Below are 55,972 nucleotides of genomic sequence, written 5' to 3' on the forward strand. Positions count from 1 at the left end.
GTATAGCATCTTTATCAATTTTATCAGGTTCACACACACTCTTGAAGCTATCTGAAACCTTCTGTGAGCTGCCCGATTTTAATTATTATCTCCTTTTAAGTCTCCTGTCAGGTTTCCATCTTGAGTACACTTTGCCTCTGACTGTGCTGCTTTCAATCCTCTTTCCCCTCAAACTGTCCCCTCTCAACCCTCTCAAATTTGTGTGCAGCCTATTTAACACTTTATCATGAAGCTGAAGATGGTTAGGCTAATTGTCTTGAATAATTTGATACCCTCTTCACTGTCTTTCTCATATTTTCCTGTACATTGAAATTCTGTCGTGTAAAAGTTTCTATGGCATTCACAGAATACCATTGCAGTCAAGATTAAAGAGACTAATGTCTGGCAGATGAATTGGCCACTTGACAGTTACATTTCTAGTGCAAGTTATCTAAAGTAACTTAACTAGAAACTGTATTGGAGGCTGATTGGAAATTATACTGGGGATTAATGTTAGGGCTGTTATATCATTGTGAAGTACTGACAGGGAATAAAGTGGCAATAAAAGTGCTTAATGAAGAAACTGACATACTGGGTTGAAAGTTGTTTGCTTCAGTACAGCAGACTTAAAGCCATACAGAACACTAACCCCTCTGCTTTCAGTACCTAAAAGCGGTTGTGGTAGACCTCAGTATTAGACTTGACTGGTTTCTTTGGTTTACAGGGACTTCCTTGCCATCCTCTGCCATCTGATGGCACCCACTGTGTATCACCTCTTAACAGAAGTAGCATCGAGCTTTCAGAATCATGTTGCTTAGTGCTGTTTCCCCATTAACTTCTCAACAACTTCATTTAGCTACTTAAATTTAACTGTTTGAGTTTGGAAAAGTAACTTACCTGTTCAGAACATTGGCAACTAAAGTCGTATGCCTTTATGGAACTCCATATCATGTCAGTGAATACTGTTAAATTTAATTCCATTCTTGGAGTGAACATGATGGTTGGCTTTCAGATGCATCCATTCTTTTTTATCATAAGAAAGAAGATTTGTTTGCGGTGTGCAATTACAAAACACAAGATAAAGTCAAATTAAAAGCAGTCAACAGCTTGTACTGGAAGTTGGCAGTAACCTTCCCAAACTGGAGATCTTTCTTGCCTTCAGAAAGATCTTGCTTGAAGATCTTCAAGCAACTTTGAAGCTTAGTCTTTCGGTAGGTAGAGTGGAGCTTTGGTTTGGCCTTTGTCTCTTACTCTAGAAAAGATGGGAAGGCACTTTTTATTTGTCAGGCTTCAAGCCATCAAGTCTAGGTAATACCCTGAAAGAGATTTTCATCCAAGATTTGTCTAAAGAAACATAAATAATAGTAAAAAAATACATAAATAATACCAGCTGCATTGCCATTCCCTGCTCAGAATACTTAAGGATTCCCATTGTGATAAAATTGAGAGATCCAGAGCTCCTAGGACCTTAAACTGAAAACAAAAAGCATTAGTTTTTGAAGTGTAGCTAGCTGATAGAGGGGAAGAATGCTGCATTGTCTGGATGTGTATTCAAGAGGTCAGGATGTTGTTTCTAGTTATCTCTTGCTGATTGATTAAATTACTTTGGACAAGCCACTTCTTAATGCTAATCTGTTTCCTGTTTTTTAAGTGACAGTGGGTCTGATAGCATGTTACTTAAGCTGTAATTTGGAAAGTCAGTCTTGTGCAGAGTAAAAGGAATTTTATCCTATTTTACTTGTGTGTGGCCTATAGGCAGAAGAGAAGATTGCCAGTTGCACTCCACAATAAGTGGAAATAGATCAGGAATTTAGGAGGAGTGCTACTTTGAACAAGGTATTTGTTTGAGAATTTAGTTTGCTGATCAACACAGGATGAAGTTCTTACCTTTGACTTGAGAGGTCTGTCCCAGCTGGCACTGGCCTGCAAGAGAACCTGTCTGCTGTCTTGGTTTTGTATCTGACAGCTCCCAAGTCAATAAAAGGGTTCATCCTGAGCTACTCACTGATATTTCTGTGTGCACCGATTCATTAGTTACCCTGTGGAGGCTATGCAATGTTGAACTTGTATTCAAAGTGGTAAAGCCTTAGGATTGTTCTCCACAGACTGCAGTTTCTCTCAAGATGTTACATGAACAGCTGTGGTCACTTATACAGAAAAAAACCTAATTTTGAAAGGCTCAATGGATTTTTAGGTAAAATGCTTCTTGTAGGATTTCTTTTTTAGAATACTTGTCTCAACCTCTCTTAATTCCTCCTTATTCATAAATGCTCTTCGGTAATGTAGATCAGGGTCTTTTGAGTTCCAAACGTTCTGAGGAGTTTGGGCCTACATCCAGTAATAACTTTTACTGAATAAGCGAGATGAGGCTCAACTCAGTGACCCAGAATCCTGAAAACTGTACATAAAAGTGCCCATTGAATACTGCAGTCATAAATTCTCTGATTTTCCTTAATGTGCTATCAATTTATCTCAAATTATTTATTTTACTGTCAGATACTAAAAGCACAACTGTTCATGACATTTCGTACATGTCATACATGTGATATGTATTTCATACATATTCATGGCATGCCATACAGTGACAGGCTCAGGAGAATAATTTGAGCTAATGATGCACATTTGCTTTTCTGTTTTAGCTTTTTCTACTTAGTCCCTACAACCCAGAAATCCTAAAAGTTGTAACAATCGATCTCGAGTATATTCTGTAGGTATATATTTATTAATGCAAATGTTCTGTAGGTGAAATGTGACCTGCTGTTGAAAATGGGCTGTGTCTGAAGTGCAGAACTGCACAGGAAGTCTTTTCCTTTTGAAAGCTGTGAGCTTGGGGTGTACGAGCTTCACAATTCAAAGGCTGAAATGGACAAAACCAGGTATTTCATGCTGAAAAATGTGGGTTTTCATCTGTACCAGAATAACAGTTCTGTGAAGGTGCTTGTCATCGACACCCCTCACCGATCTAAAACTTTTGATTCAGCCAGGGCAGTCATGAATTTTGCCTATTGTCAGACTAAAGAATCCCAATTGTCCTCAGTTGCCTCCGGTGTCTCTCACAGCAGCACCCAAGCACTGGGGAGTGAGGCAGCCCTGCCTCCTACCTCTCACTCCACACACGAAGAACCACATTGTCCGTGTGCAGCTAATAAATCCTTTCTTTAACCTCATACACGCACCATTAATGTGTCCATTGTTCTCTTAGGTCAACCAAGTCCTTCTGTTTGTCCTGCCACTCCCTAGGCCCTGTATACCTTTGCCTTCTTTCCCCTGTTCATTTCCTTCTACAAACTCCTTTCTTTCATTAATCTCTTCTGTTATCCTCTGAAGCTGCATGGTTGACAGGATTAATTTGGCTATTATATATATTAGAAAACAATCTTTATTACATGTATTATAAAACTTTTTTTTCCCCAGTATTGCATATCTATTGTAGTTTCCATTGGTTTAACTGTGTATTTAAAACAATTTGTACTTCAGCTGATAAATGTGAAATGTAAGCACTGTGGGTCGTTACTCCTTTTGCACCATTACCTCACCATGGCGTTTTGGGGCACAGGCTCCACAGAGGCAAACGCTGTATTGGAAGTAGGCATGTAGGGAGTTCAGGCATTTAAACCTTGGGTAATCGAGGTTATCTTTTCCACCTGTGTTTTCTCCAGAGGAATTAATTCCAGTACTTAATGCGCCTCTCCCTATGGCGGGCTCACCGCAGGCCTCCCTTCACCTCAGTTCCGGAGCCGGCTGGACCCTTCCCCACACACAGCACAGACACCGAGCCCCGCACCGATGCGGACCAGTCCTGGCCCCGTTGTTACCGTGCTCGGGGCAGCCGCTGCCGCTCACCTGTGGGGGCGGCCCCTCGGCCCGGCCCTGCCCGAACATGCGCCGAGGCTCGCTGCTGCCGCCGCCGCTCCACACCATGCGAGGTGGCTGCGGCTGCCGCCCGCCCGCTCCGGCCTCCCTCCGCCTCCCTCCCTCCGGCTCCCCGGGACGCCCTTCGCGACGCCTCCATGGACCCCCGAGCGGCCAGCGGCGGTGACGCCCGGTAAGGGGCTGCGGCGGGCGGGGGGGCCGCGGCCGTTACCTCAGGCCGCGGGGGGCAGCGGGGGCTCTAACGCCACAGGCAGCACCTGCAGCGGGGCCGGCTCGGGGGTCGTTGGGGGCTGCGCTGCCTCCCCCCGGCCTTGCGGAGCGCTTTGTCCTGGGCGGGAGCACCGGTCCGGTGCCGGCCGGAGCTGGGGGTCCGGTCTCGGGAGGCGCCGATGTGGAGGGGGGGTGAGGGCGGCTCGTCGCAAGGGTTAAGCCGCCTGTCTGGGTCTGGAGCCTGTAGATCGAGTTTGGTGCCTGTCTGAAGGACTCCTTCTGGCTGCGGGCAGGCAGTGGCCCCATAGCTCCAGCCCCGTCTGTCCGGAAGGGCCGGGGATACCCAGGTGCAGTCGGGACCGAGCCGCGCTTGGCCCGGTTCTGGCTGCAGACCGCTCACGGGTGCGGGCGAACGGCGCTGACCGCCCGCTGACAGAGCGACCTGAGTGCGGCCACTGGAGGGGCACAAACTGCCCTGTGCACTTTGAGGGCTTTATCTACCTACTTACTCGTTTTCTCTTGGACAGAAGCACTAGTTTAAGCTAATGACATGCCTGTACAACAGCCCTTCACAGAGCTACATGCAAATCAACTTCAGTCCTTAAAGTGTTGTTTGAGAGCAGTGGCGTGTCTCGGAAGTCTGTGGAAGAGCACGGAAGACCTTGTCCTTGAGCTGCTGTTTGCACAGCTTGTAGCACACCTTGACAGTAGAACGCTGATGGTGATTGCTCTGTAACTCAACACCTCCTTGCTCACCCTGGCTGTAGGTGGATAGCTTTCCTTTCTCCTTTCCACGTGTGCGCTCCCACAGCCCCTAAAACACACAAACTTCTCTTGCGTGCTTGCGAGGGAGCTGTTTCTTCCTGCTGAATCAGTGTGCAAATAGCATTCTTGCCTGGTGATAATGGCGTGCTGCATTTTAGATGTGGCTGCATTAAAGGCCTGTTTGTGGGTTTCCTATTTGACATAAGACTTTTGAAATAATCTGCTTTACAGTCTATGCAGGATTAGAAACTTTTGATAGCACAGTTTGAGAGGTAAGCAATTTGTTTCTGTACTTGAAGGAGGTGGTAAAGATGCTGTCCGTGACTTCATGAAGCATTGGGATAGGTGTTTTGCTCTGATTTGGCCTGCTTTCCTTATATCTTAAAGTTGAAACCAGCAAACATCAACCCAAGACTTTAATTCATCCCCAGAAACCATGGTCAAAAAGGTTTTCTGAACTTCAGATTCTAAGAGCTATGCAATAGAGCTCATTTTTTAGTGGCATATATATTAACATTAGAATTATTACAGAGTGGAGGTAGGTGGGGTAGTGGAATTTAAAGCAGCAAAGTCCTCTAGGATTCTATACTGAGTGTTAGACCTGCTCATGATCCAGAATGACTTGTATTAGTATTTATAATAGTTTTGTACAGTTTTGTTGCCATGTTCTGTCTAGACAATCCCTTAAGGGTGAACAATCCTTATTTTTTTAAGTTTTCCTTCAATTTTACTCTCCAGGATGGGAAGGTGGCCTGTATGTTTGCAGTAACGATTTTAAATCACAGCATTAAATGACTTCCTTGTGTTTGCACCCTCTGCAGCTGCAGAGGCCGAGAGACTGCTATTGTGTTGTGCTTCACAAGTTCTGAATGTGCAGAAATGTTCAGGAGCAGGAAGGGCCTTGGTGAATTCTCCTGGATTGGGCAGGTTGTCCCAAGCTCAGGCTGTGTTGCTGAAGCTGCTGGAAACGCTGGTGCTGGTTCCCAATCACCTTTCTGCAGCTCCATCTACTGGAACCAGTTTCCAGCTTAATTGCACTGGGATGTGAAGTGCTTCAGGCATTTCAGTTACTGCACTGAAAAAAACTGAAAACACAAATACTGGGAATTTTGCTTTTTTTCTTTTTGAAAAAGTATTACTGTTTTACTGTCGTTCATATTTTACTTTAAATGTTCCTTTTAAACCCTGATGAAGCTCCTAGCCTGTTTTCACATGCCTGAGCTTGTGGTTTCTTAGGTTTCAAATATGCTTTGGGAATAGGTGGAAATTATTAGCTCATAGCTGGAAGACATGATGGTCTAGTGTACCGGTTGGAATGGGGAACTAAATGCCAGATTTTCTGAGTAGGGGGGTTAAAAGTGACCTCCCATTTTGTAGGTTTTCAGCTTTCACCTTCGCTTTAACAGTAGAACTTTTGGTCATCTCTTGTGGAAAAAGAGTTGGCAGAAGAGAGCCTAAATACTCAGGTGGTCATTCAGATGTATTTGCTTTTATGGTCTGAATCTCAAATGCAAATCAAATAGGTGCAGTACTGAGCTCACAGATAATTTTATGTTTCTCTTTGGCTCTAACTAAAAGTATCACCCTGAGCTGCTGAAATCTTCACCCAGCACCTGCATAAAAGGTTTTAATTTTGACCAGTCCACGTGTCTTATCAGAAGGGGAAGAAATGCCAGAAAGATTTCACTGTTCTGATTCTGAGTTCATAATCAGCCTTGCTTCTTTCCTCCTTTTTTATCCTCAGGTAGCTTTCTTAGTTGGGTTTGCACTCCATAATGGAGAGAATAATAACCGTCTGCTTCCCGATGCTGTTGTGCCTAAGAATAACTTCAAAATGGCTTTAGAACAAAGTGCCAGGAAAAGGGCTTTTTTTCTGTTCCCAAGTATTGATTCAGTAGGCAGGTTCAGGAGAGTTATAAAGGTGTATTGAAGTGCTATGCTTTAATTTTTACTCAACTGCAGAGAAAGTGATGTTGTTATTGGTCAAGGTACTGTGAAATATGCTTTGCAGATGACTACTGAGATATAAAGTGAGTTTGTTGGAAGCTCTTGGGGAAATAAAATCTGAAATTTCATGTAAGGCAATGATTAAAGGCAAAACAACAATCCTGTTCAAGTACTTTGTGTCATTCCAATGTATTTTTATGAGAGCCTGAAGTAGTGTTCACCAATGGAATTGAAACAAAAGCGTGATTTTTTTTTAAGTCACAATAAAAGATATTACAGAGTAATTTATTTTGAAAAGCTTTGCGTAGATTTCATGCAAAAAAAGACCCCAAACCAGACAGAACCAAAAACCAAACCAAGAAGTGCATCAGCGCAGATTAAATGTTGCAAGAAGATGCCTTTTAAGTCAAAATGCGTATTTCATTCCTTCCATGTTCATCACCATGCTGAAATCTGACAGAAGTGAACTCAATGTAAGAAAGTAGAAACTAGGCTTCCCAAAATGCTGGAGTAAGATCATAGAATCCCAGACTGGTTTGTGAGGGGACCTTGAAGCTCATCCAGTTCCAACCCCCTGCCACAGGCAGGGACACCTTCCACTAGAGCAGGGTGCTCCAAGCCCTGTGTCCAACCTGGCCTTGGATGCTGCCGGCAATGGGGCTGCCACAGCTTCTCTGGGCAGCCTGTGCCTCAGCACCCTCACATGGAAGAACGTCTGCCTATGAGCTGCTCTAAAGCTAGATAAAGACTGACTGGTAGGTAACAAAACAGTTACTACTGCTAGGTAATGCAGAATCCAGCAGAAAGGGAAAACTGAATAAATACTCTCTAAATCCTCACTGAATCTTGTTTCAGAAATAATGCAGACTCTACCCTGGTCTTGCAGTCTTTATACAACCAAATCTCACAGATTTTGTCTGGCTTTTTACCATGAATGTGGCAGACCTGAACTTGAATGCTTACTGCTTTCTTTCTTTGTTTCTTGGGTACCTGGATGTGCTCAGCAACATTGTAAGACAATGGACTAGTGCAGCTCTTGTTCTTTCGCATTAGTCTTAATAGAGCAAGTGGGTATTGTGAGTCTAAAGATCTTAAGATGCTTAAAAAACCAAAAGGGCGTGATAAGAATCATGTTTGTCCTTCAAAGTGACAAAGGTTGTATAGTATTTGAATTGAAAAGAGCTGTCCAAACTTGCTAACTTTTATGATGAAAATTTACTCTCAGTTGCAGCAATCTTGTAATTCTGACCCTGTGTGAGCTAATTTTCTTTGTACATTGCAGTTTGTTAATGCTGTTGCAGGATGCTTGGGTTGGTAATTTGTAATTTGCTAGACTATATTGTGTGTGTGTGTGTGTGTGTGTGTATAGTGTGATGCAGGCAGTTCTAACTGGGAATAATCACCCACAGTGGTGTATTTAGCCCTCTGTGAGCAGCTGGAGCAGTACAACACGGAAGGGGAACTGCAAAAATGACACCAATACTTTTTATTTGTCTGAACAAACCTAACTGAATGAATTTATTGCGTTGTTTGCCTATTCAAATACAGGATGAGGACAGTGAATGTAATGCAGCCTACATCCTGCTTGCTGCAATTTAAACAGCAGTGGGGCCACTGATTACCTAGTCTTTGTTCTGCTGGCTCACTGCTTTGCCACATCCCTTTATTCTGTGAGCCCTCCCTGGAACAGAGTGCTGAAAGCTTGAGTATCTTTTTAACAAAAGACCTTTGACATGAAGTTCTATGCTGTAAGGGTGGTGAAACACTGGAATGGGTTTCCCAAGGATATTGTGAATGCTCCATAGAATCATAGAATAGTTAGGGTTGGATAGGACCTTAAGATGATCTAGTTCCAACGCCCCTGCCATGGGCAGGGACACCTCACGCTAAACCATGTCACCCAAGGCTTCATCCAACCTGGCCTTGAACACTGCCAGGGATGGAGCATTCACAACCTCCCTGGGCATTCCATTCCAGTACCTCAACACCCTAACAGTAAAGAATTTCTTCCTTATATCCAATCTAAACCTCTGCTGTTTAAGTTTCAACCCATTACCCCTTGTCCTATCACTACAGTCCCTAAGGAAGAGTCCCTTCACCAGCATCCCTGCAGGCCCTCTTCAGACACCGGAAGGCTGCTATGAGGTCTCCACGCAGCCTTCTTTTCTCCAGGCTAAACAGCCCCAACTTTCTCAGCCTGTCTTCATACAGGAGGTGCTCCATTCCCCTGATCATCCTCGTGGCCTCCTTTGGACTTGTTCCAACAGTTCCATGTCCTTTTTATGTTGAGGACACCAGAACTGCACACAATACTCCAAGTGAGGTCTCACAAGAGCAGAGGGGCAGGATCACCTCCTTTGACCTGCTGGTCACGCTCCTTTTGATGCAGCCCAGGATACGGTTGGCTTTTTGGGCTGTAAGCGCACACTCCATCCCTGGTGGTGTTCAAGGCCAGGATGGACAGAGCCTTGGGTGGCATGGTTTAGGGTGAGGTGTCCGTGCCCATGGCAGGGGGGTTGGAACTGGATGAACTTAAGGTCCTTTCCAACCTCAACTATTCTATGATTCTGTGACATTGCTGAAGCCTCAGCAAATAGGTGATTTGAGAGCTGTGTTAACCTCAAAAATTAACTGTGTCATGTTCCGTGTGCAACTTGAAATAATAAGGTATCCTGAATTCCAGATTTATATCACTGTTGTGTCTCTTTATGCAGGATATTTGGAGAATATTGAATCCTTTCCAACTACTTCGTTGTTAGAAGTAATGGCATTTCTGCAGCACCAAGGAGTCTTAGTCACTGGTCAGAAATGTGTGCGAGAACACAAAAAGATAAATGCTGAGATATTACTAGCTTGGCACATAGAACAGGAAGGGATATGGTGGAACTAATTCTCTTGCATTAACTTATTTGCTTGTGAATTATGAAGAAATTTCTGCATTGTCTGAAAACTGAATAGTGACAAATTATTGTGAGAAGGGTTTACTGTGATTTGCCTTTTCATGGTAATGAGAGAGAGCTGCTCATCCGAGATTATTTCTGATCTCTTGTGGGTTTGGAAATGTTTGTAAAAGAAGAAAAGAATTCCTCCCAAGTGATGTGCTTTTTGTTTGCCTTGATTATAAAGATTTCTTCAGGCTCAGAACATTATAACGTGGTGTTGCTCAAAGCAGTCATCTATTTACAATAGTAGCCATGGATTTAGGATGATAGACTTGAAAAGGCTAATGAAAGTAACTCCAGGTGTATCCTGGTATCTCCTGATGTCTCCGAGGTTATCCAGCATGATGAGAACAGAAAGCAAAGGCACAAAAGGCAAGAATTTCTGTGTTCAGTGGTGATATTTTTGGGAACATGGGCCAGGACACCCTGGTGTCTGTTGAAGGTACTTACCACATGTGGTGACCTGTGTATCAGCAAACTGGGTCATGTTCATATGTTGGAAGTGCCTTTAGATCTTTTTTGTGTTAAGAACTGAAATTCAGACCTTTGAAATGTGCTTTGGGATGCTCCTCACATGTGTAAATGGTTGAAGTGTTAGCACTGATGAAGCTTTGGTAGCCTGAGTGGAACAGTGTTTGTAGGGGCAATACTCCTTCCTCTTTGGGGAAAAATGAAGCCATTTTTGGCATTTGAGACTAATCTCTTCAGTTCCATTTAATACTATGTGAAGAGATTGTTTAAGTATTTATTACTTTGACTACCTGGCTAGACGCAACACTCTGTAAATGTCTTTGTAAGGACACACTGTAGTGCTGGTCGTTGTTTCTCTGTATGTACTAAGCTCTCCACCATCATGGTGCTGAGGGGTGTTGCCTCAGTATATTCACTATTGATGCAGGGAGTTTAAGAGGCCTGTGTTGTCTTTGCATCTTTTTCCTTTGTACCAGTCTTACGGGTGTTTGTGATGTCTGTTCAATAGCATATGATTACCGTTATCATGCAAGAATTGAAACTATATGTTAGAGAGCCCTTGATATAAAGAGAGTAAAGGAGGCTAAAAGAAGTATTGTCCAGATTGTTAAATATAAAATAAAATCAAAAACAAATACTCCAGAGTCACTTAACAGGAAACTTTAGAGCTGAAACTGTAACCCTTCAGATAAAGAGCTATGTTCTTCTTGCCTTCCATGTAGCAGGGCTGGGTGCTGAATGGTTCCTGTTGTGTTGTAGGAGCAGAAGATGGCTGAGAAATCAACCCAGAGCCTGGGTTGGTATTCACTGCAATAGCTTTGTTGATGGTTTTGAATAAGATGAAAGCAACATCAGTCATTACTAAGCCAAATTTTGCTGATGTTGCTCAAGACCCTGAAAGAGGTCTCTAGAGACAGATCTCATAGAGATAATCTCATAGGGATTTTTCTGTGAATCATAGCATCAACTAGGTTGGAAAAGACCTTGAAGATCATCAAGTCCAACTTTGGGTGGGAGTATATTCTTTCCATTAGATGTTTTTCTGTGATCTTGCATCTCACTTGCTTTTGCATGTTTGGAGCTAGCCTATATTTGGGATAACAGGGTGTGCTTCCACATCTCCCCACTTCTGGTAATGGAGAGCAGAGGGTCAGCTACTGAGTCACCAGCAGCTGGTCTTCTCTGTCACAGTTTCTCATCAGGTACTGGTTTAGCTCAATTGTGCTTGACTCCGTATTTTCTCTTCCTCCCAGTGAAGTTACCCATGTGCACTACCTCAGCTGACTTAGGCACATAACATAGATTTGGCAGAGAAATGCATACATATTTTAGGATGTGACCAATTTAACTTGCTTTCCCTGTTTCACAATACTGTAAGAGCTCTTGAATTGCTATTAAAAGCTTTACTATAAAGGCACAAACTTCAGACTTGCCTTTCTTTGCAAAGTTCTGATAATTACTGGGGTCAAAGTAGTCAGTAATTTAGCATTTTCCAGGATACATGGTTCAAGATCCTTTTTTATTGAAGATATCCACAAAATTCAATGACAAATCATAAAGCATATGTGCTGCAAACTTATAGTAAGAAGCCAGGCATCATCATGCATGCAGTGAAATACAGTTATGCAGAAATATGGTAACTCCCACGCTCAAAAAAGCCTTCCCTCCCCTTCACTTTGACCATGGGAAATATCACGATTCTTTCCATGTGAAAATGCTTTACTTTTCATTAATATTCAGAAACTTAATTTTGCTTAGTTCTGCTTATTCATTTGGTTTGATATTGCTGTTGGCATAAAAAGGATTTGATGTTTAAGGGGAAAAAGGCATTGCCTAGGATGTCCTGAGTAATTGTGCTTCTAACTAGAGACAATGGAGATGCAGTGGAGTAAGAAGATCAGGTCATATCATAAATCACAGGGTAGACTGTAATTATGATTTGTGAAGCATCCCCAGTTGTGGTCCCTGGGGCAGAAAATGATGATTTCATAAATAATAAAACCACAGTGAGAACCATCTGACTGTCCTTGCAAGACCTGCTGCCAGAATGCGAAAACATGGAAAGGAGCTTCTAAAACAAAGTGGGGGGTGGCCTAAATTTGGAAGTATTGCAGATCTTTTTAGATTTGTTCTCTTTTGGATACATATGGGGAAACAGAGGTTGCATGCTGAAGGTTGTCTGTGCATGTAAGCATTTCCAGAGAAGTGGTACTCAAATGAAAACCTGCCAACTCAAGTCCTGAAGAACTTGGCGGAGCAGCCAGAGCCTTCACCATATACAGCTTTAATGACCATTTAGAGGAATACAGTATGTCATGGTTTGAGCATGTTTTGAGGGTGTTTTTTGCTCAAGGTTTTTTCCAGCCAGGTGGAGGAGGGGAGTCCAGGAGGAAGGAGAGACAGGACACCTGACCCAGGCTAGGCAATGAGGTATTCCATACCATAGCACGTGATGCCCAGGATGCATACTGGGAAAGGGAAAGCTGGAGGGGGAGAGCTCTAGAGGAAAATGGAGGAAGGAGCACGCGGTGCTCAGCCGGGCAGGGTGGAGTGAGTTATGGGTCGGTGGCTGGTGAGGTGTTGTATTCTCTTCACTTGTTGTTTGCTGTATCATTATTATTTGTAGTGGTAATGGCAGTGGTGATTTGTGTTATGCCTTAGCTATTAAACCGTTCTTATCTCAATCCATGGGGGCTACATTCTTTGGATTTTCCTTCCTAACTCTTCGGGAGTAGGGGGACTTGGTTTAAACCACGATAAGTATCAGTTAGAAACTGTATAAACAACTGGTAAAAATCAAGAATAATCTTTCTGGAGGAGCTCCTGATCCTGCTGTGGAAGCACCCTTATTGATTTTAAGCTATAACCAGTAGTTATTTGCAAAAATGGTAATATCTTCTATCTCCTGCTGTGGCCCAGTTACCTAGTGCTGTTATAGGCATCTAATGGAGTCACTAATGGGGCAGCCTGTGGATCAATTACAATAATTTATATACCAAATGCAGCACAGGCTTTTCCTGTACAGGATGTCATAAAACTAGCATTTAAGAGATTTAATCAGGTATGCTAATATCTTCAGAGTATCTTCCTGAAATTATCCTTCGCTTTTTTATCGGGTTTGGGTCTTCCTTCCGCAGTTGATGTCTTCATTATTGGCACTGCTTTCTGTAATCTAACAAGTCTGGAATGGGTTGCTAGGGAGGTTATGAATGCTCCATCCCTGGCAGTGTTCAAGGCCAGGTTGGATGAAGCCTTGGGTGATATGGTTTAGTGTGAGGTGTCCCTGCCCATGGCAGGGGGATTGGAACTAGATGTTCTTAAGGTCCTATCCAACCCTAACTATTCTATGATTCTATGATTCTGAGTCCATGTATAGGAGAAAGGACATATGTAATTCTTAATATTAGATAGCTTTGAAGAAACAAACTCAAATAAGTGTGACATAGCTGATCAACTTCTACAGTCCAGATGTTGTAATGAGGAAGATAAGCAGTATAGTACAAACTCTACTTAGTAGTAATAGAGTACAAGCTTTAGCTGCTTGTAGCTGAACTTCTTACGTATACGATCAGTACTGGTGATGTGCCAGCAAAGCAGCTTGGGAACATACACTTACTTTATTTTGGGCAAAATCAGCCAAATGAGCTTACTCCACTAATTGAATTATTTATGCCAAGTCGCCTCAATTTGCATGGCATTAAAGAGAGACTTTTACAAAGAACATGTAAAGTCTCACTACCTCCCAGACTTATAGGAGGCAGCAAAAAGCAACAGTTTGGGTGGTGGAATGAAGCCTGCTCTGCAGAGAATCAGTGCTGGGAAGGAAGTACTTTCTCCCCTCTCTGGCCTGTCCCTCACATTTGCAGCAATTAATGCCTCAATTCTCTTGCAGGTCATCTGGCCTTATTTGATTCTGTTCTGGTTCATAGGTTTCTGATGTGACCCATTGTTACCTGCAGTAATTTTTATTGTTTCAGATCTGTAATTACAGGGATATCTGACTTCTGCCCAGTTTGTACCGAATGAAAGTTAGCTGATGCTGCTACTGATTTCAGACAGGTCTGCAGATCAAAGATATACCAGCACCTTCTCCATTAGTAGCATCCAGTGATAGATGAACTTCATGTGTCATTGGCTTCTAAATCACTCATTTGTAGTATAAGTAAAGCAGTGATGCTCATAACTCTTCTCGTATCATCCCTAATGGCCAATCAGAGTACGGTGTGGCAGGCAGTGGGCACTGCCCTACCCTCTGCTCACACTGTGACTGTCACTCAGAGCTGGGTAAGTAGCACCGAGTGCTGCTGCTGCTGCTTGATGCTCGTGCCTGGCTGCTGAGTGAACATCCTACAAGTCGTACATCATCATACAAATGACTATGTCAGAAAACACAAGACATTTAGCAAAAAGGTAAGTAGCAGTGCACAGCATTTTCCATTTGGCTTAGAGGCAGTTCTGATCTTGCTGTTGAAAGCAGGAGAGAATCTGCAGCCCTCTGAAGCATGACTAATCAGTTTGCTGAAATGCTTAGCACTCTTTAGTCTAAAGTATTTCTTCCCTATTGTTAACAGCAACAAATTATGATTTGTAGCATTTATGTAAGGTGTGTATTCAGTTCAAGTCTTAAACGCTTTGCTTGGGAGCTACACCATATGTCAGGATTCCATGGAGCAGGATGGAAGGGTGCTGCTGGGGGTGGCACTTTGTTAACTTTTATTCCAGAAAAGATGCCAAGGAATTAATGCACCTTATTTGTGCTTTGAGAATCAAGTGATTTATTTTTTTTTCCTCTGTCATCTTTCTATTTCAAAGGGATATTTTGAAAAGGTTTATTTTTCTTGAATGAGGTAATTCTCCTGCATTGACAAGAAACAAACAGAAAAAACAGGTAAAATGTTACTAGTCCAAACATATTAAACCAAACAAGAATATGTTTTATATAGTCTTAAATATGCTGTTTGCTTCAGGGGCACAGATTTTAAAAAGGGCAGATAAGAATCGTAATTCATATAAACAATAATTGGCAGAGTTTTAGTTATTATAGTAAGTAAGGCTCAGAATAGTTACACGGGCACTATATTGCATATTGTATGAGATGAATGCCAAGACTTGGTTAATCAGTGCTTGCAAAGCACTTGGTGGAAGTATTGGGCGCAGAAGGATTCACAGTGTATCTGTAGTGTGATTACAACAGCCATTGTGAACAGTGTCATATAATGTTTCCCTTGAATTTATAATCCTGTTTTTCGTATCTATAATTATGCTCTCTTTTTGCTTTGCAGTCATTATTAAAAACAAACCCAAGCTGCTGCTGCAGTCAGTGGTTATTGCTGATGCTATCTGTTTGTTCTGTGCACCTCTGTCTTTTCCTTAAGATGACACCAGGACTTTGCTTTCTGTTTTTCCTTTCAGCAGGCAGTGTGCTGTGCCATTTTTAAAGGAACTAGCATAGTTTCTAAGTCACAGGACAGATCACATTAGTTATTGCTGTTTGGAGTCATGGTGAGGATTTGTTTGTGTTATGTTGAGGGAGTTTTCTTTGTACAGACTTGTATACAGCATGTTAGTGGAGTATAGCTCTTTGATCATTAGATGCAGATGTTTCAGTGTCCTAACATTGGCCAGGTGACCTTAACTTTGTTAGTGCAAGGCCTTATTGTTTCATCTGTGAATTTTTTTGTCCAGCAGTTCTGATGGTGATGAACTTGGGCCAAAATTATTCAGCTGGTCTGTATTATCTTGCTGCCAGTAACCCGAAGACCAGCTGAGAACCCTTGTGATGGGTCAGGCTGACATCTGAATGTTGTAAGGGAGAAAAGTACAGCCAGAGTAAGCTGCTGAGAATCTTCTGACTTTGAGAGGCAGCAGCAGCAGGGGTTTTTATGAGTGCAGTAGCATTTCATACAGATTATGTCCCCAGGAGCAGGCACAATGTGGATTTCAACCCACCTGCATGTGTTCAGTAGTAGTCTACCAGTCAGGAGCCATGCTGAACATGAGCTGAACTAAAGCAGGTGCTCCAGCAGCAGTTAGTAGAATAATATGGTGCAGTTTGGCAATGTCTTATCCTTAAAGTGACAGCATGATCATAATGTCACTAGCCTGTAGTCTCTTGTCAGTTCTACATACACTGAGATATCTGTTGTCACCCAGTGCTTCTGTGTTCCTGGTACCTGAGCTCATCAGATTGCCATGCTCCCGCATGGTAACTTCTGCATGTCCAGGTTCTTATTTACATTGCATGCAGTTTATTTTGTTTTCAGGAAATACAAGACTTGAAGAGCTTTCCACATGTTACAGGGTAAGAGCATAGTTAAAGAAAACCACCTACCAACATAATGGAAGTCACTTTCATCTTTTGAAATTATTGGAAATGGAATAGCAGGTTATACATGACAAGAAGGCTTGAACTGCAGAAAGGGGGTTCAAATGTAGCAGCAATGCACCAGTAGATGTGCTGAGTTTATTCTGTCTTCTTCTGGCAGGTCACCTACATCAGACCTCAATGTGGCATTGCGTGAGTGTATGGCAGCTCTGGATTTGTTTCTTAACAACAAGTTCTCAGATGCTTTGACTTCTTTACAAGCAAAGTAAGTTGATTACTTTTACTAGTTTTCCTCCATTCAGTTTAATTTGCTTCACCATCTCTGAGGAGAATTGACTAAACAGCTAGTTCTGTGTTAATAGTTGATAAGACTGCATGGTTTTGTTCTAGCAAGTTAATATGTTAAGTTTTGGGGAAGACGGAAGTGCTTTACACTTGGGTAAGTAAAGAGATTGATCAAAGGTAACTACAGAAAGCACAGAGTTGCTCACCGAAGAAGTAGCTCCTCAGCTGTAGCACAGTATGTGGGGTTCTTGCTCCTGGAAGAATAAAAACTGTTTATATAATACTTTATTTTTGTTTCCCCCCTCCTTTACCCATATTTTTCTGCCTACTGTGAAGAATTTGAGAACCTACGGTTTTGTGTCTAAATGAGCAATTGTCCAGGAATTGCCAGGTTTCAGACACATTACTTTAGGTACGAATTCTTGGTTTATTGTCTTTTTAATAACCACTAGCAGAAATTTTCTCACAGCTTATTTGCAATTCAGGATTGTGGTCATGCACTGTCTCCTAATTACATTGCAGCCCAACACGTAATGAGTGTCCCAGATGCAAGCAGTGAGAGAGGTAATAAAATAGCTTCTATAAAAGTTGTTGCATCTTTACAATGTGTGTGAATTTTCATACCCTGTCCTGAAGTTACCTGCGCTCTTGGCTTGGTGAAGTCTGTGGTTGAAGTGCATTCTTTCCCCTCAGTTTGCTCATTTATTTTTGAGCCATCAGCAGATTTACATCAGGCCTTTTTTCAGGCCACTGGAATGTGAAATAAGTAAAATTCATAGGTAATGCAGTAGTGCGTGTTCGATATGCATCTGCAGTAACTCTAGTAAATACTACATACCTGCTTTGTTGCGGTATCAGCCTCAGTCTTTGATGCCAGAATCTGTAGCTTAACCATGAAAGTACACTTTGTGAAAGACATTCATGACAAATTGTAGGCTCAGATGTATGGTTTTATTCACAGAAGTGGTCTTGTGTTTATATATCATCAGCAGTTACAATAAAAATGGTAAGAAGAATAACTGTGTGTTCATTAAATTCTGACAGTAAAGCCCCTGTGCCCATCTGGAAATGCTTACTTCGTGCTTAGCATAAAATAGGGAGATATTTTATTGAAGGGGATTTTCAAAACACTGCAAAAGCTAGCGAGGCTGTGGGGTTCTTATTCTGTAAATCCATCTTTCTTCTGTTGCATATGGTTTTTATTCAGCTTTTGCTGGGCTCTGCGGAACATATTTCACGAGCTGATCCTCTGGTTTTGTACCTGACCATATTCCACAGTGCAGAACCATTTTGAAACTGATTTTTCATGTTATTCCTGTTGCCTTTGGCAGTGAGGAAAATAGACTCGAGGTCTTTGCAAGTGTAATGCAGAAACAGGATGCTAAATTTCCCCACAGATGATATCCATTATGGTCATACTCCATCTCATTAGGGAATGACAAGAGCTGTAGAGTGGGCATATGTGGTAATACTGAGGATTTTCTTTAGGAGTCATCAGTTCTTCACTGTTGCCTTTTAGCATGCTGAGATTTGAAATTGGTTTTCACAGTCCATAAACATACTATCTTTGTTTAAAGAAATACTTTTCAGTTTTTACATGCTTGTAAAGAATTTTGTATCACAGGTTTTGTAGCTTTGCCTTTTTACATTGTAGGACATACTCTGCTCTGTATTACATTATTGCAGATTCACTAAATTACTCACATTTGGCTTTCACAATAAGTGTATTTGCAACTGATTTGTACCATGTGTAACTGAGAGCAGATTTGGCAATGTATGAGAATTAAAACTGGAAGATCTTTCCTAGCAGCTTAGAAATTAAGTATCTGAGGATGATGTCTAGACTAGTGTTGATGTAAAGCTCTTTTTTTCCTGTTAGAAAAGGAAATCCATCATAAAGAAGAGATCTAATTTCATAAAGAATTCATCTGGTCTTTTTGCTTCATGTTGCATAACTTTCTTTGTTTCCTCCGCTACCTTTTAACTTTCAGAGTCAGGTTTCTTTATCATCATTAACAATCATTGCACAATATGATTCAATTATCTTGTGGTTTCTGCAGCAAGTTTAGTTAAATTCACCTTTCATATGGAGTAGTCATGCTAATTGGAAGAACTCTTAAGAGTTAAATTCAGTCACCAAACACAGCAGTGATTTTCAATATGTAACCTGTTAACTGTGACAATGAGTAGGACTGAAACTGTCTAGTCACTGGAGTGGGAAAAAAATATCATCTTCCTTCTCAACCCTGAGATACTTACAGTAAATCGATTAAAAGCTGACTAGGTTTTAGCCCTCATGTAATTGCAAACAGATAATCATAAATCAAAGAGTTGGTCCTGGTGAGATGTCCCTTTCACTTCCCCAGGATAAACGTTTAAGATTTTAATATTTATCCTGAAGGCAAGCATGACATAATCACCTGATTTTGCCGTGCTTTGACATGTGAAGTGAGTTGACATCAGCATCATAGTTCACTGATGTCAAATCCCTTGGGAGAATGGTATATAGTAAAGATAAATTCATTACAGGGAGTGATCACTGAGGGAGCCGAGACACATCTGTGTTGCTGCTTGCAATACTGTAAGAACAATATGAGAACAATTCATTCCAGGCAGTTGACTTTATTCTGAAAATAGTCTTCAAAAACCATTTGGTGTTGTCTGGTGGTATGTTAATTCTAGAATGACTGTGTTTGAAAGGTAAATTCAGTGCTTTGACGTGGGAGTATCTCGGGTGGGTCTGAAGAAATGGTGTTATTACCCTGCTAGTTACTTGTGAAACTCTTACTGGAATAGTGTAGTGCTGTGCTACCTATTTACTATCACTGGAATTTTTAATATAAGCCACATTTACAATATTAAATGTCATCTTGTATATTCTGATCTGTAAAAAGTTTAAAGAGGTTGCTAAGGAATGGGAGCCTTTTGTAATGACTGTTTCCATGGTGTGGTGAAATGTTTTTGCCCTTGTAGAACAAAAGCAAACATGAGGGTGGAGGAGCTTTCTCTGAGAGCTGATCTGGCAAAGATAGTGTGTGACTGTCAATCTGAGAGTAGTGAAAGAGCAAGGGGAATTACATGGAGGCAGAGGGAGGCTCTGGACAGTGTTTGGATGAAGATGGTGCACAGCTCTGCAGAAAGGTTGATTTAGCTATTTATTGTAAATAATACCAAGAACATGAAGAAGGCCATTATTTTTAAGGCTTTTTTTCCTCTTTTTATGCCTGGAGTCTACAAGAAGACAACTTTTATAGCCACTGTAAATAAATGCATTACTGCCAAAACCTGACCTTGTTGGTTTCACCTCCTAGATGGAAGAACTTACTAGATTCCAAACCTTGGAGAATGGCTTAGATCAAAAAGGCTCAGAGGTTCTCTTGTTTTAATTTCTGTGGAAGCCCATGTGTTCAGTCTAGCATTTTGTTTGGGCATTGAGTGGAACTTTTGATCAAAGATGAGGAAAGCCTTCAGGCCTTGTGTGACCACATTCTTTTGGTGCAATTTCAGTTTGGGCCTCGGTTTCTTACTCATGGGTACACTGAACAGACTTGGCTGGTCTGTGGAGGGCCTTTCTCACACTGTGCTGTTGGATTTGTTTTACTTGTTTGAGGCATCTTGATACTAAATCAGGGCATGGATTTGAACGTGGGGTTTCCATAACCTGTCCTGCCTTCTGGATTCCTGTGAAAGCATCCACAAAGAGGTTTTGGGCACCGTGTTTTCACAAAAAATACCAGCCTGAGGTCAACCCAAGCCAAGCTTTTTGGTTTCCATACTTCAGCCAGAGGGGAGAGCTATCACTGTCCTCACTTGGGTACTTGTTTTCAAGCAGGAATAAAAGTGTTCTCCAGCAGCTTTCAAGAAGGGATATTTCTACAAGATAATGATTGCACGTAGTTGGAGAACAGGCATGTGGCATAACTCCCTATAACTAAAGATATTAGTTATAATCTTCTTACTCAGCCATGTGATACCAACTACTGGGATAAGTCATTAATCACAATATTAGTTTTATTTATGTCATAAAGACTTGTTAACTCCAGCAATGTCCTGGGAAAAGTGCTGCTGAGGAATCAAAGAAGAAATAAAAAAGCTATCAAGTTTCATTCTGTATCCATCTGTATAAAATGCAGGCCTTAAAACTCGGGGCAGTTTGCCAGGATGGAACTGGCAACTTTAATTGTATGGTTAGTATAAATAGCATAGATAACTCTTCCATATTTGTTTGTATTACTACTCACATCCCAGCCCCTGAAAAAAATAAGAGTAAATTTGAGTGTTGATAAATACCAGTTGACTAATGATAAACATTATTATTACCTCATTTAAATACTAGAGACAAAATAGATGAAACCATTGTTTAGAGCAGGGATGATTTGGTGTCAGAAGCAAAGTACTGGAGAGGGAAATCCTTCTTCACCCTGTGTATGTGAAAAGTATCAATTTTCCTTTTAGTGCAGTGAATTTAATATTTATTTGCTTTGATTTTGAAAACAAATTTCCACCATTTTGAAAGAGAACTATTTTAGTGCCTTCCCTGTGCTTTGAATTTGAAGCTTGGGAAGGGTTTTATTTTAATAAGTACGAGATGAAGTGTGTTTCTCTGCACCCTCTGAGGCTGATGAGTAATCAAATGAACAGGAGCACTTCATCAGGCTGGCATTTTATAGTATGTTCATTTTTTTTCTGCCTTACATTATCATTCTGCTGAAACAATCATGATCTAGAAAGCCAGGACAGAGCTGTTCTGACTCCACTGGATTTTTCTTCTTGAAACAAAAAGGTAATGAAGTGGCTCAGTATTAGAAACAAACACCAGAAATATACCTGTTGAGAATAGGTGTGCTGAGGGGCGAGATGCTGTTGAAAGGATATCCTTGTGTGACTGCAAGTATTTTTGAATGTTTCCTGCTATATAACTGGGGATCTACCTGGTCCATTCTAAAGTAATTGAACTGGCAATTGCTGCTCTTCAGCAGTATTTGTCTAAGTCAGGCTATCTGTCAGGGGTGGATTAGCAAAGTCTACAGAGAGTTTCTGAGGCAGGAATTCATCTGAACTTGCCCTTCAACATATTTCCCAAGTTGTCTTTATTGGACCTCTACACCTGAAGGTATTTTGATTTATTGGCAGAGGATTATACTAAACATAGTTCCTGTCTGAATGCTGTAAATGTATGCAATATATAAACCCTTCTTCCTGCCAGAGGAAGGAAGACAGCATCTTCCTGCTTGTAGGAGTTAATTGTTTTTCTTGCATTAGTGCCAGAGTTTTTGGCTTTCTGCAGAAGAGGCACCATGTGAAATCCCACAGGATAGTATTTCAGTTGAATAGATTGGGGTGGAAGGTTGGCGGAAGGGGAGCAGAGAAAAAAGCTGTAATGTCTGACATGGATTGGAATGCTTCTGGTGGGAAGAGCTGTTTGAAAAAGATTCTATTATGGCCATGGTTATAGTATTGTGTTACTTGTCTCCTTTAGTCTGTCCTGGGTAAACATCCCAAATTAGAAGAAGAATATCTGGATTTCTGTCACATGTTCTCGTATTGATTAGATACTCCATTAAAAAACCAAACCCCACATAATTCTGTCATCCCTGAATGGCTTAGCCATGTGGTTATTTCCTGTGCTTTTGTATATTAAATTCCTATTTTCTGCTCAGAATTGGAACATTTTAGCACAGTTATTGAAGCTGGAGCTGTAGGCATGAACAAATCTTGATCTCCTTGATTATTTGTGTTTGATTTCTAGTTTATTTAAACCTTGTTCCCATGAGGCTGGTACATTTCTGGAATTGGATTTATATTTCTTTTTTTTTTTAAGTAATAATATAATCAAATCAGCTGTGCTTTGCATCTTGTGTTTTCTTTCAGAACTAAAGAGAGTATGTATCATGCACTGACTTATGCCACCATATTGGAAATGCAAGCAATGATGACATTTGATCCTCAGGACATACTGAATGCAGGCAACACAATGAAGGAAGCTCAAGCTACTTGCCAAAAGTAAGTGTGGAGCAATTCAGTCAATAAATGCGCCCTTCATGGGAAAGTTTTGAAAGAGATAGATGTGAAAATGGACATATAATCCATAGAAATCATAGGAAAACTGAAGTTGAAAGGGACATCAGGAGTTCTTCTAGTCCAGCTGCCTGTTGAAAGGAGGGTCAGTTATGAGGTCACACCACATAACTTTGGGTTTTCAGCATTCTGGTCCTGAAAACTTCAGTTTCCTGCAATATTTCTTGTCAATTAGTTTTTTGTTCTATCAAGAGCCCTGATTCTCCAGTGTTTGGAAGTTAGTTACCTTTTACAGACACTGCAAAGTCTTCACATTTGGTGATAGTAGTACTGTAGCTAGCTGTGTGTGAGTCAGCTATGCTCCCACTTCTCTACACACATGCACACGTACAAAAGAAATCCAAAAGCCCCCTTGTCCCCTTCTTTCATCAAGACACATTTCCACACATGAAGGGTGAAAGACAGATCCCGGGACCATGCTGGCAATGCTCTGTGTGGAATGTGATGAAGTTTGTGTATACGGTAAGATGGCAGAGGGTTGGTGAGCACTAGAGGTATGTTAGTGACTCTGTGGGTGGCCAGCTGAAAGGTACAGTACTCTGTTGTTGATGCTTTGTGTTCACAATGACCAAATCGACTATTCTGCAGATTTAGGAAGAAATCTACAGTAGCTGATTCTATCAACAACCTTGTGCATAGACAAAGCCTTGAACACTTCACAGAAGGTAACATTATCTCTAACATGTTACTCCTTTTACTTCTTACTCCTTCCCCCCCACCCCCCTTTCTCTTTTTCTTTAATTTGAATTGTGTAGTATTGTTCACCCAATGTGGTTTTCAGATTGTGATATCACTGACAAATGGCTATTTGGCAGTTGCTGTGTCACCATATCCAAAATCATTAACTGATTTTGTTGATTGCTACCTTGGCATTTCCAAAAATTGCTGGGTAAAGAGAAACCTAGAAAGAACCAGTGAAATGCCTAGAAAGGTTCTAGATCCAGGAATTCCTGGAAAACACCAGAGGAATTCCTGCAAAGGTTCTGCAATTGTGTGTTGTTTCTGTTTGGAAACTACTGTTCCAGTAATCTAGGACTGAAACACTGCAGCAAATTTGGAAAGGTTTTTTCTCAGTTTGAGCTTTGTGATATTCTTCTTGCATTAATGGGCTAAGTGGTTTTTCATGGCTTTTTATGTGATTGATTTGTTTTCTTTCTTCCTCCATGTGACACTAGAGGAAATCCATGCAGAAATTTGCTATGCTGAATGCTTACTCCAGAGAGCAGCTCTCACTTTCCTCCAGGTATGGATTCTTGCATGGCTTTTTGGGGGGAAAAACCACCATGCATGTTTCTTAAAAGGAGGGAAATGGTAGAAGACCATAGTTTGACCTAATGGTGTAAGACTCTTTTAGCAGGATTAAATCTGGAATTTATCTGGTGATGAGATAGTAGAATGCTTTTGTTAAACAGTGCTGCTGGTCTTTGAAAGAAGGGGAGCTCTACCTCTTCTTTGAATTTTATCTATCTGAACAAATGAAGCTTGGTTTATTTGCTGGTTCAACATTAGCAGTACTTACTTGGGTTCAAATTTGCAACTGAAATTGTTAATCATAGTTGAAGTAACTGATTTTTCTTCTTGCTGTGACTGTACTTGCTATATGGCAGTGGGATCTCTTTATCTCTGCAGAAGGGACAATAAAAGTCACATTCACAAAGGGCTTCTGCTTCTTGGCTTAAAGATGCTGATAGAGAATGAAATCCAGGTGGTGATTTTATAGTGTTTGAGAACTGCCAGATGGGCTCTGACTGAGGTTGCTTATGAACCCTGTAACCTTTTTCAGCAATCTGTCATGCCTCTCCTCTAGAACCTGTTGCTTCACAGCAAAACCAGTACTCAGAGTAGCTTCTCCTGAGGATTTTTAGGGTGCTGATGATGGTGACTTCATGGTAAGATGCAGGACTTTGAAATGGCCACAGTGTAGCTTCCTATTTCCATATTCCTTTGGTTTGAGTAGCCTTTAGCACTGGGGACAGTTTGGGACAGCTATGGAAACAAGGTTTTTCAGAACTTCTCCACTGTGTCTGTAAGAAAGGAGTGTTTTAATGCAGCGTCTCTTGGTTTTAAGCTCTATTTTCGCAGGTATCTGCTTTTGAAAATGTTTATAGATACATGAGAGATTTGAAAGTAAGAAAATAATTTCTTGTCCTCTTCTGCACAAAGAGTGTCTGTCTGTTCACTTCCTCTTCTGTGTTTAATGTTTCATGAACGGGTTTTAAAAATTAAACAAAGGCACTTGGTTCCAACAGCTGTTGAAGTGCGTTAAGTTTGATGCTTCACAAAAATAACCAAATCCAGTTGAAAACCCAGAAAAATTAGTCTCGGGATTTTTCAAGGGCTGGACTATTCTCACGTCAATTATCTCTGTTGGTGGTATAATGAGTATTCGGAATTTAAACATTTGAAAGCCATCCTGTTTCCTCTTTCAATTCTCCATTCAAAGGAAAATATAGCTGAATCTTTAATTATGGTTAGGTATGCAGTACACACCACACCATACCACCACCCCCCAGTTGCTAATTGAAAACTGATTTTTGCTTGTGATTGGGATTCACGTGTCTGGGGATGTATCCTCAGGAATTATATGTTCATTTATGGTGCATAGTTTCTGTCCTCAACAATCACAATAACGTTGCTTAAAGATGACTTTAAAGGACACAGATCTTGTTGCAGGCTGCAGGAGTAAGCCCCTGCCCTTCAGTCCATCAGGCTTCCTATGACAGTTCATAAAAAGCAAAGTCTGGAAGAAGCTGAGCTGTGACTTTGGTTGGATCGAGTTATCTTCCTTACAGGCAGATGGAAAGCACTTTGGGGCAGGTTCTGTCTCTTTGTTTATATGTCAGTGAGCACAATTGGGGCCTGTTTCCTTAACAATAACAGCAAAACTACCAAATTTTCATATAATCTATGCTATTTTCTTCACAATGCTTCATGCAGCCTCTTAAAATACCATCACAAAACCCATCTGTGAAAGCACATGTAGTCTTCCTATCCCAAAGTAATAGTAGATATCAAAACAAACCAGAATGACAGATTATATTTGATGAGTGAGACAAGAAGCTGCCACCAAAAGTTACAAGGCTAAAGAGTTCTCTCTTTGAAGTATAGCTGTAAACTAATAGTCCCCCAGACACACTTTGCTGCAAGTTCTCAGTTTGTTATAGTTTGTAATGTAACATATTACTATGCCAGTATGGATCTCCTATCTGAATATTCAGCCCAGAAAGAGCATATCCAGCATAACTCTGCTTACCCTGCTTCCTTTTCAGGATGTAGAACCATATTCTTTAGACTTCAGAGGACAGGCTGTTATTTGTATCTGGTGTTGAGCCAGGAAATGTTCAGATCTTAACTGTGCTGAAGGACAAATGAGAGACAGCTATTTCTTGAAAGCCACAAATTTGTGGTACCTTAGGTACTGTTCATTAGCTTAGTTCCTGCATCCATTGATCCAAACTCAGATGGTCCAAAGGTTACACGGGGCTAAACTAATCACAGAAGGCACCAAAATGAATTGCATATGTCTGAACAGAATAAATAATATTTTAATATAGAAAGGAAATCCTAGATCCCTGTACTGTTTCTCAGAGGCTGGCATGGTGTGTGTCATGATGGTTATGTTTAAGGCATGTGCTCATATGAAGAAAACAAAAGCCCTTTATAATGCTTACAAATTCATGTTGCTAATGTGTTTCCATTCTAACAGGATGAGAATATGGTTAGTTTCATTAAAGGAGGCATCAAAGTCCGAAACAGTTACCAAACATACAGGTAAGTTGAGTGATGGTGTGATGAAGTGTACTCTTTCACTACACAGTGTTGCTGAGCAAATTGTCCAATTCACAAATAATTACTGTAGTATTTATGGCAGCCTTTATTATGGGCCCCATGTCCATAGAGTTTCTCAGCCCAAATTCCTCCCATAACAAAGGACATTGATATTATGGTTGATTTGTTTTGTAAAGATAGTGGACCCTAACCCTGTTAACTCCCAAGCTTTGCCTGCTTCAAGTACTGCATACTTGAAATCATGTCAAAAAATGACTGTTCTAAATGATGTAGTGGCGTGTGTCAGTACAGTGCAATTTCGAGGTCTCGCAGTCATTGGGCATATGAAATGGCATTTCTTTATAGTTCTAGCTACAGCTTTTTGGAACATTCAAAAGCAGTAGCTGAAGCACAGGTAATTCCGTAATAAATGCATGAAACTAAAACAAAATGAAGAGACAATAAATTGAAATATAAAGGGCTTCAAACAAAGATTAAACAAATTTACAGGAAATAGGTTGATGGGGGCTAGTTACCATAGGAAAACAGATGTAGTTTCTCTGGGTCATGAAGTCCCTGAACAGTCAATTCCTAGATGATGTTTTTCCAAACATATGCCATTGGGTGAATTATTTGCTTAGCTGGACTTTTAATCTGGTTAAGTATGACAGTTGTTCTACTCTGAAGGTGCATGCTATTGAAAATGATAAGCAGGGCTGCTTATCTGAACTCACAACATGCCTATTACTCAGTGTCTACAAGCCAAAAACACGTACTTAAGCAGATTTCTTTTCATCCAGGAAGTTGGAGAGAGCTACTTTCAACATGTGCAGAAGGTTTTGAAGTGCAGTAGTAAATCCTAAAAATTACGTTAAACTGGGAAGCACACTCAGTTGTGCCTCAGTAAATTAAGACCAGCTCTAGTATATTTAAAAACAAAGTGTTGTAAATTTAGTAGTTCTTAGGTGGTCTTCTTCAAAAGAATGCTAATAGCAGCTTGCTTTGTACTAAAACATGTATGTTAACAAAGGAGAAGTTTGTACGTGCGGTTGGCAGTTACAGTCATTGGACTGTACCTTTGATGTGGGGAAAAAAGAATTGTTTGCAGCATTGGCAAGAGTGTGTGCAACAGGTTACAGAGAAAACACTGGAATATGGAAATGAGACTTTATTTGCTTGGATTGATCAGTATTGTTTACAACATAGCTTTCATATAAGAAGCCATCTTTCCTTTCCCCGCTGTCAGCAGTTGCTGTTTGATAATCTGCAACCATGAAAAGATAGGAGGAATAAAGTTTGCAAAAACACAATTTTTATCAATTTACAAATCCTTTTCAGGGTAAAAGATGGAATGGGATAAAATGGTGATTCAGATTAAAACATTTGCTTATTGTCAGTGAATACAGAGTGTAAGAAAACTTTCACAGTAATATAGATTTATGTGAATAATTTGAAGAAATAAAGGCTAAATGTGCATCATATTTTGTTGCACTGTAGGACTTGAAATGTGACTTTTCGTGGCTGAGTCCAAGTGTCTAGTAGATACAAAAGAGCATCCGGTCCAGGTTCTCCAGAAGTATACTGAAAGGGAGAGAGATGACAGTGTCTATATTTGTGTGGGTTGAAGGCAACTCTAAATGCAGGTCCATTATAAAGACTGCAATTACAACGAATAGTGCTTTATCTGCTGGCAACAGGCAGTAGATGAAAACATAACAGCCTGTACGCAAATATGTGGCTGCCATTTAAAGGGTTTTTTTTTTCTTCTCTTAGTAATTAACAAAATGAACTAAAATAATAGTGTGAAAAACATAGTTGAAGAAAACTTGGAGACAAAACAGGTTCAAGTCCAGCTGGATTACACAGGGAAGTAAAGGGATATTACAAAGTTGAGATCTAGAAAAGGTAGAAAAAGAAGCAAAAAGTAATTTCCAATATACCTGCCCATTTAAAAATATTTTACAGTTACATTTTCCTATATATAATTAAATGTTCTTTGCAATGAACATGAGGAAGAAGGGAATACCTTCAGGGATTACTGAAACTCGAATCAAATTTGCTAATTTAACTCTCCTGCATTGGCCCATCGTCTCTTTTTGTATTAGTAGAGGTTTATGTTGCTCCCAGCAGCCATTCTTGACACATTTTCAGGTAGAAATGTGGTTGCAAATTGACTACATCTGTTGGACAGAAATTAATCTCCAGAACTGCATATTTTTGAATTGGTGATAATGTGACAGAAATGATTTGTGGATAGAGCCAACAAAATGTTTGTTCACCTGGGTGAGATGATAGACTGACCATTTTTGAACTACTGTGTTCACTATAAGGTGATTGGGTTACTTTCTTTTGGAATTGTCACCCTTCATTTTATTTATTGACAATGTAACCGAATCCTGTGTTTGCAGGGAGCTGGACAGTCTCATACAGTCTCCACATTATGTCAAAGGAGAGAACCATCTTCATTTTGAGGGAGGTGTAAAACTTGGAGTTGGAGCATTTAATCTGGTACGTACCAAGAGTTCTCTTGAAGTCCTGCAGCCTCCTGAAAATTATTCTTAACACCTAAGAAGTTCCATGAACATCAGTGTTACTGATTGTATGGTTATATTGGGTGTGTGTTCTGACACAGGACCCTCATCTCTGGTCTCAGAATGTCAGACAGTAGTACACTTTAGAAATAGACTGCTACTTACAGCAGGGGCAGCACTGCTTTGTTTGTGTGTGCAGACCCACTTGTGCATCCTTATGGGGAGATTATCAACTGAGAAATTATCTCACCTGATATGGGCTTAAGGACATGTTCTTTGAGGATATAGCTGAGTGCCTGAACTCAGCTTCCAGTAAAGGTGATCATTAGCCAAGTGACTAATGATGGGGAAGTGCTTGGAGGGGAAGGTATTATAGTCTCATGAGAAGGAACAAACTCAGATGGGGGCCAGGAGAAGCCTTGCTCAGAAGCAGCAGTTGCCTGTGCTTATTGACTTCCATGTACTGTTTAACTGGCACTTGGGAAGCAACCAGGGACTTGGCTGTTAGCAGGGCAGTATTTCTGAAACATCCAAGAAGTACTGGAGTTACTAAGTGCTGTGTAAACATACTTCTGTGCAAGTGATCTTGGAGACACAGGTTCCCTATATTGAACAGGTACTTTTGTTTAAGTTGCACGTAAAATATGCAGGTGTGCACATTTAGCCAGAAAATTGTCAGACATAAAGATGTTTTTTAGTAATTTCAGTGTTTGGAAAAGTTGTAGGAGACAGCTGGTAGCTGAGAGGCAGAAAGTGCATTACTGCATAACTGTTGCATTTCTTTCCATAGACATTGTCCATGTTTCCTGCACGGATACTGAGATTGCTGGAGTTTGTTGGGTTTTCTGGGAACAAGGTAAATACGAACTAAGTATTGGTACATTTCTCTCACTCTTAAATTAGAAACTGAGACAGGAACTTCTCTCTTCTTCCTCATATTAGCTCATTAGAGGCAAAAGTCAAGTAGTTCTATATGTCAGTTATGACAACAAGCCAACTAAAGCAAAATACTCTCCTAGAAATGTAAAAGCAGTTCATGTACCAGCAGGGTTCTAAGAATACTTTGCTGAACACTCATCTTATTACTGCAGATGAAAATTGTCCCTCTAATTGAATTTGTGATGTTTTCTTTTGGCCCCAGGATTTCTTGCATGGGTATGAGTGGGCTGATGTTTGTGTTGATGAGTCAGCTCCTATTCCAGTCTTTTTAATAACTCACTGAAGCATGACCTACGTTATCATAAATCTTAAACAAAACCCTGCTGTCTGCACACCATAAAAAAGGAGTATTTTAAACATGTTGATCAAAGATCATTGATGGGCATTTACTTTAACATCCTAAAAAAGGTCTTTTTGCATTTACCGTTGGTGAGTCAGATGTCTAAAGCCAAAAGCAGAATTGCAATTGCGTTTTCAATCATTTCCAGTGGTGATTTTCCGAAGCTTGCAAGAAGCTGTCCCTTGCAGCACAGGCAGGAGTCTGGAAGGTGAAAGAAACAGTGACAGAGGAGGAGAGGGAAAGTTTGCATATCATGTGCTGCACCCCACCCAGAAGAAAGGAGTTTAGAATATGTCTTTATTTGATCTTTAAATCTTTTCCATTATATGTTCATGGTGAGCATCAGATTGTGAAAGAGACAAAAGAGCCATGGTTAGTGCCTTGAGCTGTTTACAGTTGATCTGAGAGAGGTGCAGAGCACTGGAAGGCAGCTTGCTTTTGGTATGGGTCATGTGTTTATCAGAACTGGATTTCAAATTGCATTGTGATATCTTCCACAATACCAGTCTGCCTTGGAGTCAGCAGATTTACCCCTAGGGACTCTGCTTGTCTCTCAGACATGTGTCTGATAGTAAATGAGGACATGCCCAAAGCTTCATTACTGCCAAAGCCATTTGTAGGTACTGTGGACAACATGATCAACTTAACAGCAGTCTGGAGTCTCAAAATAGTAGGTAGGGATAAGATCAAGAAAGTATAAAAGTAGCCTGAGGCCATGATTGTTCCCTTCCAGTCCAACAGGTGCCAGTTGTGCCTGTCTCTCTGTTTAAGCTCCTTTCCCCTGTATCATTAGTCAAAATATGGGCTTATTTAATTTAATAGCATAGGACCTGTGTTTGGGCATTTAGGTTCAATGCAGTTTTGCCCAATTTTGTAAGTGTTTTGTGGGCAGAGGTTTGTGTTGCACACCATCAGGTACACTGTGCTGGGGATCCTGGCATTCCTCACTCACTGGGCAGTAAGTTGGGCACGTGTTCCAACTGGACTTCTTGTGTTTAATGATAGCTAACTTCTGATGTGAGATCAGAAGAGTCCTTGCACTGTGTCCCATGTAAGAACTGAACTGTTCTTACTGACTTCTCTGCCAGGGCTCAAGCTAAATATTTACTCTCATTCTTATGTATAGGCAGTTACAAATACTGTGCTGCTAAACCGTAAAGTTTGACATAAGCAATTTGTCAGGGGGTCGATGACAGCATGATTTCAGGGCAGGGCAGGAAAGTTTTCGGATAGAACCACTGTCTTTCAAAATGTACTGTTTGCTGTGGGAGAACACTTTTCCCAAAGCAGCTGAGCTGAGGAGTGTTTTTGATACGTCAGTTTGTAATACATGAGTTCCAGTTCCCCACCAAGCATCTTTTTGAAGTGTGTTTTGGTCTCTTCTCCACATTTTAAATGAAGACTAAATCTAAAATGATACATTCAAATGTGTTGTCTACCAGCTTAATTAGTAGTATCCATCTTCCTTGCTAACCCTGCAGTAAAATGATCAGGTCATGGGACATGACCTTGCTTTGCTTTCCTTGTCAGGATCCATAATTAAAAGGGAATGATCTCAAAATATCATTAAAGAGCATTCACTTTAGAAAAGTAGATAGATTTTAGTCAGTGACAGCTGAAATAAGTATGAATCAGTAGCAAGAGTTGTCTGATAATGATTTTGAGCATTGTCCTTGTTCATCCTGCATTCACTGTGGGGAATCCCCACTGCTCATATGGGGAGTCCTGAATGTCAGCACTGGATGTCTTGGGACAAGGATCAAATCAGCAATATACCAATGTAACATGAAGTGGTGACAATCTTGGGAGTTAAGAAATTGTGGGATGTGATGAGCAACTTGCAAAGGAAGGTGACAGTGTACTGGATCACATTAATCTCTTAGAAAGTTTCATTGCTCCCTGCTTTGCATTATACCTTAATTCCTTTCAGAGTAACTTACATTTTCTGTGAAAACAAAACCTAAATGTGTTAATGTCATTTAAATATTTTGTCGAAATTATGAGAACTTACTGCCTTGACATCTGTTTTATATTGCAGCAATATGCCCTGTAATAGTTTGGAAGCTCCTTCCTGGTGTTCTGGGATTGCTCATATCACCTGTGGCATAGGTGTGGGAGATATTTATGGGTTATTTATGGTCAGAAGGTGTGTTCTAACAATTAAATATAATATACTAACTTAGTGACTGGCACCAGGGAGTGTACTCTGCATACAGAATTCCTCCTTAGGCTCAAGTAGTAGCTACCTGTGATTTGTTTCTGAGATACTCATTTGATCCCCAGCAAGTATTACATGGAGGTATTGGCCAACTCATGACACCTCTCTTAGCTGATTAGGTTTGCTGGCTAATCTCCTTAGGTCTCCTTAGGCTTCCTATGGAGAAAGAGTAGGTGCTCGAAAAGGTGATTCATGCCTAACCTTAGGCTTCTATGCTGAATTGTGCCTTGGAGGAGTACCTCTGAGTCCACAGCTACAGAGGGAGCATAGGGAGGCTGGCTGGCTGAGCATGGTATCTAAAACATCTTAACCAACAGCACCATTGTCTCACTTTTCTGGGGATCTCATCATAACAGAACCAGTTTGCAAGGGGTTTTTTGAGGAAAAGCAGCTTTGTTGCAGCCTTTTCTACACACAGATGTATTAATAGCAACACCTTCTAGATTTCTTTTTTACAGGCTGATTATATTGTTACTTTAATATAGAAAGTTTTAGTTATTCAAGTGGCAAAGTGAAAAGTAAGCATTCTTTAATACCTGTACTGGACAAAACAGGATTATGGACATACCACAGAGGGAACTAACTTGCTCAGTGTGTTTCCCATACCTGTGCAACTACTCAGCTTAAGAAATTAGGATCAAGTGTGCCAGGTTTGCATCCTTCTTCTGATGAATGGGCAATGTTCTTAATCAGTTACTTCACAGTTACTGCTTTCCAGGATTAAATTCCACTCAAGGAGGGTGTGGGTCACGTTCCTTGTTCATACTGGTGATAACTTTGTGTTTGCCTGTATTAAAATACATTTTTGAGACTAAAATACATGAGAACAACTCCATATGAGTAATAAAAATTGGTTTTGTAATATTCTTAGTGCTATTCACAGATGTGATCAGCATCCTTTTTATGTGTGTTTTTGTATTATATGGAAGATAATGATGGTAAACACTGTAAGGGCTAGTACTGACGTCAGTAAAGGCTCAGTGGAATATCCAGCCTGGAGATTTTTCACTTCAGAAAAATGTACTTTGGAAATCTACTTTGGAATTTTTTTTTTTTGCCAAAATTCATTCCAGAGAATGTTTTGTCTTCTACCTTGCAGTGTTCTAGTGCTGGGTTTTAAAATCCACATCTTTGTGAGTTTCATCTGGGCAGTTTAAAGAAGCTGAATACATCGTATTTTATTACTTATCTCTATCAATCACATTTTTGCTCTTTGCAGCAATTGCAGTTGGCTTTATTTTGCTGAGTGCTTGATTTCAAGTCTCTGATTTTCAGTGGTGATTATGCTAGCTTTTAGTTTCTTCTGAAGTGACATGCAGGTCAGTATTATCATTATCTTGCCTTGACTAAATGTTATACACTAATGGACCTGCAAATATGTTTGTTAATTACCTTTCCCCGTAATTAGTGTAATAAACTGAGATTTACGGAAAACCCTACCAAGCAACTGTGTGTGTGTGAAAGCACTGAACCACACTAGTTAAGTGAAGAAGTGCATGTATCATGAAAATTAGAATAAATGCGAGGTAATGTAACACTCTTCTGTTGTCAAGGACAAACAGAAGATGAAAATCTGTATTGAGATGATGCTCTGAGTGCTGCTCTGATACCTCCCGCAGTGGCTCCAATAGGCATCCCTCAGGGTCCCTATTTATAGTGTAGCTGGTTTGAAAGGATGTCCTTATAGACACATACATCGTGTTCCAGTAACTTTCCACTGCAGTCAGAGTGTAAATTTGAAACAGATTTTTCCCCAGCACACAGGGGATGTCTCACTGTGCGTATTTACTAGTAGGCAGATCTCATGTTTAATACATTTGCATATTTTATTATAGAATCATTATAGAATAGTTAGGGTTGGAAAGGACCTTAAGATCGTCCAGTTCCACCCCCCCCCTGCCATGGGCAGGGACACTTCGCACTAAACCATGTCATCCAAGGCTCTGTTCAACCTGGCCTTGAACACTGCCAGGGATGGAGCATTCACAACCTCCCTGGGCAACCCATTCCAGTGCCTCACCACCCTTACCGTAAAGAACTTCTTCCTTATATATATTCTTTCTGTTGATATAATGGAACCAGTTCTAGAATGAGCTGCTGAATGCTGTGGACTCAGGAGCTTTAAGCTGGTTATCCATCATGCTCTCACTGAATATAAATACACTGTATACTTGATTGCTTTAGTTTTTTTCCAAAGGGAACAGAATATTCTTTTCATTCTATTTTTCCACTCGTAGTGGGCCAGAATCATTGCAAAGCTCCTTTTGTTCTTGGCATACTTAAAAACTTCCTTTTGCTCTGTCATCTTTTGTCCTGCTAGTTGCAGATTTTATTTATTTTCTTGATATCTATAACTTGCTTCTGCAGTGAATAACAACAAACATGGATAGGCTGCACAATGGTGGTATTGTTTTACTGGCCTTGCATTTCAAAACTCTGTTTTTTTGTTTCTGGAATGCTGTTTAGCAGCACTTGGATGGTGGTGGTAAGTTGTCTCACATTCTCTTACATTGATCATGTAGTATATCCCAAGTTGCTGCTCTGTCATCTGTTTTTCAGGCTAACTTTGTAGAGTACTGTTAGATATGTGTATTTTTGCCTTTGATCACTGTGTAAGCAATGTATGTCAGTGCATTTGGGGATTTTGGTGAGTGAGCAATTCCTGGTTGACATTGCAAAAGTTAAGCTATCAAAACACAACTTTGGTTCTTGTCCAATACTTTGTCCTACTCACCTCTGTTTTCACAGGAGCATGGTCTGCTGCAGCTTCAAGAAGGAGCATCATCATACAGCTTTAGGTCGGTGCTGTGTACCATGCTGTTGCTTTGCTATCATACTTTCATGACCTTTGTGTTAGGTAAGATTGTTTATAATAACTCTTGGATTTGATTAGTTCTTGTGGGACACAGGGGAAAAAAGTGATTCCATCACCTCTTTGGTGGTGAATTGTTCATGACCAGATTAAATATAATTAATTTGTGGGTAATTTTACAATAGTGATTATTATATATTCACAATATATATTATAACTCACAGTATATATTATAATTCACAATAGTGAATTGAAGAGAGTGTCTTAATCTTCAAGATGGAGGCTTGTTTGACACATAAGAAGGGAGACAATGGGGATAGCAAAAGAAGTTGATAACATTAAATCTGTCATCAGTACTCAGGTGCTTTATTGGGGAGATTAAAATAATGGTTGTAAGTGATAACTTCCCAAATGCTTTCTTCATGTTTATGTTGTCCCTAAATTTTTTGGGAGGTGATAGCTTCCCACTGAGGTGTATCTCCCTGTTATCTCCTGCTAAAGCATTCTACAAAATGTGTTTGTCTACTCATAAATGAGTTTTCAAGTCATTAAACACAATGTTGTTCAGGTCTTTCTGCTTGTTGGCTTTAGTCAACACCAACCTGTATTGATGCCTTACCTATTGAGAAAGGACTCACGTGTTGGCCAGATGAGGATGGCTAATCAGTACCTTGCATTCTTGTTTTGTTGTTGTTTTCCTTACTATTTTTTATCACTTGCATTTTTATGCATTCTAGGGACAGGAAAAGGAAACGTAGAGGAGGCAGAAAGACTACTTAAGCCTTACTTGGCACGCTATCCAAAGGTAAAATGAATCATTATTTAATTTGGTGTGACTGTTCAATGTTTTTTTGCCAAACAACAAAGATCTAGACTGTGTGGTCAGATTGAAAACTGTTGTAGAATACTTGTGTTTTTATTATTATTTATTACAGGGAGCCATATTCCTGTTTTTTGCAGGCAGGATAGAAACACTAAAGGGTAATATCGATGCGGTAAGTAATCCTTTTGCTCTTGGGAAAGTAAGTTTCAAAAGCTTTAGAAAAACTCATCCAGGAACTGTGCTTCCTTTTTGGCTAATGCTTCCTGTGGCTTTTGCCTATGGGTATTTTATAGACTATGAATTACAGCTATTTTGACTGCCTTGTTTGACCAGCTGGTTTTGCTACCCTTCTCAGTTTCAAGTGGTAATCTAGTGCACCAGTATTAATGGCACAATTTTCTCACTGTCTTTCCTATTCTGAATTGGGTTGTGCCATTAATAACATCCAGTGGTAATCCTTTGCCTTCAGTCTGATTTAGAGAGTCATACAAGTCTTGAAAGAATTAAAGAGATGAAGAAGGCATGTCCAGAAGGTTCTGAGAGTATCAGCTGGTATGCAGTGTGGTAGCTCCCTTGAAATCTTTGGAGCTGCAGCAATAAATGTCAGCTGAGAATCTGTCCTCTGCCTTTAGTTTTCTAATTTCCCTAGACACAAACATTCATTTTGCCTGTGCTTAAAACTTAATACAGCTTCCAGGAAAGGGGAATTTTGTGCCAGGGATAGACTTGCTAACACCAGGATGGCTGTAGGTGCATGAATCTCTTGTGTGAACCCAAAAGGTGTGATTTTGGGGAATACTGGACTTTTACTAATTTGGAAGTTGCAAGAGCCGTGCTGGCAGATCATGGTGCCCCAATGTCTATTACAGCATTGGTGTATGTGTATTTACACATGATTAAAGCAGTGTTTGGAAATCTCTGTGTTCAGGCAGTTAACAAGTATGAAGAATGTTGTGAGGCTCAGCAATACTGGAAGCAGTTTCATCACATGTGTTACTGGGAGCTCATGTGGTGCTTCACCTACAAGCGCCAGTGGAAGATGGCTTTCTTCTATGCAGACCTTCTGAGCAAAGAAAACACTTGGTCAAAGGTAAGTTAAGCAAAACAGAATGGAAGGCCCTGTGGTATCTATTAAGTTTCAATCAGATTAAGTTTTTTTTAGCTTTGAAACTTTTATAGCCTTGAAGGTAAAGATTGTAAAACAAAACCTGATCTGCTGTGGCTTTGCTGAACAATGTGAACTGCAACCATTCAAATCTGACCAGATTGTGGGCAGACAGAAATCTTTTGGGTGTGTCTTGTAGATGAAGAACAGCTTGTTAAAGGTGTTCTGCTGGGTACTGACTGTGTCATCAACACATTGCAATTAGTGGCACAAGTTGCCATTTCTTTCACTGCATTATGGAAATAAGCTCTTTTGGTGATGAGCGAGACTAGCCATGGTGGTGCCTCCAGGATAATAAATGTAATTAGAAGAGGTGCCTTGCCTTGTGTGTCTGAAAGAGAGAAGCTCTTCCCTCCTGAACCTTCCATCCTCCTTTTGTCTTCCCCTGAGCCTCAGGGAGACCTGTCAGAAGGGATTAAGTCTGGCTGGGGGTGTATGTGGTTCATTGGCTGTTTGTTTCTTCTTAATGTGATCAGACTATGTGCGTAGTAGGGAGGGTATCTCTGGTTTTCTACTATACATCATATGTGTTGGTCAAGTGGAACCAAAGCCAGTGTAAGGTCCAAGTAGACAGGCGAGTTCAACTCTCTCAGTACTCCCACTTGGGTGAAAACTGCAGTATGAACTCCCTGTGCCCCTGAGGACTCCAAAAGCACATTCAGCTGGGTGCATTATTCTGAATAGCTCCCATGGAACATCCACAGCCAGAGGTGCACCACCTGGCTTAAAAGCATTAACATCCTGTGGGATTAATATTAGCATGTGTCCTTTTAAACTGGGTGTAAAGTTTTAGATTGCATTGCAAGGGCTTTAGAGAAGATGCTTTCTATTCATACGTAATCTATAGTGCAATGTGATAGTAGCAAACTAGTAAGTACATAAGCTAAATGAAAGATGGTCTTGTATATGCACTGCTAGATTCCAGTGTAAATAAATAATCACACCTTAGAATATTCCAGAAAACTCCTGAATTTTGTGGTTATTGTATACTCCTTAAACAGTAATCAAGAACTCACCAGCTGTTATTCTCTACTGTTGTAATAGTATCTGCTGCTTTGTTTTCCTTCAGTGTTTCCTTTGTTGCTGAATGTATGATTGTTCAGGAATCCCTATGAAGTCAGTACTTTTCATAAGTAATGAAATCATGAAGCCCTTCATAGAATCATTCTATGAATGTTGCCTTTGACATCCCTGGCCAGACTTAATTCTGTCAGGGCTTTAGCTTTCTTAACCTGATCCCTGGCTGCTTGGACAGTTTCTCTGTATTCATCCCAAGCTACATGTCCTTGCTTCCACCCTCTTCAGGCTTCGTTTTTGTGCTGGAGTTTGTTGAGGAGCTCCTTGTTCACCCACAAAGGCCTCCTCACGTTTTTGCCTAACTTCTTTGTTGGGATACATCATTCCTGAACTTGGAGGAGGTGATCCTTGAGTATTAGTGGCTTTCATGGGCCCCTCTTACCTTTTCACAAGCATGATATTTGTTCTTGGAATGTGGACATAAACTGTAAGTTGATACAAAGTAAATAGAGATGTCCGTAATAAAAACCAACAACCCCGTACTCCACTTCCTAAAATACTTATCTCCTGCTTAAAATTTGGTGAGATCCCATCTGAGAGCAGAGGCAGCAACTTCTTCCTCTTTCTTGCTGTTTTATGCTTTATATCAATAATGGTGATGCTGTAAATTCATTTTTCTGTATATTCTTGATGGCATTTGCAGGCTACTTACATTTACATGAAAGCTGCTTATCTCAGTATGTTTGGACCAGATGACTGCAGCCCTTTTGGAGACAGCGAAGTTGAATTATTTAGGTAACATTTGCTAAATCCCAGTTACGAAAGTTTCCCATCCCTTCATGTCACATCGTTGGAGCAAGAGAGGCAAGATTGTTCATTGTGTAGTCTGGAACATCTGCCAAATAGCACTGGATTGTTAAGAAATTGCAACATTAAACATTCCCTTAGACTGAAGTGGACTCTGAGCTTTCTCCTTGCCTGGAAATGCTTCAGTGATAGAAATTAGGTCTGTCAGCCATACAGTGGCTGCTGCTGTTGCAAGTAATATTCACATTCTTTCTCAGTTGTTTCCTTTAATCAAAATTACATGTAAGATATGAAAGCTTTCAATGGACTATTCTACAAGATGTGCGCCTTCTTAATGGAGACAGCAGTAGAACTTGATTCTTGTGGTTTTGAGTCTGAAAAGAATGTGAAGTAGTTAAATGCGCAAGTGAACATAAGCATTATTAACACAGTGAGTTAATCTGATTGTAATTTAAGATCAAAATTGCCTAAATCTTGCTGGGGCAAAGAAAATTGATTATTTTGGGGTTTGCAATTTTTCTATAAAATATCAATATTACCTTTTTTTGTGCTGGTAATGATATTTCTTTCAGGTTTTCCATAGATCTTCATTACAAGCAGATTTCATTGGATTCTGGAACCATTACAAAGTGAATAGGTGTGATGTTTGGGAGTATGAGAAGAACACTGACAGAAGCTAGCTTGTCTCTTCCTTAGTCTGTGGGCCCTTTATTAGTTAGGAAGACCATCTAATTTATTATTTGGGTGAGGAAGAGTCCCTCTTCCTCCTGCTTGATTAAAGAGGAAGCCTAGAGATATTCGTGCCCTGCATAATGACAGCTTTTGTACATATGTATTGCTCAGCTTCCCCAGAGGTAGCAGTACTTCAGTCTGCAGGAGCTTTTTAAATGTCTTTTCATTTGATTTTTTTTTGTTTAAGCTTGAATATTTTTTTCCCCCAAAGAGTTCTCAGGAAAAATTCCTTACATTTTCCTTTAAACTTTTAGGATTGTTCCCAGTTTGAAACTGAAAATTGCAGGGAAATCTCTGCCTACAGAAAAGTTTGCAATTCGGAAAGCTCGACGATATCTTTCTCCAAACCCCATTCCTCTGCCTGTTCCACCTTTGGTAAGTTAGAACTATATCCCCCACCGAGCCTTATTAACATCTTTTTAATTTATGGAAATAAACCCAAGATAATTAGAATAGTATCTTTCCATGTTTCTAAGGTAAAATCTCTGCAGGAGACTGGAATGTTCCCAAAGCAAAGCCAAATGAATGCGAGGAATGCTGTAAAACTGGGGCATGCACCAGCCACAGGGAGCTAAGCCAGTTGTTTGTGACACGTAAATGTGTTGTATGTGTAACTCATTATTCCAGCCATAGACTAGCATGCTCCTAGCAGCTTTCTTTTGATTCTCTTTTGAGGAACTTTGCCCTGGGTCTCTTCTGTCACGTGTCAGTTACTGAGGCTGCTAAAAGAAGACTTTAAGGTACAAGTTACAGGGGGAGGAGGGGGAAATCAAGGAAACAATGCACGAATTGGGCACTGCATATAAGCATCTATTTAATGTGCCCCTGAATGTTTGCAGTTTGGTGCTTTCCAGAGCAACCCACGGGTGCCAGGATGAAGCAACCAGATCCTTTAGCCACTTCAACAGTATGCAGTGGTTTTCTGCCTTTCTTCTTTCCCTATTTTTTGTCTATAACGCTGACCACATACCTGTGACCAGATGTGAACAGCTGCATTAAGGCACTCATTGCTTCACTTATAATGACTTAAAAAATCTGCCTGCAAAGAACACGTAAAAGAACACAAAAGGAGGTTTGCCAAGTGCAGTGGTGTTAACATCACAGTGCTTTGAGCTCTTGTGTTTGAGAAACAGATGGGTGATTAGTAAATACTCCTAAAGAAAATGCCTGAACAAGAATAGTCTCTTGGAGATATCAGTGAGTAGTCATTTCTCAGCCCACCAGCTGGGAAAGTGACAAGGTGCTGCTTGAAGAAATAGAGTTGTTACTGCATAGCGTGGGTATTCACTAGGGGCCACTTCTCACCCAGTCTTGAGACTGCAAGGAGAGAAATAATTAGGTTACCTTGATTTGCCTTTCAGGTATCAGAGATTGCAGAGTCAAAAGCGTACACAACCAGGGGTTTGGCTGGGCTATTCCAATGGGATTTTAGCAGAACAGGTGCCTGTACTAAGCTCTCTTTGGAGCAGCTGGGCCCTGCGTCCTTTGCTTCTGCTGCAGTTGCATTCCTGAGGCAGCAGATGCCGCAGCTGAACAGTTAAAAGCGCTCTGAAGATGTGGCATTGGATGCAGAATCTCATCTCTGGGGTTTTTCACTGTGAAAGAACTCGCTGAGAGGAGCAAGTCCTCAAGCAAGTCTTAGCGCAGAGATTTAGCCTACAGTAAATGTAGTTTGAATACTTCCATTTCAAAACCATGTTAACAAGTCTGCACTAGATAAAGTAGGTTCAGCACAGGTTTCCCGATTGATAGAGACCAGATGGTGAAAGCACCAGTGGCTGGGGTTAACATGCTGTTTCGTTCTATTCTAGTCTGTCAGCTGTTGGTACTGTAGTTCCAGAACTCAATTATTCTGTGCAGAAATTTTATTGGAAGGCTTTAAATCTTCAAATACAGATGAGGTTGTATAAAGAAATAGAATAAATAACTTGTCCTGAGGACCAGTCTGTTTCCGTCTTTACCTCTGTGATTGCTAGTGGCAATGAGCACATTTGGTCTGGTGATGTAACCTAAGAGAGAACCCCAGTAACAAATAGGAATTAAACCTATTTGTTAAAACCTAAGGTTTTAAAACCATTTCCTCTAAGAACAGATGAATAAGAAAGGAGTTACTTTTTGTGGGAACATCAAACAAATCTGAGGAATTTAAGGGATTTACAGTTCAGCTCTACAATTCTGTTGGTTTCTTTGGAGCTCGGCTTAAAGGTTAGGGGGTTTGGTTTTCTTTTTGTTCTGTTTTGCTTTGTTACCCTGAGGTTTCAGATATTTTCTATGGAAGCAGTACATTGTAGTTAGTTATTACTGCTCTGATTAGGATGGAACTGAAAACCAAGAGGAGACCTTTATCAGGGGACAGTTAGCTGTGTGCCATGTATGTTTTAAGTCTGCCTTGTTGGTACTTGTCTTCATTTATAAGTGACATTGTGTTTGTAGTCTGCTCAAGCAATCCTACTTGCATTGTGTGTAGGAAATTGTTCTGGAGTTGTCTTCCAAGGCTAATTTGTTCTGAAATCCAATATAACAAGTTTTCAATTGCAATGAAAATATGTTTTGACAAACTAACCCTTTATTTAAGGAATCTGTAACGTTTTCTTCATACAGGGATAAACTGAAGTATTTGATAACTGCATTTATCTGGTACTGTAACTAATGATGCTGTCATTTCTCCCTGTCCCTAGGAAATGATGTATATCTGGAATGGCTATGCTGTAATTGGAAAATGTCCCAACTTAACAGAAGGCATGTTAGGGACTTTAATTGAAGCAGAAGAAGCATTGGCAAGAAGTTCAGGTAATCAGTGGTAGGTTTTAAGCAGGTATTTCAGAGTGCAATAGCTAAAGATTTTATCTGTAAATAGAGACACACTCATTAGTAGTTAATTTGATCATAAGAGGAACATAGGTAATGAAACCATAAACTGTTTATGCTGATAGTAATAATTTTCCTTTTTAATGCAGCAATAACAGTAGTAGCAAGTGATTTTTCCATCCACAGATGTGCATTAGGGATAATTTGACATGTGTAAAAGGACTGTTTATTTTGCTAGATCAAAACAGCGTATGCGTTGATGTGATTACAGTCATGAAGCTTTGTTATCCTTAGATACTGTATTATTATTATACAGTTATTAAGGATAAATAGGAGATCAGTTGGTCTTCTGTTTTAAAAGTGCTGTTGATTTATGATGTGACCTTGGGCTGAGTGGTATTTGTGTATCAACAGTATGCTATAGAAACCTGGCACGTCAGGGTTGAGCTGCCTTTGCGCTGTGAATGAGTGTAAGATGGTGTTGAACTGGAACAGGCTCTGCTACCACATCTTCTGTCAGTCTCTTAATTAGGCTTCCATGAGAAAGTTGAATTGATGCTTATTTCTTGCCAGTCTTTCCCAGCTCCTGTGGGAAAGCAAGCAGTCAGCATAGCTTTCCTCACAAAGTTTTCCCTTACTAAATATTTGATCTTATTCTATACTATGTTCCTGCAAAAGGATCAAGCCCCTGTTGACAAAGGAGTATGGGCTAAATCACTGCATTGCAGTCCTTTCCTAGGACCTTTGTCTTCCTGTGCCCATTGCGTTACACAGCATTTTAAAGAGTTGTTTGAAAGACCAGCTAAAGTTATCTCCCTGTTAATTAATTGAAGAAAAGTATTTTCAGTGGAGGTGACATCTTAGAAGAAGGCTTTTTGACCCTTTCACCTTCTTTGTCACCCACTTTTTTTACAGTATTTTGAGTAAGTGAATGATTTCTCTGTTCCCTTTTTTCCATAGTTGGTAAATTGTGGATAAGGCTGGCTTTTTGCAGGGATTTGTAGAAGCTGATTCATGTTTATAAAACTCTGTGTAATCAAAGTGGGATTGGTTTTCAACATGCCAACAGTTTAAAGTATTACCTGTTCCAAATTGTGACTTGGTGTTTCCTTGAGCTTTCTTGACAGGGTCTGGGGATAAACTATTGCATTTTCAAGTGTTTTCAAGTATTCTGAATCTGAGGGTGTGCTCCTAGCAGTGTTATATCATATAAGATGTAAAGGAAGCCTGTTCATGGAATTAATCTCTAGAAATACAATTATACATATCAGATTTGCATCTAGGATAGGTCCCTAAATGTTTGCTTAAACAATCCGGACCAGTTTATGTTGTAAGTAAAATAAACACATGCATGTGAATATGTTCTTGAGACAGATATCCAGAAGAGACAACGGATCTGCTTTTATTTTATTCGTATGAAATAACTCTTCTGTGGCACAGGATCTCTCACTGTGCACATAATGTATGCCAGCTTTTGCCCTCTTCCTTGTTCCTTCTCAGTTAGTTTGCTGCATAGTCTTTGGGCGTCTTCCTTTGGACTTGTTTTGGTGACATATGTATGTAGAGACCTCTGTGGGACTTGGCAATAGAAGTGACTCCAATTGTATGACCAAGGCCTCCAACTGCTTAGTCTAAAGGAAAACAGCTGCTTCATGCAGTGTCTGTCAGCACTTAATCAGCTGCAGTAGTAAAGAACCAGGTAAATTTTAAAGCAGTGAAAACAGGATGACGTTCGCTTGCACGAAATGCAGTATCACACGTTTTGCAGAAATTCTTTTCAGTTTGTGTTTCATGACTTGGACATGAGCAAGCAAGCTGGAGATTTTGCTTGTGAACTTTACAGCTGCCTGTATGGAACAGCTACAGAAAAGCCAGATGTGTTCTTTGAAAAGTATTATGCAAGAATTTTCTGAGGGAGAAAAGGCGTCGATAGTAAGGACTTTGAACTAGGCACTGGTAAGGCTGGTAAGAATGTATAAACTAAAAGTATAAACTCAAAAAGAGGTGGATATTTCTGTTTAGCCATAAAAAGGCAGAGAATTGATAAAACACTTCCATATGAATAAGCCACATGACTAGAAGTCAAGGAAAGAGAAGAGCCATAGATACTGAAGGGCAATAGAGGCATAAGGTTAAGAGATTATCAATTGGACCTCAATATTTACAAAATGGGCACCTCAGATTAGTTTTTCGGTGTCAGAACAATAAGACTGTGGAAAAAGAGTGGGATTAGGGAGGGAAAAAGCATCCCAAGAATTTGTAGACAAAGTTCGCTCTATGTATGAAAAGCTTGATTCACGCTTGTGTCTGCATAAAATGAACTAAATGACCAGTTAGCTCTTTCTGTCCTGTGTTCCAATAAATGGATTGTGTTCACACCTACCTATGTAAAAGCTTCTATAGAGGTAGGAAAGTCTTTGCTGCTCTAGAGTGTTCTAAAATGTACCATTTACTTCATGTTGCAGCTACAGAATTATTGGCAGATGACCAGTGTGTGATAAAACTGTTAAAGGGCTTGTGCTTCAAGCATTTGGGCAAGATCTCGGAAGCAGAAGACCATTTTAATTACATCTATTTAAAGTAAGTTCTCCTACCTTGCATATGGGAGGGCTCTTGAAGTTTCTCAGTAACTATTCATTGCAAATAAGAGGAGATGCAACTGTGAGAGAACTAGAAAAGAAAGGACTGCAATATCTTTCATATTTAGTTGTTTGGACATCAAGGAATCACAATTTTAACTGCCAGCATTTTTAGCCAAGTATGGAAGAAGGATTGCAGATCTGCTCTCTTTACTGAGATATTTTCCCCTCTATTGGGAGACTATAGGTGCATTAAATATTTGAGATAACACTTCCCTTTTTTACCCCCTTCCCCTTAGTAGTCATGAAGAAGCTGTATCCAAAAAGCCAAATGAAGTCCGCAGAGACAAGTGGCAGCATGATTATACTTGAAACCTCTATACATCAATAGCATCTCTTTTTGTCAGTTCACATGCACATTGTCATCCTTTCTTATACTTCCCTGATAATGAAGGCAATATTTTGTGATCCTGAGCAATAACGTACTGTGTAGGATGGTTATGCAAAATACACATTTAATCACCTGCAAGGTAGCTCTGGATAGAAAACATGGCAAGTGTTGTAATAGAGATTGATTGCTCTTTCTGATCTTAGCTAATCTCTATGTGTTTGGAGTTGTTAAATGAGGGAAGCAATTTATCATTTCCAAATCTTGAGGCTGTTTCTTTTCCAATGCAGTGAGAAGAAGATAAAATATGACCATTATCTAATCCCAAATGCCTTGCTGGAGCTGGCAATACTGTATCTAGACCAGGACAGAAGAGAAGAAGCAATAAAACTACTGGAAAGAGCAAAGTAAGCAAGTGAAAAGCCTGTGCTGATGTCTGTTGGGTCAGTATGGTGTTTTACTGGTTAGTGGAAGGAGAAACATCTCATTAGTATCACGTAAACTCATTGTTTCATTTTTCAATGGAAGCATGCATGCCTTAGGTTTGCTTTGGACCTTTCTAGTGGTAGGTATTATCACTCAGCCTGTGACTTACTTGTCCATTTTGATAAGAGTAAAAAAACTTGTAAAGATGCTACTAGGAACGTCAAAGGCTTCCCTAAGAAATAATCAGTGTGTAACAAAACATAATAATCTTTGTAGTCTATTTATTTATTCATAAAAGGTGTATTAAAGTACATCAAAGCTCTGTGTTATGGCTAAAACAGCATTACTCAAATTGATGGCTGGCATCGCTGTTTTCTTTCCTTGATGAAATACAATTTAATATAAAGCTTCAGGTTGCGTTTAGCATCTTCGTATTCTTTCATCTGCATCTGAAAGGCAACTGAAACACTTGCTTTCCTGGTTTGTGTGATTGATTTTTCTATCAGAGTGGGTTTATCAGGAGTGGTTGGACTTGATCATGTATGTTCTTTATTAGAAACTTAACAAAATATGGGTTTTGCCCTTTCTGAGCCTCTACTTCTCTGCTGAGCCAAAATATTGGAGAGGGGGAAGAGGAAGAAGAAGAGGGAATCCAAACCAAGCAAACCCTCTTCAGTCATTCTGTACCAGGGCAGTTCACCTCTGCCTAGAGCCTGAATGAGTACAGATGTCTGCATCTTTCCAAGTGCAGAGTCACACCAGTCCCTGCCGCAGGTGTGAGTAGCTACAAAACCAATGTCTGGCCCCATGTTTCAGGGAGGTCACATTGAGTTTTTGTGTTGAGCTATTGTCCAAGTCAATCCACTGTGCAAAACAGAATGGGGAAATCGGCCTACCAAAGGCTATGCCAAAAGCCTGTCAACACAAATGAAAATACTACAATTCTTAATCTCCCATGCTTGTGAGCCTGCTGCTCTGTGGACTCCTGGAAAATATTAAGAAGAGCAAAATTGCATTAGCAAAATGCAATGGAAAATGTTTCAGTTGGTTTCACATTCCTCAAAGCATGTGTCTCCTCCCATCCTCACTTCCTGTGTTTGACTCTCTCTTAAGAAGAGATCTAGAAACTAAGGATGCAGAGCTTCTTGTTCCATCTGGTACTTGCATCGCTTGCTGCTCATCCATTGCACTTCTTCCCTGCCAGCTCTGTGTGGCTCAAGCCACAGGCCCCTCAAGGAAAGGTGTTTGGCTTAAAGAAAGCACCAGTAGACAACCGCTTTTAAACATTTGTTACCCAGCATATGAGAAAAGCAAACACTCAGACTTGCTGTGCTCAAAGAGCTCCTGGAAACTGTAATGATCTGCAGAAAAAGAAGTAAAGCAAACCACCACGGACACCCTCCCTGTTTCAGTCAGCCAAAAACAACAACGCAGTCCTCCCATCTCCACCTGTACCTGTTACACTGCGTCGAAATGCTGAGGTTTTAAAGCTTTCAGCTACAAATGCTCAGTGTCTTGGAAGCCACTAGAGGGAGAACGTGCTGTCTGTGGTGGGTTTCAGGGCTGCAAGAATTAGGTTTGCAATTGGCAGGAGTGCAGGCGAGCACTTGGCTTGTGCATGATGCTTGATTTGCTTGACCTAAATCCACGTTCTGCTGCTGGCTTGAATGTTTCAGCTCTGGGAGAAGGAGTGGAGTGAGATGATAAACAGTTTTGGCTTGGTCGTGCATGGAAATATTTCTGTTTGTATAAATGCAAGCAACAAGCAGGAATATCAGCCTCCTGGTGAGAAATACAGCATCTGAGTGACAAATTCTGCTTGATTTAAAGAAGAAACTCCAGAGGGTTTCTATCAGCATGCAGCAGAGCCCAGTCACCTCCTTCTGTCAGTCAGCTTCTTGGGTGTTGCATACATGATATTATAAGCTGGTGTAGGAAGGGTGTGGAATTCCTTGTTTTCACAAAGAGGCTGCTGTAGTGACAGATACCATGCTTGCTTTGAATTACAAATTCTGAACTGAAATGCTTTTAAGGTATGCAGGCTGTTCAATACTTCATGTGATGTTTCTGGGAAGATGACAAATACCTTCTGAAAGAAAATTAGCATGGTCTAATCCTCTTTGGTATTTGGATTCTGTATCCGTCCTGCAGGAGCTGACATGTTAATTCCTATTCAGGAGGATCTGCACTTTCTATGTGGTCCTAGGGGCAAGTTTTCTTTCTTTATATAGGCTTTTCCATGAAAATACAGAGTGTTTGAATGCTTCTGTAACTCTAGATCATGACATAGCTACTGGAGGCTGTGGGCAGGTGACAGTGCTGAGTCAGCTGCTAGATGTTTGTGGGGGAAGTCCTGCCAGTCTTTCCCTGGGCTGGTGAATTGCTACTTGGAAGCTGAGACGGCATCTTGTGTGTGCCCACTTTCTCTTTCCAAGCTTCTAGGGCAGCAAATTGTCTGGCCTTATTTCCTGCACACATCATTGATAACCATAGGATGGAGATGGGTTTTTTCCTGTTCTGGTTCAGGACAGCTTCTTTCTCTCTTTCTTTCTATTCCCCCCACTTCCCTTCTCTATTTCCTTGTAATGTGTGTGCTGAATTAAGATGGATCTTATTAATATGATCTTTAAAACCCTGAAAATGTTTGCATTTACATTTGTCAGTTATACTTTGGGGGCTGGGGGGGGAAGGAAATCTAATTTCTGAATGTAAACTAAGTGGATGTTATAGATATTTACTGAGGACTCGGTATTTTGATTGAGTGGACCAGATTCAATTTCTTATTAAGCTATATTTCTCTGGTAATTGCCAGACAGTGGAACTACAAATAAAGAACAAAGAGCTGCATTGTTTGGCTAGGAACACATGCCTTGTATTTTAGAGTAGGCAACAAAGGAGCCTGTGAAGAACAGCTTTTCTGCTGTCTGCACTTGCTTGGCTTAGAACAGTAATAGAAAGGTAACTTGAAAATGTTTTAAATATATATATTCATGAGAGTGGATCTGCTTTTGTTCTAGACAAAACTACAAGAATTACTCCATGGAAACAAGAACACACTTCAGGATTCAGGCTGCCCTGCACCAAGCCAAATCCGCCCCGGAAAATGGAATGCACTCGGGAGCCTCGGCAGTGTCGTAACTTTTTCTTCTTTGATGTCCTGTTTGTTGCAAACTTTGGTGCAGAAAATTCCTGACACTTTAGAATAATTTTTTTCCTTCTCTTTCAAGTCAGTGAGAAACCAAATCATTGAAAATCCTCAAGGGTGATGCATAGAACATTAATCTCATGTAATAACATGGCAAAAACCTTCCCAAACCAACCATAACCCTGAAAAAGTGGTTTTCCAACAGCAGCTTTTTGAATACTTATGTCTGTGTAATTCATTTTCAGTCATGTGTGCCTCTTTCTTGCATTCACAGCATTTACTAAGCAAGCTACTATTTAAAGAGGAACGATCGGTCAAAAGCAAACAATCAAACGTTAAAATTCACTGATTTAATCTCTGTTATCTATAAAGGTTGGTTTGAATTCGCACTGCTCACAGTTGAGAAGGAAGCATCACGTTTTCCAAGTACCTACTTAGCTGAAATGGTGTAAGATCTCAGTGCACAAGAAACACAGCTCTGAATCCAGAGCATTTCTGCTTGTGCGTGGAAAGCTTCTCTTTACCAGCTTTCACCAGTCACATTTTTGCTTCTCTAGGAAACTTGCTAGTGAAACAATGGTCTCCCTTTTGCAAGTGTCTTGACTTGCTCTTTAATTTGGTTTTCATGTCAAGTCTGCTTCTTGTGGTGTCTGAATGATTTACTGAGGATCTGGGGGGGAAGGTGATGGCAGCATAAAACTGCATCACTTCTTTGACAAGGTAAAAAATGGGAGGTCCTTAGGAAGCAGTTTTTTCAGCAGAAAGGGCATGATCTGAGGTTTATATTGAGTTTAAAGCACAGGTCTTTGAAGGTCATTTAGGAAATGGCGATGTTGCACTGGCTGTACAGCAACAGCAGTTACTGTGACAGCCAGTTCCTTCGGAAAATGATTGTTCTGAGGTTTGCCCAACTTGAGCTGTCCATGCTTCAAGAGATTGCATGGCCTCCTTTCCTGTGGTAAGAAGCTGGGGTTGGAGCAGGCTCCCTTGGCACAGTGCTCTGCTTTTCTCAAAGGAGAGCCCTTTATCTCTTTGCTCTTTATTGGTCTTTTGGGGGAATTTCTGTGTTAAGGGGCTTTGGGAATAGAGCAGTGAGCCTGGGTCTGTTTCCCAGTGCTGACTGCTGGAGAACTGCTGCTTTTCTGCTAAACTGGTGAAGTCAGATGTAATAGGTAACATTTGACTCATATTTACTGTTCTCCAGGCTAGCTCCGGGTTTGTATGCCTGCGGGTTTTGGGGGCTCACTTCTACCTCCCTTTTGAAAGAGCTTCTTCCCCATGACCCATTCTGATACGTGGAGATGGGAGGTCTTCTGACAGCCCTTTTTCTCCAATGGAGATGTTTGTCAGGAAGATTCCAATCTATGTACCTCACAGTGGATATTCTTTCTAAAGTGATTGTCCCGCAGCATGGTTTATAAGCCCTGCTTTTACCTCCTCTGGGGAAATGATACTGTTTTATAATTGAAAATTAATATGCAAGGAGAGAGAACCACCTATTCCTCAGCATGGAGAGCTTGCATTGTCTTAAAAATAGACACCCTTTGTAAAAGTCTTCCCAAGCTAAAAATCATAGGTGAAGAATGCATTTTTTAAAGTGACTTTCTCAGAGAAATTCAGTTCAGATAAATTTCTCAATGCAGATAAAACTCAGTATAAAGTGATGCTATTTACATCCTGCACATCCACACTCGAGTGTAAAAACCCAGGCATTCTTTGTATAGAATAAAGAAGATTCTTGTTCTATTTCATGCTTATAACGCCTCTTCTTCCAGTTGTGTCCCTTTCAACTGTTTGGGCAGTCTTAGCATCTTTTAAGCAAGCAATGCCATAAAAATCAGCATCAATTGTGCCTTGCAGAAAGTGAACAATCCCTCTGACTGTAGATTCATCTCTCAAGGCCACTGAAACGCTCTTTGAAATGTCGCCCACAACCGAGTTTCGCCTGATGTTAGATACACGGCACAAAGGATGTACTGTGCAATGTGCAGTCAACTTCCCTGGTGCTTTGCAGCAATGAAAATACTAAGGCTTTCATGGTCATCTTTGGTCAAGCACAAACACCACTCATATCATGGAGCTGATCTCCAGCTTCAGCAGAGGACTCTGTAATCAGCCATGATCAAGTAGTCGTGCTTTTGCTCTTTTGAGTTCCCAAATAAGAAATAGTCACCTTCCTCATGCAACAGCAAAGATTTATGGACTGTACTATTCTGAAGACATGAATGGAAAATGGAAGGTCTGATGTATTGTTGCTGCCTGTGTTTTTCAATGTTACATTTTGAATTGCCCACCATTACTCTTTGTTCATCAGCGTACTTCTTCAGTTGATGCTCTTCCATGGCAGGGACCACAACCTCAGTGGTGTCAGTCTGGGCTTGATTTTCCATTCCGGGCTTGCTTTTCCATAGCTTCTCCTGAAGCTTCAGCATTCTGCCTGATGCAGCTCTCCAGACTGGTAAATTGCTTCATCAGTCTGAGTCCCAGTGCAGTTAATTAGGGGAAGCCCTATTGGTGCATGTTCTCAAACAGCTTCAGCATTTCAGTATATTCACGTACCCAGAAGACAGCAGGTACTGCGATGGGATCACAAGTCAAGGACTTTCAGCATGGCCTAAGATTCAGGAAACGTAAGTACTGCTTCAGATGGCTATAGTCAACACCTCATGTCCAGAAGGAGCGCTTCCTTCTGCTTTCAAACATCGAGTTGTCTGACTAATGCTAGAGAAACCCACCGTGTGTATGAAGCATTGGCCAATATCAACTGGCTGGTATCATCATTGGTATCATCAACTGGCCAGTATCATCACTGGCTGGTATCAACTCTTGTCAGTCCTCTTGTCCAAAGCCAGAGAAGTTAACCAAAGGCAAACTACAAACTCATACAGCAGAAAATAGGTGTGTGCACTTGGTGGGACCTTTACTGTAAAACTTATGAACTGTAATTCTTTATCCCCATTTACTGTATGTCTGCAGCAATTGCCATTGTGCCCCATGCGATAATCACATCATCTGGAAGTGGTGATGGCCAGGAAGGGAAAACACTAAAAAGAGCATCACTTTTATCATCAGATCTGATACATGGAATCCATGTATGTATGGTGTCTCATTAAACTGGAGGGAGGAGATGAGTTGGAAAGCCAGTGGCTTATGCTGAGGTCTAACAAGGTGTAATTACATCAACACCTAGCTCCTGTAAACAACACTAGATGAGACGTTGGGTGAAGAACAGTGGGCTGAAGCTGAACCTGGTCACAAGTCTTGGTGATCAGAAGAGATTTTAATGAAGTCACAAACATAATGGGAAACAAGTAAGTGGGAAACACCCACTTCTGATTCCTCAGCTAAAGAGCATGCTTTGGTTTGTTACTGATAGGCAGTTCTGTTGCGATCTGCAATTAATACATTGTCATGGATGGTTAGTCTAAAGACTGTCCCATTCTGACAGTGCCTCAGGTTGTTTACACAGCAGTGAGACAGCATTCAAAACTTGGCTTAGGAAGCTTTGCCTTTTATAAAATACAGTAGCACTGAACAGAATCATATCAATCATTTCCTCCACTGGTTTGGGCATTAAATTCTATATTGAGTGCCTCAGTATTTCCAGTTGATCTGTGGCCTATGTCCAAGACTACTGGGGTGACAGCTTTGACAGCTTGCATGTCTCCAGCCCAGCAGAAGCATCAGGTCATGCTCCGCTGTGTGAAACAAGGCTTTCCTAGAGGTCAGCCCCAGAATGCAAAAAGACTCCCAAGAGTTTAAATACAGCACCCTCAGCCTTCAGTTCCACCTGCAAGATGCATTTCTTTATCTTCTCAAGCACAAGAACACAGCAGCAAAGCCAACGTATATGAAATGACCAGAACCAAGCGTTCCACGTGGTTCCTCCTTTGGGAGGAAGAGGAGAAGATAAAGAGGTGAGTCATGCTGTTTACTGCTGTGCAGGAAGATGGTTAATGGTTGGAAACGTCGCTGACAAAGGAGATTGGAAAACCTGAACAGCCTGGAACCCAACTTGCTGCTTTTCTCATTATGTCCTGCAAATACCTTTTTGTGATGGATCCTATGCAAAGCGTGTATTGGCAAGTATTTTAATGGAATGATTTATCATCATAGAGTATTTTTTGCAGATGCTATCTAGGCTTACTTTGGGTGTCTGAAAAACGAGTGCAAATACTTCATTTCAGAAACATGCCCAGTCAATGCCTGTCTCCAGGATTTATGAACAGCAAGGGAGCTAATAAATACCTGCATTGCACTGTGGTAAAGTTCCACATGGTGTTTGCTCCAAATTCAGCAATGTTTTTGTAGGACTGGGCTGGGTTCCATTATTTTGGGGTGGTTTTTTAATCGCTGGACCTACTTTTCTTGCTGGCTAAAAATGTTGATTCGGAATTGTGCATTGCATGGAATTCTACTTGATTTACCTCTTCTTGATGTTCTACAGAAAGAAAACAAAACAGCAGTAACACACACCCCATGGTCTGCTTTATATCATAAAATTAAACAAGAGTTCTCTCCTGTACCTGCACCTGCCAGGTACAGGTTGAAAAGCAATGTAGCAATGTGGTGAGACCAGTAGAAGCTGTGATATCCTAGACAGTTTTCATCTCTCACTATTGCTTTCACCCTGCAGCACACGGGCATGGAGGTGAGGAACAGCTTCCTCGGCACTGGAGCTGTGTTGGGTGCTTGCAAAGCTGGAGCCACAGAGGCTGTGCTTGCTGTTGGTAGTGTCACAGATGCAGTTCCAGGATGAGCCGCTGTTGTTTGTGACTGTGGTGCTTTTCTGGGAGTTCTGGTAAAGGCAGTGGTGCGAGATGGCTGAAGACTGCCCCTACCTCTGCCATCCATAGGTGCAGGTAGGAGCTTCATCTCCAGTGGTTGGCAGAGTTCAGTAGATCACCTTAGGGAGTGGAGCAATGTTAACTCTAGAAGATATGGGTCATATCCAAGGTCATCTTCACTTGGGTACAGTACCCAGTGCTGCTGTCATCGCTATCAAGGTCACACAGCTTCTGGTGGGCAGCTGCAAGGTTATTTTAGAAGCAGGCAGCAGGGCTGGTTAGTTTTGGTATGTACTAGGACCACAGAATTCCAGGTTGGATGGAGCCCTTGAGGATCAGCAGCTCCAGCCTTTCTAGACAAAAGCACAGTCTAGACAAGAGAGTCCAGCCCCCTCTCCAGCTGAGCCTTTAAAGTATCCAACACTGGGGAATCCACCACTTCCCTGGGGAGATTACTCCAATGGCTGATTGTTGTCATTGTGAGAAACTTGTTTTGGCTTTCATTCTTGCAGCTGTGGATTCCAGCGTCGGGGTCAGGTTTCCCAGGTTCTGTGATGTTGGGCTCATCACTGATACAAGTAATTCTTTGTATGACAAAGGAACAGTAGGAGTCTTACACATACATGTCTGTTGACAGCAAGTGATCTGTCACACACATATATAGAAGTACATACACACAGAAAGCTTATGTGTGTCTACTCACCCACACCAGTAACAGCCTCCACAGCCAAAGGTTTTTGAGGAGTTCCCAGACCTGTTTGAACCAGTCAATTCAGCACTTTAAAGAAAGAAAGTGAGATAGGTTTCTTAACCCAAAGCTTTGACACCTTTTCAGCTCTGCTGGCTGAGGGAGCTGGAGAGCCTTCACAGCTGGTTTGCTGTGGGATCCTAAAGGAAATGGCGCAGGATATAGCCTTCTGCAAGGTGAAATCCCCAAACAGGCCATGTAGCAGAGCCCTTCAGCAAGGTCAGCTCACCAAAAAGCAGGCTGAGGCTGGAGAACTCAGGGAGCATTGGGCAGCTTTTACTCTGGAGTAGCCAGGCTGTGTCTCAGAGGCACGGTGCCTGGGATGGCTCCATCCTGCTGCTCCATCCACCTGGAGCACAGGTTTGGACTGATTCATTTTTCCCCCTTTAGTTTTTTGCCTTGTCTGTCTCCCTCAGTCTGCTCCCTCAGTGTGAATTCCCGATTAGACAGGCAGCTGCCACTGATGTGCCAGAAGGGTAGGGAAGAGATGCTAAAAAGGTGGAAGTCTGGCTGTCCTTCAGCAGTGAGAACAGAAGTGCAGCTAGGGAGCCTGCCTCCAGGAAGGATACGGCCAGGGTGCGTGTCATATTGCAGTGAAGTGGACATCCACTGTTGTGTGCAGAGTTGTTGAAATGCCTTATTTGAAACAAAGACAAGTGTTTTCTAGGGGTCTGTTGACACAAATTAAGTTTATGAAGTTACTGCTACTCATGGTGTTTGTAGTGGGGCTGGATCCCTCTTGCTGAGTAAGGGCTATGCTGTTAGAAACATGTACAGGCATTTTCACAAAGCCTATCTTCATTCTGGGTTCCTCTCTGCATCTTTTGCTTAGCAGAAGTGTCAATGCAGAGCGAATGTTGTAATAGATCAGTTGCATGCAACTGAAGCTATTTCTTCTCCTTAAATCAAAAAGCTCCTTCTGCACAGTGTGTTTAGACCTTTCTTTTTATCCAAAGGCATTAACTTTGCATTTCATACCAGGCATCCTAAAGCCCCTAACTCTTATCCCAGAACAGGTTTAAGTGCAAGATAATCTGCAAGGGGTAGTTAGCATAAATTACATT

General features: G+C 40.8%; 1 protein-coding gene across 2 annotated transcripts; it reads left to right on the plus strand.

Moving 5' to 3' along the window:
• Positions 1–3,869: 3,869 nt before the first annotated feature.
• On the plus strand, positions 3,870–51,119 carry TTC39A (tetratricopeptide repeat domain 39A). Of its 2 annotated transcripts, XM_034063932.1 has the most exons (18): positions 3,870–4,024; positions 16,673–16,777; positions 22,669–22,800; positions 23,464–23,540; positions 24,051–24,118; positions 26,582–26,646; positions 29,052–29,151; positions 29,965–30,030; positions 35,420–35,528; positions 36,221–36,288; positions 36,419–36,478; positions 37,235–37,396; positions 39,192–39,283; positions 40,282–40,402; positions 42,706–42,817; positions 45,301–45,415; positions 46,093–46,209; positions 49,246–51,119. In XM_034063932.1, the coding sequence occupies exons 1-18, from the start codon at positions 3,990–3,992 to the stop codon at positions 49,364–49,366; spliced, it is 1,725 nt and encodes a 574-aa protein (XP_033919823.1). In that variant the 5' UTR covers positions 3,870–3,989; the 3' UTR covers positions 49,367–51,119. The 2 variants fall into 2 exon arrangements, with proteins under 2 accessions (XP_033919823.1, XP_030906631.2); XM_031050771.2 differs by lacking the exons at positions 3,870–4,024; positions 16,673–16,777 and adding an exon at positions 17,332–17,361.
• The last annotated feature ends 4,853 nt before the right edge of the window (positions 51,120–55,972 follow it).

This window comes from Melopsittacus undulatus, chromosome 6 (genome assembly GCF_012275295.1).
Source record: "Melopsittacus undulatus isolate bMelUnd1 chromosome 6, bMelUnd1.mat.Z, whole genome shotgun sequence".
NCBI classification, from domain to species: Eukaryota; Metazoa; Chordata; class Aves; order Psittaciformes; family Psittaculidae; genus Melopsittacus; species Melopsittacus undulatus.

Excerpts from the sequence above, each read along its gene's own strand:
- TTC39A (XM_034063932.1), top strand. The coding sequence starts at position 3,990 with ATGGACCCCCGAGCGGCCAGCGGCGGTGACGCCCG. Across the intron at positions 24,119-26,581 it reads CAGCTCTCACTTTCCTCCAG|GATGAGAATATGGTTAGTTT; the intron begins GTATGGATTCTT and ends CCATTCTAACAG. Across the intron at positions 37,397-39,191 it reads AAGAAAACACTTGGTCAAAG|GCTACTTACATTTACATGAA; the intron begins GTAAGTTAAGCA and ends TGGCATTTGCAG.